This window comes from Malus domestica, chromosome 16 (assembly GCF_042453785.1).
Source record: "Malus domestica chromosome 16, GDT2T_hap1".
Taxonomy (NCBI): domain Eukaryota; kingdom Viridiplantae; phylum Streptophyta; class Magnoliopsida; order Rosales; family Rosaceae; genus Malus; species Malus domestica.
The window spans coordinates 38578219-38650307 of NC_091676.1; the positions used below are offsets into that span (position 1 = coordinate 38578219).

General features: G+C 39.1%; 1 protein-coding gene and 1 pseudogene across 1 annotated transcript; both read left to right on the plus strand.

Moving 5' to 3' along the window:
* Nucleotides 1-23130: 23130 nt before the first annotated feature.
* Nucleotides 23131-23951, plus strand: LOC114822327 (uncharacterized). The gene is made up of 2 exons (XM_029096664.1): nt 23131-23439; nt 23583-23951. The coding sequence occupies exons 1-2, from the start codon at nt 23131-23133 to the stop codon at nt 23949-23951; spliced, it is 678 nt and encodes a 225-aa protein (XP_028952497.1).
* Nucleotides 23952-24164: 213 nt separating this feature from the next.
* On the plus strand, nt 24165-31675 carry LOC114822326 (glycosyltransferase family 92 protein At1g27200-like; annotated as a pseudogene).
* The last annotated feature ends 40414 nt before the right edge of the window (nt 31676-72089 follow it).

Sequence of the window (72089 nt, forward strand, 5' to 3'; positions counted from 1 at the left end):
CTTCATTCACTCCCCATGTTGGATAGGGATGCCTGGTCAAAAGAGAGTGTACGAATGGTGGAAACCAGCTTAACAAAGCTGAAGAGAGTGGGAATAAGTGTCGTTCCCACAGACGGTGCCAAATGTTGATGCACAAAATCAGTGAGGACTTTGGTACAACAGAAAATGTTAAGTTTGTGACCTTCGCTAGATTGCTCCGGTCACTAGTGTGGATAAGTATGTAAATGGATAGAGACAGGGAAGCAAACACAAGATGTACATGGTTCACCCAGATTGGCTACTTTCATGGAGTATAGGAGTTCTCATTAATTGTGAAGGGTTTACACAAGTATATAGGTTCAAGCTCTCCTTTAGTGAGTACAAGTGAGTGATTTAGTACAAATGACATTAGGAAGTATTGTGGGAGAATGATCTCCTTTTATAGAAGAGTTTCTAGCTTTGTTCTGACATTGACACGTGTTGTGTTATGATTGGCTTCTGATGTTGACACGTGTCACGCTGTGATTGGCTTCTGATGTCGACACGTGTCACACTGTGATTGGCCTTCTGGTTGGAAGGAAACTCTTCTGGGTCCTTGACGGTATAACGTTGACCGGTGCTCAGTAAGTTCAGGATTGGTCAAGTATGGTACAAACAGAATTCTTGAAAATTCCGAAAGCCCAAGCCACCCCGAGACTTTGGAAGCCCAAGAATAGACTTATGAACCCAATGAGTTTTTCGAACCCCATCCTTGCTCCCTCACCAAAAATTCGAAACCAGAGAATCTAGTTCCTGACATACAATGGCCGGAAACTTAAAAATATTCATTGGGTAGGCAGGAATGGCGTCGACCACAACTTTAATTAGAACTTCTTTCCCCGCTCGAGACAAAGAATTCTGCTTCCAACCTTGGAGCTTCTCCATCATGCGCCCCTTTACATAGGCTAAACCTCTTTTTTTTTAACGCCCCCAGATAGCCGGGACACCTAGATAAGCACCCGGGTTATCAACCACCTTCATACCAAGGATATTGCCCAAAAGAGTGGAGCAGTCAACAGGAACATTTTCGCCAAAGAAAACACTTGACTTATTAAGGTTCAATTTTTGACCTGAAACCCCACAATACAATTCAAGGAGTTGGATAATATTGCGGCAATTCTTCTCATTTGCTCTAAAAAATAGAAGAGTATCATCTGCACAGAACATATGTGAAATAATCAGTCCAGAGCCACCAAACCTTACACCCTCCAGAAGATTGTGATCCACTACATCCTAAATCATCCGAGATAGAACTTCTCCAACCAAGATAAATAAGTAGGGTGAGAGGGGGTCTCCCTGTCTAAGACCCCTTGAAGGACTAAACTTCATGCTAGGTTGTCCATTTACAAGAACATCAAATTGGACCGAAGACACACACCCCATTATGATCCTCCGCTAATCACTACAAAAACCCATTCTTTCCATAACCGCATCAAGAAAATCCCACTCCACCCCTATCATAGGCCTTTTCGTCCCTGTAGATTTGTTTCGTTCACATTTACTTTTGGCCATTCTAGTTTCAATTTTCTTAATTCTAGTCAATATAGCAAACGATGCAATTGAACAATGCATTACATTTTTCATCCATTTCGTTATCGAAAAGCTGTGTCACTCACATGCATGGGCCTTTTAGTGATTTTGGACAAATCAAGACACTTCCTTTCTATGAGCATTTTCACCCATTTTGGCGTATTTGGGCCTTGAAATTAGTACCAGGCAGAATAACTTGCAATTAAAAATTCTATATATATGACTGACTAACTAGTCAGTAACACCAGTCAACTAAGATCAGATATGTTAGTTTACCAATAGTGGAATTAATCAATTTACATCTTGATTTATTGAAGTGTTCCTACTTAACTAAGGTCCAGTTCAGTGCACATTCTAACTCTGATAAACTTAGTTGCATGGACATATCTATTTGCAAATTATAATGACCATATACCATATGCAAGAAGTAAGATATGTAAACTAGAAAAAACAATAAACAACACATGGAGTTTTTGGTCAAAAAAAAACCCACCTTTGAGTTAAAAAAACCGGGATTCTCCATTGAGTCCAATCCACTAGTATAAATAAGGTTCTTACAAGGTACCACGCACAGCTCATTTCCTAGACCTAGTCTATCGACAGCTTTACCTTTGTACAACCTTACTTTGCATGTGATGATGATCCCTTCGGTCTTCATGAGGAGGCAGCTCCTACCTTGAACTCTTCTCCTTGTGGCACTGAAACTAACTCAATATATGCAAATGATGTTATGATGATGGTATGAAAATTTGGATTCAATGATAGTTAGTTTCTCTAGTTAAATAATTGAAGGCAGAAACTGACAAGAATCCAAAAACGGGTCAATAGATAGATTTGAAACTTACGAACTTGGCCACGAATTTAATCCAAAGCCAAGAAGACAATGCAACCCTATTCTGGAATGATTTGATGTTTAATGCATGAAGATGGTTTTATGGCTAGGGTTTCTAATGATTAACACAAAAGGCAGCCCCAAGGCTATATGAGTACTCTTTAGAAAAAATATAAACTTCCTAATAAAAAAAACAAGGGAGTTTTAACGAAAAGGGCTTGGCACTATTCATTCTTAATCAAAATGACATTTTGTGTATGAAAAGTCTATAATGGGTCAAGCTTTTTTCTTTATTTACTCTTATGCCACTATTTCATTATTACAGCGGGGTCCACAATGATGTTGACATTTCTGTCTGGAAATACATTATTTTACATGATACTATTCAACTTCTGCTAATTTGCTGCTAGCACTTCATGCTTCCATCATGTTGTTGGTGTTATGCAGCTCTTCTTCTGTCAAATTGTTCCAGTATTGTTCATCACTTTCTACTAGCTCTGCATCTCTCTCTATCTTCTTTCACCTTGTAGTACATTTATGTTGTTTTTTCTTTGAAATTTTGAGGCTTCCAATAGGGTTGATGACTGATCTTTGTCTTGTTGTAAATATACATTTCTTCTTCTTCTTCTTCTGCTACTAATATCATATCATACCTAAAATCTTCAAACTCATCTAAGGCTAGCATTTGTATCCCTCGAAATTTTAGAATATTTTTGTAAGGAGTCCACCTATGGGAGAAGATAGGGGATAGTCTAAAGGACTTTTCATTAATCATGACTATATGCCTAGCTTTCTCCTTATGCATATGTACATACCAATATGGAAGACTACTAATAAAGCTTATGCAAATTTCTTTCCACCTTTCCAAATAATCTTCTGCTGCTTTTATAAGTTTTTTCAGGAAATGATTCTAGTTGGGAAATACGGTTAATGAATATTTTATCAAGATAGCCAAACTCTAATAGTAAGGCAGTAGTAACTTCTACCACATTATGCTTTTTCTGATGCTCATAACTAAAATGTCATGGTCTAAAATCTCTCACGTTAATCCTGGCTACAACTATGCTAACCTCTGGTTTACAAATACAATTCTCTATACTATCACAAAGACATGGTGGATACATCTTTGTAATAATATCCATCCTTGGTTTTGGATCAAAGATGGACTGATACAAAACACATTGTAATTGTAATTGTAACTCTTTCATGGACTATGATGATCTGCTCAGGATCTCATTTTGCATATCTGGTGACATTATTCTTAATTTTGCTTTTGATATTTTTTCTAATAGGATGTCATCTATTATTAAGTCTAAAGGTAAATTCCTAAGGAAACTTTCATATATTTCTTGTTTTTCTTTGTCACTCAGATGCTCATGCTTCTCATTATTTTGATTCTGCTCCATTTTAATGTCTTCTTCTAAGAGCTCAATCTTAATCTCTTCTATGGGCTCATTAGCCTATTGTTCTATGGGTTCAATAACTTTTTTCCTTTATTCTTATGTTGATTAGTTTCCAAACATATTTTCAATTCTCTTTTCATGGTGTCACTTGCCTTCTGCTACATTATAAGAGATTGGAGTTCTTGATTCATTTTGGTAAACTTACTAAGTAATGACTCATGATATCTAGAAATGACTTGATAGTTGTGCTCAAGAGCATGGATATGTTGCTGCCTTTGATGGAAACTAAAATTAAAACTATCAAACTCTTGTTCTAAGTCTCTAATTAATTTTTCATGACCTAACCTCATGCTTGTCTGTTTGATTTGGATATTCCAAAAATTATCTAGGAGAACCTGCTGCCTATCAGAAAGCCCTGGTACTCTTGACCTATATCTCAGAGTTGGATTTCTGATTCCTTTAACAATATTGCCATTAAAGTTAAAAGTTGGTACTGGTGGTGATGCTGGTCTGCTTATGCTATTTTGGAATTCATTGAATGGTGGAGGTCCATGATGCATCATTATGCTATTGAAAGATGTTCTTCTACCTTGTGGTCTTGTACTATTTGAGGATGATGATCCACGATATTCCATTCATGTTTAACAAATTAATCTTGATAATATATCAACTAATGTATTGTCATTACCTTTTATATGTTCAAAAATTGGTTTAAAATCATTTCCTATAATTGAATCAACAAAATTAACCCATCTTCGGGCTGCCTGTTTATTAGCATGTGCCTTGTTATAATGAGAAACTATATTTTGACAATCTATTCTAATTGTAAATACTTCATTATGTAAAAATAAAGAAAATGCCTCAAGTGAGTTCATTATTCCTAAAATTTCTAAATTTGTTGATGGTAATCTTGACTGTACATCACTAAATTTTCCTGATGAATATATGCAAACTTATTCGTCAGACTTTGGTGACTCCTTATGCTTTTTCTAGTATAGTATACCTGCCTATCCTAATGATGAAGCATCTGTTTCGACTACTTTATAACTATCATCTAATGGTAATGTTAATGGTTTAAGTTGAGTAATTTCTTCCTTTATATTTTGAACTAATTTAATATCCTCAGTATTCAAATATTTTTGTCCTGTTTTGCTAGTTTTACTATGTAATACTGCTATTTTTCTTCCTAAATCAGGGATAAAATTTCTTGCATAATTTAACAATCCTAAAAATGCTTGCAACTATTTTTTATCTTCTAACTTATCTGGAAATTCTAAAACCTTTTTAGCTATATGATCTTGTAATTGTATTGTACCTGACTTGATATACATTCCTAAAAATTTTATATCTTGCTATTCTAATGCTATTTATTTGCTAATCACAATTCTATTATTGATAAATTCTTGTAAAACTATCTCTAAGTGCTTCCTATGTTCATTTCTATTTTTACTATGTACTAAAATATCATCTACATAAACACTACAAAAATTATCATACTTAAAAATTTGGTCCATCTTTCTTTGAAAGATCGACGGAGCATTTTTAAGTCCAAATGGCATAACAAGCCACTCAAAATATCCTTTTAGACAAGTAAAAGCTGTCAATTCAATTGATTCTTCAGCTAATTGTATTTGCCAAAATCCTGATTTACAATCAAATTTACTAAAATATTTACTCTCTTGAATTTTTTTATAAGCTCATCCTTATTTAGTAGCTTATAACTATCTTCATATGTATTATCATTTAATCTCTTGTAATTATAAACTATTCTAGCCTTACCTCTCTTAAGCTTTGAATGTTTTCTCACAATAAATGTTGTTGATCTATGTCTAGACTTAGAAGGTCTAATTACTTTTAGATTTAACAACTCTTTTATTTGTTGCTCAAACTCTTGTTTGTCTATTAAACTACAATGCATATCAGCTGTCTTAATGGTTAAATCTGGATTAATTATATGTAATTTTGCTATTATTTTATTTTTACTCCAATGTAACTATGGGTCTTTTCCTATAATCCTAGTTTGTTATGCTAATTGTAATAATTCTTCTAAACTATTTCGTTTATTTAACTGTAATATTTCTACACGGGTTCCTTCTTCTAAAATCGGATATTCATGTTCAAACATTTCTTCATCAAACTCTTCTATATTATTATACTCATCATTTTCTTTTGAGTTTTCTAAATAATAACTATCTTGACTACTAGATTCTTCTATACTTATGCTTTTGTATGCTTCTACCGTATTACTTTGGTCAGTTATTGTAATGCCTCTTTTGAACAATGTTATGTTAGGATTCATAAATAAAAAACCTTATAAGCTTTTCAAGAAGTTTAAACCTAAAATGAATAGATATGATCCTACTGGTGAAATAAATGTTAATGGTAAATTAAATTGTTGTTTTTCTACTTTAATATACTCATTATTAATACAATATGTTAAATAAGCTAGTCTCTCATCAAATTGTGTTATTCTTACGGGTTTTGCTAATTTTTGTCTATATTTTTCGGGTACTAACTCTTCTCTTATGACACTCTTTGTACTCTCTGTATCTATCATAGCTGTTGTTTGTATCTTATGTTCTTTTGCTAATTCTATTTCGCAATTTATGGTAATTAAAGAACTATATTTTGGTTTTTCTATACTATAAACCATATTTCCTAATATTTCAGTACTTTCTTGTGATTCTGCTTCTAATAACCTATTATTATAACGTTTTTTACATAATATTAAATATGTATTATAGTACTTATTTGCAACTAATTTACTATACTTATGACATTTTTCTGGCTAACCTAGATTAATGTATTTATATTCTTCTTCATGTTGCTCTTCTATGAATGCACACATATACTCTTCTAAATCACTATTTGTGCTACTTGAATCTTCCGATATTTATGTGCAGCATCAGTTTTAACTTTATGTTTTTAATTTTTTTTTGGTGTAGATCATGTCCGTTGTTAAAGTGTTGAAGTGTATATATGAAAATTGTGTAGTAGTTGTGCCGCTTTATCCGCCTACTAATTATGAGGATTTGTGTGGGCAATTAACTTTGAGGTTTCCAAGTTTGTCATCATGAGGCTTTTTGTTGAAATACTCATTATATGAAGGCAAACCAAACTGTTTATTAGAGTGCAATGAAGATATTCAGACCCTTCTATTGGGGAATACTTGATTTCAAATCCAGTCGTTGATGTTTATGTTCAAGCTAAGAAGGTGATATCTATTGTTTCTACTTGTAGTGTGTTGTCTTGCCTAAGTAAAGCTACTAGTATTGGAGATGAGAACTAATTTTTGGGTAAGTATGGCTCTTATGGACCTCAGCATTATGCAACAAATGAGTAGCAGAGTTGTATTTCTTATGAGAGTCAAAGTTATGAAGATGGTGCAGTTGAGTTTTGTAGAAAACTTACACAACACTCTATTGAGGTTGGTTTTGTTTTCAAGTTAACTAGGAATGATTGGAAGCATGTTACAGCTGTTTGCTCAAAGAAACTATCAGAGGGGTGACAATGGCATGTTCATGCTATTGTGCAACAGCCTAGTGGTTGCTTTATCATTAAAAAATTAAATAATATTCATACTTGCACTGGACGTATTCGTCAAAAGGAGAATAAAAGGTTTGGCCTTTCTATTTTATCCTCTTTGTTGGTTGCCAAGGTTCGTTTGAATCCATCTATTAAGGCAAAGGATATTATGAGAGAAATGAATAAGACTTATGGTCTTGATGTTAAATACCTTGCAGCTTGGCATGGCAAAGAGATTGCATATGATGAGATTAATGGTGATAAGGCTCTCTTCTTTGAATTTTTGCCTTGGTACCTTGATGAGTTTGTGCTTGCCAATGATGGATTATTTTGTGCACTAGAACTTGATAATGATAGTAATCGGTTTAAAAGGGTATTCATATCTTTTGGATCTTGTGTTAAAGGATTCCTATGGTGTAGATCAATGTTGTTCCTTGATGGTTTGTCTTTGAAGGGAAGATATACTGGTACTCTTCTTAGTTAATGTGCTAAAAATGTAAATAATGGTAAATTTTTTTAATTGTTATAAATTACAGATTTGTGATATCATTTTGAATTTCAATATTTATATATTTTGGAGAATCAAGTTATTCTTTTTGTGTAGATTTGTGTATTAAAGTGCAACATTAGTTTAAAATGTGCAGCATCTGTTTACTAACATGCAACATCTGTTTATCAAAGTGCAACATCAGTTTAATAATATGCAACATCTGTTTATTAAAGTGCAACATCAGTTTAATAATGTACAACATCAGTTTATTAATGTGCAACATCAATTTAATAATGTGCAGCATCAGTAATGTTATGTGCAGAACTTGTTTTTTGATATAATTATTATTATTTTTTTTTATACCAAGATTTTCCCTATGTGTTATGGCATTGTTGACATAGAAAATGAAGACAATTGAACGTGGTTTGTTGAACATTTGGCTCGGATATTAATTACCAAAGAAGGAAGATCACGTTTATTACCGACCGACATCATGGGCTTTTGAATGCTATTCGAAAGTACTTCCCTACTGCTTCTCATGGTTTTTGCATTAAACATTTGAGGGAAAATTTAGAGAGGCGATTTGTAGGTAATAAGTTTTTGAATGATTAGTTGTGTGAGTATTTCAAAAATTGTGCATATACATGTAGTGTTGAAGATTTTGATAGAAATATTGAGAAAATGAGATGTGTTGGCGGATATATTTCTGATGCATTTTTAGATGATCTTCCAAAAGAGCATTATTCTATTATACATTTTCGAGAAAATCGGTAGGGCGAAATGAGTAATGCAATTGTAGAATCATTTAACGCAATGATTTCTGAAGAGCGTCGGATGCCTATTCTTGATTTGATTGAATCAATTAGGGGGGAGTTGATGGTCATGATGTCCGACAGGAGGCATGTTTCAGAAAAACGATTTTCTTTGTTATGTTAAAAAAAAGAAGATGACCTTAGAGGTTTTGTTCAAGAAGGTAGTCATTAGATTGTTAGTAGGTCATATGATGATGTGATGTAGGTTTGGGGGTTTAGGAACTCTTTCGTTGTTATGTTGGATCAACACCAATGTTTATCTGTTCAATGGAAGCATAAATGATTTCCTTGTGCTCATGCTTTTTAAGTTATTCTGCATGATTATCGTGATATTGAGAATTTTGTGGATGACTACTGGAAAGTTTCTTCTTATAAGCTAAGCTGTCAATTTCCTATTGCTCCAATTTCTGAATTGAACAAGCCCACTTTTGATCTACTAAATGCTCCTATTAAGCCCCCTCTTACAAGAAGACAAGATGGTAGACCACGTATTCATCATTACAAGTATAAAAATAAGACAAGAGGTGTAAGATGTTATCGTTGTTATCAGATTTCACACCATAACAAGTAGACATGTCAGGCTTTAATTTGATTTTGATTTTGATTTTTTGAGTGTTGGATTTTTTTGCATTATGGAAGTTTGTTACCAGATCAGTTTTTTGTTATTTTTCGTTCAGAATAAGTTTTTGATTTTATGCAGAATCAGGTTATACGTTTTGTATGCAGCATCAGTTTTTTGTATTTTGCAATTTTTGGTTCCCCAATTTATGAAGAAATGAATGAACAAATTGAAAAAACTATGTAACATTTGAAATGGATAGATTAAAAAAGAAATGTAACATTCGAAAAGCATAATAATTTTCACGTAATACTTGTGAAGCATCAGTTTTATATAATCAACGCAATATTTGTTCAACATCAATTTTATATAAACAATAACTTTCAACGTAATACTTGTGCAACATTAGCTCATAGAATCTTGCAAAATTTGTGGGCATAAGTTTTGGGGTGGGGGGTTGGGGGGAAACCTCCCCCCATAAACATTTAATCATTTTCAACGTAATACTTGTGCAGCATCAGTTTTATATAAACATTTATATAAAGGACAATGAATTAGAAACCAGTTAATGGATTATTTAATCATTTTTGGCATTTTGTGTTGCATCTGTGTTACATATATTTTTGGCATGTTGGTATTTTGTATTATATACATGTTTTTATGACAATGAGTTATTGGGAGAAGCTTGATGTTCCTAATTTTGCAAATTTTCTATCATGTAGAAAGTGAATGAACAAATTGAAAAAGCTATGTAACATTTGAAATGGATAGATTAAAAAAGAAATGTAACATTTGAAAAACATATGTAATTTTTTTTGGTGCAAAAGTGAGTTATAACAATGTAATTTTAAACATCAAAGTTCATAACAATTGAAATGTTAGAAGTCCAGCTTTTTTTTTTTTTTTTTTTATTATTGGTTCAAGATGGTTTTTGTTTGTCCTGTACTTTAGTTGCTTGTTTTTGCTCCTCAAACTTCATGCTCCAGCTCAATCTATGATGTATTATTTATGATGCAATATCACGGCGCACGTAGTTGACTTCTTGCTTGGTTAAGGACTTTTTCATTTTTTCGCCTTTTGCTATATTCCGGATGTAGTACAACACATACAACACAAATACATAGCAATCATATTTGTAAAATAAGTTTGCATAATTAGCATGCAACATCAGTTAAAGCAGACTGATGTAGCATCAGTTATGGAAGAATAGAATTAACATGCAGCATTAATTAAAGCAGCCTAAGTATATAGCTTGAGTTATGGAAGAATATAGCTTCAATATGCAGCATCAGTTATAGTAGACTCATTCAATATGCATAATTATTATTTTATATGGAATCTAATGATTGGTGTAGAATTATTTTATCATTGAGCATCTGTTATACCAGACTTAGTATGCAACATTAGTTATACCATAATTAGTTAGCAGCATCAGTTATACTAGACTTAGTATGCAACATCATTTTACTATCTTATTCATTACAAAAATTAGTTTAACCTTAAATGTGTAACCAAGAACAGTAATTCAATTAAAATAATCAAAATACACAATTATATTTACGATCCAAGCTGAATAGGACCATCTCAAAAGTTACATTTGTAGGGCTCCTCGGATGTAGTCATTTGTTGAACTTTCCCTTTTATTCAATGACAAATGGAATAATCTGTCTATGTTGTTGTACCATTCTTCAACCATTTTGACTTGTATACAGATTAAGCGTATGTTTGAAAAATGTACTAGGAAATCGCTAAAAATATAAGCGATAATAAATTTAGACTTACCACTTTTTATGCATTGTCATTGTGGATGTTTGTTTCACCTTCTTGGAGGTTTTTTCTATTAGAGCTGTAAAATTTGAAATGCCTCTCCTCTGTGTCAAACACCAGCAATGTGTAGTGTTCATGATTTAGAAGAGGTATAAATTTTTTTCGTGCAACTCTCATTTGTTCGTTTAATTGTTCTCACAAATTGTGCTTTAATTCTTTCATCTTGGCTTCATCATTTTCATACATGGTGAAGTTCATCCGTTTATCTAGAACATAATTAGTATATGGACAATCAGTATGCAACATCATTATAAATCATCAGTGTGGACATGTGTATGAAACATCAGTACGCAGTTTCAATGACATTGAATAGATTTTATATAAATTCAATATTTATAACTTACAAAGAGATTGATCGAGAAGTAGAAGTTTTGATGATCCAAATTGCTTTCTTGATCCCTGAGAATGTAGTTGTGTGCATCAATCATAGTATTTGTAACTCTGTCATCTCCAAGGAATCCATCCATATCTTCTTTCACCACAATATTGTCATAGTAGCTGAACTCCTTTGTAGTTGATGACCAATATATGTCCTTGAAATACAATATACATAGAAATATGTTAATGCAGAATCAATATTTTGAAGTATAACAGAAATTATAGATTTAGTTGTAAATTTTTCTTACACTGGTGCTTTTTCCTAGAAAAGGTTGATGGCATTGTGGGTAGGTGAAAGTATGCTGGATAACCATTCCACTCATTTGATGCTCTTGTTTTCTCCATGGAAGTGTAATAGAATTGCATATTCCTCTTATTTTTTTTTTGGCTTTTTGCTTTATGCATTTGACCATTGTTTGAGTTTGAGGTTGTACAGGTGTTTGAGATAGTTTACTAATGTGCCTATATCTACTTATGAGTTGCCCCCACGAGTTAATCGTGGTAAACCTAAAATCCAATATTCTCCTGATATACACACAAAGTCCAAATATCCCATTAGTAATCATTTGTCAACTCATCACCTTTCTAAGTCACATGAGTCGATTGAGACAATGGTAAGGCAGAGGGGGTTGGAATACTACTACTCAGCACATCTTCATCAACATTTCCATGCACAATGTCACTGTCCAAGCATGTTGCTCCTTCACTAGTACACGACAATTTCTCAGTGGAAGAAGGGTGAGTACACGACAACTGCTCAGTGGATGAAGGGTGATAAGGTGGATCGAGCAACCTCACAATATCACTATTTTCTGCACTCTTTGTTGCTCCTTCACTAAACACTTCGCAAACCCTCTCCTCGGGAAGTGGAGGGATAGGAGACGATGAGGCAAAATACGGGACCTCTTCATGGAAGGTGACATCCATGGAGACATAAGTCTTTTGAGTAGGAGGATGATAACACTTGTAACCTATTTGAGTATTTGAGTACCAAATGAACACACATCGAAGAGCACAAGGATCTAGCTTACTCCGTTGATGAGAATAAATATGCACATACACAACACATCCAAACACCTTGGGAGGAAGCTTGGAGATAGCAATAGGTGAGATATGTTCTTGTAAAACTGCAAAAGGTGTGTGGAAATCATGAACTCGGCTAGGAGTCCGATTGATCAAATAACATGCGGCTAAAACTACATGTCCCCAAAGATAATTAGGGACCGACATTCCCAAGAGTAAAGCACGAGCGACTTTAAGTAAATGGCGATTCTTCCGCTCAGACACACCATTTTGTTGGGGTGTAAATAGAGTAGTCGTCTGATGAATAATACCTTGTTCACGAAAGAAACAACTCAAGGTAGTGTTCACATATTCTCCTCCATTATCAAACCAAAGCACTTTGACTTTAGTCTGGAACTGAGTAAATACCATGGCAGTAAATTCTTGTACAATAGATGTCACATCACTTTTATTCTTCATCAAGAAAACCCAAGTTAAACGTGTGCAATCATCAATAAAAGTGATAAACCAACGAAATCCATTTGAAGTAATCTTAGCAGGACCCCATACATCGGAATGTACCAACGCAAATGGCTGAAGAACTTTATTATTACTTAAGGGAAAAACAGTATAATGGCTTTTGGCCAATACACATGTTTCACACTTAAAACAAGTCTCATTATATGAACGACATAGTGAAGGAAATAAATGTTTAAGATATCCAAAAGAAGGGTGTCCCAAGTGATGATGCCATAACTACAACTCATGCTTGTCCTTGTCACTGCCACTCTGAACTTTATTAGCAATACTACCACGAACCACGTCTGTTGATAGAGTCAAGTAGTATAACCCCCTATCCTTTTACCACGTCCAATCATCTCATGAATTTTGAGATCCTGAAACATACAGCATGTAGGATAGAAAGTAGCATAGCCATTTAGTGAGTCCAGTAATTGTCCCACAGATAATAAATAACAATTAATATTGGGTACCAATAACGCATGTGCCAGGGACAAGGTAGGGGTAAGTGTGATTGTGCCTCCTCCAGTAATTGGAGACAGCATACCATTGGCAGACGTGATAAAAGGGTCACGAGTTTGGCTAGACAACTCATAAAAAATCTTAGAATTATAAGTCACATGATCAGTAGCACCAGTGTCAATTATCCATGTATTGGAACCATTACCTGGTACGGAATTTGTCACACTCAAATTCATGGAAGGACGAGGCGACTCAATCTCGCCTGCATTCACGACATGAGCAGCTTTGGGTCTAAACTTACCGGCCTTGTACTCAAGAAACCAATCTGGAACACCATGAAGCTGGAAACATTTTTCTAAAAGATGATCACCTCCATAATGGGCATATTCACGAGAACCAAGTTGAACCTTTGCTGCAGGAGGGCGGGAGACGGCAGACTTGGAGTTCTAAGAGCCTCCGGAACGTGCACTCACAAGGGACGACTGACGACCACCACCGCCAGTTGAGGAAGCACCATTGGTCCGATGCTGGCTTGTACCAATCTTCAAAGCAGCATAACCCCTAAGCATAGTGACTTGACGGGTGCTTTCTTCCACGACCAATTCATACGCCTCCAAGATAGAAGGCACCGGAGTCTAGCCAAGATACGGCTATGAACACCATCAAACTGTGGATCAAGCCCTTCAAGAAAATCATACACCCTCTCAGATTCAATTTCCTTCTGTCAGAGAGCCACATCCTTAGGGTTGGTATGTGGATTAGGACGAAGATTGTCAATCTCCTCCCAGATAACATGAAGCTTCTCATAAAACATAGCAACAAATTCACCATTTTGGGTTGTAGTCACGGACTGTCTTCGAAGTTGAAACAACCGGGAGCTGTTTTGGGTGACTGTAAAAGTCTTCCTTGTAGCCTGCCACACATCATATGCTGAAGTACAACGCTAAAAGAGACTTCTCACAATCCGAGTCATAGAGTTGAAAAGCCATATTTGTACTAAACAATTATTCTCTTCCCATTCGGAGTATTCCACAGAATCACCATCCTTAGGAGTAGGTTTTATGCCATTGATAAACCCCACCATACGTCGTCCAGTTATCGTAAGAAGGGTGTTACAAGACCAGAAGACATAGTTGGAGCCATTTAATTTCTCTTGTCCAATAGGAGCAGAATAATCACGGTAAGGTCGTTCATCCTTGGTACCAGACGAACCGGAGTTGGGTTTAACATCATCATCACCAGCCATGGTTGTAGAACACACACACACACCAAATAACAGTGGAAACAATCAACACAGCAAGACACAAACGCAGAAAATTTTCACAGAAAAATTTCCACAGCAACGGCAAGATTTAGAGTTTCTCATATTAGGGTTTGCACGGGTAGGAGGTTTGTTTGGTTTTACTGCTATGATACCAAGTCAAACAGTATATGGGTAAAATAATGATATTTTATTCTCTCTGAGAGTAGAGTATAAATAGGGTTTACAAAGAGTGCTATACAAGTAAGTAAACTATACACGGAAACAAATAAAACCCTAAATACGGCTAATCAAATATAATCCCTATAATCTGTACAAATCGCTACAGTTTTGACTGGATAGCTACCTCTTGATCATAAGCGATTACGATTTTGTCCCCAGTTTTAACAGATTCGCTTTCAATTGTAGAATCTTGATAAACATGTTTCTTAGTTTTCTCTTATTTTTCTGGTCCAACCTCATTGATGAAACCCAAGGTCTTGTTTAGCTCATAAATTTCTTCTTATTGCTTCTTCACCAATTCTTCTAGAGAAATCTTCTCAGCTTTTAGAATTTGAAATTTCTCTCTTACTTTTTCCATTTTTTCCTTGTTTAATGCATTTAGTTCACACTGCTTGTAGGACTTTTCTTGCTGCCATTCAAGGTAATTTTCTCCTTCAGCAGTCCCTTGTTCTTTTCCAGCAACTCATTCTTTTCTTCTTCCCATTTTTTCTTTTGTTGCCCCACTGCAGTGTTCTTCTTTTCAAGTTCAATTTTTTGTTTTTCCAATTTTTTCTTCTCTTTTTCCAACTTCTTGTTTTCTTTTTGCAAGTCCTTATTATCGTTTTGCAAAGCATCCTTCTCTTTAACAATTTTCTCATTAACAAAATTCTTGAAGTGGCATATGTTGATAGCATTATTCAACATCTGAAGCCGAGGTTTTGCCCTCCTTTTCCAGTACTCTGCAACATCTGTCTGAATTTTCACATTCCCCTTTAACCTTGTCAGCTAAAATAGACCACAACACGTTATCAGCACGCTCCTACCGCTGCGCTTAGGAATTTGACGCTGAAGATTTTTTCTGCATCAAACCAGTTCATCCATATCATCACTCAATTAAGTTCCTTCAAAACAACGGGTTTTATCTCGATATTTCTGCAACCCTGATAGCATGAACATTCACCATGATGCATGACCCAACTTTATGTTTTACGAATTTTAGATCCTACATATATTGTGTATGCCTCATAATCATAATTGTTGAATTATGTGAATTTGATATTGGTGATGCAATTATATGAATTGCATCAAATTATTGAATTGCATATGCATCCAATTGAATTATATATGAATTGTATTGAATTGAAAAAAGTTTCCGAGAAACCTAGGGGTTTTTTTTTTCAAACCAGTGACCCCGACAACATTGGGCTTACACGAGCCCATATAGGCTGCAAAGCACCGGAGCAAAACCCTTGCTCCATCTGAGAAGATGCTTTTGGCATCAAACCTTAACCCACGGCGCCACCCGTAGTAGGCCATGACTTCACCACCATTGTTCTTGGGAAATCACACCTGTAGTTGTGATTAGGACCTTGCCATCATCGGAAACGATGGGTTTTTTTTCTCAGAAATCCGATGAACATCGAAGAAGCTCTTTGACAGATTCCTCGAATCCTCATCGCTCTCAGACCTCCCCAACGTCGAAACTTAGGTTTTCATCCAAGATTTGAGTTCCCAGTCGAACCCTTATGCCTCGTCGTGCCATGTACCCTCGAGGATAGTCACCTGAAGCGACGCTGGCGTCTTTCAGCCACGTTCTGACACCCAACATCGCTGGGGTGTCTCGAACCTTCTCAACCCGAGCCCAGTTAGGTCTCGACCGCTCTCAGCGCCCGTTGGGCTTGCAGCTGTTATGTGTTGTCCCAGCCCAGATCCAACAACCCATTTCGTTTTCTGTTAGACCCAGCCCATGAAAAAAAAAACAAGCAATTTTTTTTTGGGCTTGCCTAAAGCGGCCCGTATGAATTTTTTTTTTTTTTTTTTTGGGGTTTGCTTACAGCAGTCCATTCCCCTGCTCCTATCTTTCCCCGTAGGCCTACAACCTACACTCAAGACCCCTAGCCCAATTTTTGGGCCTAAGAAGCGCGGACCAATTTTCTTAAGCCACATTTAGGCTTAGTTTTTCTTTTGGGCCCCGAGTTTTATTCGCCTAATTATTTTTAGGCCCAATGGGTTTTATATTTTTTCACCCACACTTTAATTTGCCCCGAAGTCCAAATAATTAAATTCAATTATAATTTTTGACCTACAAATTATATTTTGCATATTGTTTTGTATATATTTGTGCTTGCCTGCAAGAATATATGAACCTAAAGTTCATAATTATTTTGAAACTTGAAGTTTCTTACAAACATGCCTTGTTTGAAAACCTGAAGTTTTTCACTTAAAAACATCACCCATGACAACCCGAACTTTTTCATGCAAAAGTAGACCAATACATGTCTATTAGAACTTGTATGTTCTACTCCTATGTGAATGGATTGATTTTTCTCCATTACACTAACCACATCTTGTCCATCTATTTCATGATAAGAACATGTCGAATTTGAACAAACTCGACTTCACCGCTTTAGAGGTCTCTAGAAGGAATTACCTCAAGTGGGTCCAAGATGTGAAGCTCCACCTCACTGCCAATAACTTATGTCCTGCTATTGAAGAAGAGATGAACAACCCTGTTGACGAAGCTGAAAAATCCACTGCCATGATCTTCATCCGAAGACAAATCCATGATGCTCTGAAAACTGAGTATCTTGCTGAGGAGGATCCATGTGCACTATGGGTCGCTTTGGCTGATTGTTTTGATCAACAAAAAGACATATTTTTACCTGAAGCAAGACACTACTAGCAATATTTGCGCTTCTAAGACTTTAAGTCTGTGAATGAATATAATTATGAAGTTTGTTGAATCCGATCATTTCTTAAGTTTTGCAATGAAACTTTGACTGAAGAGGATCTCCTGGAGAAGACCTATTCGATCTTCTTTACCTCTAATATTGTCCAGCAACAATAATATAGAGCTCAGAAGTTCACTAAGTTCTCATATTTGATCTCTGTTTTACTTCTCATTGAAAAGCCGAACTAGCTGTTGATGAAGAATCATTACGCTCGACCTACTAGGGCGATTGTTGTGCTTGAAGCACACTGTATCACCAACTAACGCCCAAAATGACAAAAAAGGCATGGTAGGGGTGGCCAGAAGCCATCCCACCAAGGTCAACAGAGTTAAGGCCCATCTAAGGGAGGAAACAAAGCCCATAAGCACCTAAACCTCGCTCCCAAGGCCCAGAACTTCAAGAATAGGGGCAAAGCACTTGAAACCATGGACGATGATATGTGCTATTGTTGTGGTTCAAAGGACCATTGGTCCTGTGTTTGCCGAGCTCCCAAGAAGGTTGTAGATGAATATCATTCTCGTTTGAATCAAACTTCATGCAAGTGGATGAACCGGAGACTACAAAGATGGAGGTTTCTGACTTTCAAGAGGATACCACCCCTATGGAAGATTAGAATCTTAGACATAGACTTATTTTTTAGTTGAAATAAGACAATGAGGCCGAATTCCACCTAGTCGCCAAACCCCTCCTTTGATTTTGGTTGATTTTTGAACAATTTTCCTTTATGTTTGGATTATTTGTTGTTGATTTGTTTTTTGGATATTAAGTTTTAATTAATTACCATCCTTGAATAAATGAAATTATTTTGAATTGATATTTTTTTAAAAAACTTTTATGCATGTGACTGATTCAAATTAATTTTTCATTCTAGGTATGACTAGTGTGAAAGTTAATTGTCTGGTAGATGATGCAACCATGCATATAGTTTTGCGTGAACGCATCTATTTCACCAACTTGATAGAAGGATACGGTAAGGCATGTATAATGTTGTCCAATGGTACAATCTTGACCATTTCTAAGGCACTCTATTCTCCATGTTCCAGAAGAACGTTGTTGAGTTTCAAGGACATTAGAGATAACAATTACCACGCTGAAACCCACATACAAAACGAAGTTGAATTTCTATGCATGACTTCCTACGAATATGGCCATAAGCGTATTCTAGAGAAGATGGAGCGTACCCCGAGTGGTCTATATACTATGACCATAGGCCCCATCGAATGCCACTATGTGGCCTGCCTTACTACTGGACCGCACACGAAATTACACTTTGGCATGATCATTTGGGACATCCTGGACGAACAGCGATGCGTCGTATCCTCAAATCTTCACACGGGCATCCACTAACCCGAAGTTTAGATTCGATCCAAGGAATCTCATCTCAAACATGTTCGATGGGAAAGCTTATTACTAAGCCTTCTTATGACAAGATTCATTCGAATCCTCCCATTTTTCTACAACAGATTCAGGGGGGACATTTATGGACTGATTCACCCTCCCTGTAGACCATTTAGATACTTTATGGTTTTAGTTGATGCTTCCACACGTTGGTCACACATGTGCTTGTTGTCCACAAGGAACGCTGCATTCTCCAAACTGTTGGCTTAGGTTATCAAGCTCATGGCTCACTACCCTGATTATCCAATCAAATCTATTCGATTGAATAATGCTAGAGAATTCACCTCTAACACTTTTGATGACTATTGCATGTTGGTTGGGGTTAAAGTTGAACATCATGTAACCCATGTTCACACCCAGAATAGCCTGGCAAGCACTTTCATTAAGCGCTTACAAATGAGTGCTCAATCGTTGGTCATACGTACCAAGCTCCTGATCGCTACTTGGGGTCATGCAATATTGCACACAGTAAAGTTGGTCTGTTTGAGGCATGTTGTGACACAACCATTTAGTGCCCTTCAGTTGGTCACCGGATACGAACCCGACATATCGGATCTACGTGTTTTTGTTTGTGTGGTATATGTGGCAATCTCGCTACCCTTATGTACAAAAATGGGGCCTCAGTGAATGATGGGAATCTATGTCGGATATGATTCTCCTTCGATTATTAATTACTTAGAACCTTTGACAGGTGATTTGTTTCCCGCTTGTTTCACGGATTGTCACTTCTATGAGATAATCTTCCCATCGTTAGGGGGAGATAAGAACGTCAACATTCCTGAAGAACGACGTAAATTATCGTGGATGACTCCCACTTCGTCTCATTTAGATCCCCGCACCGCTCAGTCTAAAACTGAAGTACAACGCATATTAGATCTCCAGAGCATAGCTCAGAGTATGCCAGATGCTTTCACCGATCTAGCGTGCGTGACAAGATCACATATTCTAGCTGCGAATACGCCTGCAAAGATGGATGTACGAAATGTACGATGGACTTCCCTCCTAGAGGCCCGGGACACCAATTCTGGTGATCCACGTACATTAATGGCTAGCCAATCATTTGCCCCTTCACAAAAGCATGGTAGACCCCTTAGTTCAAAGGATTCACACCCCTGGAAGAGGAAACCCACTACAAAAGGTCCTGAAGAGCCTACTGTGAATCTGATTATCGCTTACCTATTTTATCCAACTCATGAGGAAATTCTAGATTATGGAAGTGTCCTTGAAGAGGCGAATCTTCCTCCCGAGAATCATGAGATTTCGGTCTATTATGCTAGCTTAGATGATGTGTGGCGTAGAAATGAGATGATTGTCGACGATGCATTAGCATATGCAGTAGCTACTAAGATCATGTTGAGCGATGACATTGAACTGTGTTCCGTTGATGAATGTTGACATAAAACTGATTGGTCAAGCTGGAAACAAGAAATCCAAGTCGAACTCGATTCGCTTGCGAAACATAAGGTGTTTTGACCTGTAGCTCTTACTTCTCCACATGTGAAGCTCGTTGGCTACAAGTGGGTTTTCGTTCGGAAGCGTAATGAGAAGAATGAAATTTTGCGTTACAAAGCTCGTCTTGTCGTACAAGGCTTCTGACAACGCCCCGTGATTGACTATGACGAAACTTACTCACCCGTTATGGATATGATTACTTTTCACTACCTAATCAGTTTGGTAGTTTTTGAAAAACTGGATATCCTGATGGACGTAGTAACCATGTATCTCTATGGGGATCTTGATACGAAAATCTATATGAAAGTTCCTGAAGGAATTACATTGACTGGTTTAAATATTTCCAAACCCCGGAATAGGCTCTCAATTCAGCTAAGGCATTCACTCTACGGTTTGAAACAATTTGGAAGAATGTGGTATAACCGACTGGGTGAGTATTTGACTAGTCAGGGATATGTGAACAACAAACTATGCCCTTGTATGTTCATTAAGAAGTCACAATTGGATTTGCGATTGTTGTGGTATATGTCGATGACTTGAATCTTATCGGAACTCTTGAAGAGCTCACGAGAACTGCCACGCACCTGAAGTCAGAATTTGAGATAAAAGATCTAGGTAAGACTCGATACTGTCTCGGTCTCGAGATAGAGTATTGTTCAGATGGAATCCTAGTACATCAATCGAACTACACCTAAAAGGTGTTGCGCCATTTTAATGAGGATAAAGTGAAGCCTTCGAGTACTCCTATGGTCGTTCGATCGCTAAATGCAAAACGAGATCCCTTCCGTCCGAAGAAGGATGATGAAGAGATTTTGGAGCTTGAAGTTCCTTATCTAAGTGTGATAGGCACTTTATTGTACTTAGCTCAATGCACTAGACCTGACATCTCTTTCGCTATTAATCTTTTGGCATGAAACAGTAATGCACCTACACACAGACATTAGACTGGCGTGAATGACATCTTTCGTTACCTTAAGGGTACTACAGATTTAGGCTTGTTCTATCTCTACGAATCCTCGAATGGTGCCGCACCCTATGCTTCTCGAGTTGATTCTCACCTTGTTGGTTATGCCGACGCAGGATACTTGTCTAATCCGCACAAGGCGCATTCTCAAACAAGTTATGTCTTTACTGTTAGAGGCACCGCAATCTCTTGGAGGTCAACTAAACAAACCTTAGTTGCCACTTCGTCTAACCATGCTAAAATTCTCGCCTTGCATGAAGCAACTCGGGAATGCTTTTGGTTGAGACCAGTAGTGGGCCATATTTGAAGCTCTTGCGAACTTTATTCCGCTGTTGGTGTCCCGACGATGATCTTTGAAGACAACGCAGCATGCATCGAACAGCTCAAGAAGGGTTACATCAAAGGAGACAACACCAAGCACATTGAGCTGAAGTTTTTCTTTTCACATCAACAACAAGAGCATCAAAAGATTAAAGTCACGCAAATCTGTTAACAAGACAATCTGGCCGACCTCTTCACCAAATCACTGTCGAAAACGACGTTTTAGAAACTTGTATATGGAATTGGTATGCGTAAACTTTATGAGTTGTAACTTTGCTATTTCTCTTTGGAATTATGTCAAACTCAAGGGGAGTATCCTGTAGATATTTGCTTGATCTTAACGTACTCTTTTTTCCTATGATTAGGAGCATTTTTCTCACTGAATTTTTGCTACCTAACTAGGTTTTAACAAGGCACCCACCTTTGGTTGGTCATATCCCTGATGACGTCCCATAGACGTTTCTTTTGACTTTGCTGTAGACATCGAAATTTAATTTCCGTGTTTACATTTGCATTTCTCACATGTTTTTCCTTAGACTATGGATTTTGTCCCTCCTTGGGTTTTGGCCATAGCCTTAGGGTTTTTTAGAGAGGCTTACTATTTATGCAAATTCCTACCTTATTGAGAATAAGCGTTGTTCCTTAGAATCAGTGCCGAATAGTCGACTTCCTCAACTTCTGCATGATGCTAAATCTACCTTGAGTATTTACACACTCAAGAGGGAGTGTTGTAAACATTCCTAGTTTAAGTGTGATTGTGTAAATTCTAGATTAGATTTGATTCTAGTTATCCTTTCTTATTGTATCTTGTATTCCTTGGGATGAAGGAATATCTTCTCTCATTTCACTACTATAAATAAAGGCACAATGTATAAGGGATAACAACACATATTCCTCCACAATTCTACAAACACATCACTTTTTCTTTCTTTTGCCGCCGACCCTCTTTAACCTTGTCAGATAAAATAGACCACAACAACCACAATTTTTTTACACATAAAAAAAATGAGTAAATTACATTTTATTGTCTGAGATTTGAAGTTAGTTGCAACTTCATATAATATTTTTAAAATATTTTAATCTCATATATGATTTTAATGGTTGTAAGAAATTGAAATAAATAATAACTAAATATATAAAATTAACATGTTTTAAAGATGTTGCATCAACCATTATTATCATCTCATTATTTTGCCATATCCCATTTAATCTCTCTCTCCTCAACAAAATTAAAACTCCAATCCAAACACGCCTCAGTCACCAACGATCCAATTCCAATCCCAATTCATTTCGGATTTTGATTCGATTCGAAATTAGAATTTAAACTCGACGAGGATGACGATATTCCAGCTCTCCTCCCCACCACCACCGCCCCCACCCTTCTTTAAATTCTCGTCCTCCTCCTCCGTCATTTTTGTCCCTCTTTGTTTGCCTCTAAGAAGCCATGCGCCGCCCACTCCCTGCTTTCCTCCTCTTCGCCTGCGCCTCCCTCTTCCTCGTCGCCTTCTTCTCCCTCCACCTCTCCCGCACTACCGACTTAATCAACCATCTCCCCATCTCCCTCGCTGATGACCGCCACCATTCCATCCTCGCCGTCCGCGATCAGCCTCTTCCCACCACTCAACGCACTTGCCACGACGTTTCCTGCGTTGCTAACACTTCATCCACCGTCTCCGGTCTACTCCCTGCCTGGGAGGTTCTCCTCATCGTCTCCCCAGAGACTCCGCTGCCATTCGCCAGCAGTGACACCTATGTTTGTCTGTTCCAGAACAAAACGACACCTCGCCTGCCAGTCTTTCCAAAACACTGCCGTTTACAAACCGGATGAAGCTGATGTGCCCCATGCCCAACCGAGTGAAGCGTCTCCGCCAATTTGACTAACCTGTGTTGGGGAAGGGCTCCGACAAGGACACGCTAGTGCCGATTCCAAATTCACCGGAGCTAATCTGGTGGGACTTCATGGTCTACGAGTCGTTCTCGACCGAAGACGACGTCGTCCTGTTCACCAAGGTTTTGGACAACCGCCAGGGCATCAACCGACCTCCCACCGAGTTCAGGTGCATGTTTGGCGACACCAACGACAAAAGCAATGCCGTCAGAACCGCTGTTATGAGCTCCGTACAAGAGGTGTTCAGGTGCCACCACCCCAACGTAACAGCGGTCAATTCCAACATAAAATTCTCACTGGAGATCGTTGACGCAAATGTCGTAGTCCCGCCCGTTGCGTACTACTCACCCAGGTCACCTTTGGCAGAGATTTTTTAGCATGACCGTCACATGACGTGTTCTATGTAAATAATTGGTTATGTGAACTAAAAGGTTAATAACTTAAAAATTAAAATTTTCTATCACTTTCATAAAAACACATAGTGTATTCCCATACAACAAAATTTTTTTCCACCTTTGGAGACTAATGCTAGTGCGGGGACCACATAAATTCAACATAATAAATTGGAAGACGAGGTGTGCGTATGCACCATGGTGTACAACGTGGCAAAGTTCCTAAGGGAGTGGGTGATTTACCATTCCAAAATCGGAGTCGATCGCTTCATCTTCTACGACAACGACAGCGACGACGGTCTTGAGAATGTCGTAAAATAGCTCAACGATAAGGGGTACAACATTACAACGCTGTCTTGGATTTGGCCCAAGACGCAGGAAGCAGGGTTCTCGCATACCACCCTGTACGCCCGGCGTATGTGCAAGTGGATCATGTACGTCGACCTGGACGAATTCGTGTTCGCGCCTTACTCGTGGGCCCAGTCTCACAAACCCTCAAAGCACATGCCGAAAGAACAATGTTATTCTTACCACATTAGTATACCACATTATGTGGCATCTGATGTGGATATCCACATCATCTAAATTAATCATAATTTAAATTAAATTTAAAACTATTTAATAAACTAACAATAAATAAAAAACTGAAATTAAATGGTAATTGTGTCATACGAGGAGTCATTTCCTTCCTTCCTTCCCCGTTGCTTCTTCTCCCGTTTCTTCTTCCATGCCATTTTTTTGTTTCAACCCAGATTTTTTTTCAGCAGCCTCGCCATCGATGGAAGCAGATCTTTTTGTTTCAGATCTCAAACGATTGAGGTAAGAATGCAAACCCATACTTCCAGTGTGATATTGTTGGAAGTACGCCCACAAAGCCACTCATTTGATGTAATAGCTTTTGGAATACTTATTGTATTAAACTATTATATGTTTAATGAAGGACAAAGCTTATTGTTAATCAATATTTATTGTATCATGTGTTTAAGCAATAAGGGATTCCAAGGAATATATTTGATCTAAGAGATAAGTGATTTAAGTAAGTTAGATTAACGAGACCTTTCTCTTATATTCATTCCTAAAACGTTCCTAGCCATAGGATTGCCAATTGGGCATTGACAATCCGCTAAGGTTAGTATGTGTTATGTCAACTCAAGCGTGAGTATGACTAGTCTCAAGTCATTTAGTGTTGGACACTAAGACAAACACGTAGGTGCTCGAAAGGGCAATCGAGTACACTGAACAACGATAAAAAGAGAGTTTGAACATGCATGTCATGTAAGAACTCGTTAGTTGCAATATGCAAAGTAATCCTTTGACTTGAGGCATCATAGATGTCTAATGATTAGGTCCTTGATCTTTGATCATGTCAAAGGCATTCCATCGAGAGTGTCCACGGCATTGTTGGGGTTAAGCTATCTAGTCATGTAGGCATATGAATGCACAACAAGGGATCTCTAACCTTCCATGGTGGAAGGAGAATACTCTAAGATATTATTCGGGAGTCTTTGGCCAAAGCATACAAATATGACTTAGGAAGTATGTTCCAAATCATATTCAATTGAATCCTATAGAGAAGTATTACATTGGATAGTAGACATGAAACAAACTATCACTCAAACAATGTGATTAAGAGTATTGTATTAGAGAATGACCGTATTGCATTGTAATTGTAACTGGATAGGTTCTCCAACCAATTCTATTTAGCTTGGGTAGCCATGACATGCTGTTAGGTGTTACTCATGGTTTGTGGAAGCCCTGAAGATTAGCAAACACTAAATCTTAATCAAAGGGAGAATTGAAATGAAGTTTCAATTCACAATTGATTGTTAAGAGTAACAATCGTCCACTGCCTCGCTAATTGGAACCTAATGGATCGTACACCGAGTAAGGATGAAAGTGAAGAAATATAAATGAAATGGATAAGCAATTAAATGATTTAATTGAAAAATGGTCAAGGTTAATTAATTAGTTGATTAATTATACGAAAGGTTTGTATTGGGCTTTTAAGTTAGTTTTGGGCTTCGGGGTCCAAAAGGGTTTGGTCCACTAGGCCCATTATGTTTAAGTTGTATGACAACTAAAACAAATATGGGCAAATAGCCCAATCACTTAAGATGGCCGGCCATAGTGAGGGAAGTGGGAAGTTTTGCTTAATTGCAAGTTTGCCACTCACCTAAGAAAAGAGATATAAAAGCATCTTTATAGCTTTTACCTCATTAGGATTTTCTTGAGACAAAGATGAGAAACACTTTCTCTCTTTTTTCTCTAAAAGAGGCCGGCCACTTAGGGAAGAGATAGCTAGCAATCTTTTCTTCTCTAAGTCATCCATTTCATCTTCACACCTCATCCTTGGTGTGGAGACTTAGAGACACCAAATCTTTGGTGTTTTTTTGGAGATCCTTTCCTCACATCCTCAAGGAGCAAAGGAGCATCAAAAGGTAGAAAATCACAAGGAAGATCCAAGGAGCTAGGAGGTGACTTGAAGGCCCTCCACTTGGGTGAATCCCTTGTGTAAACAAGGATGAGCTTCAAGGGTAATGAATCTCTAAATCCTTCCTTCTCTTTAATGTTGTTGAAGAGTCTCATGGTTCACCATTCACTAGGCTTTGAAAGTCATGGGTTTTAGAATTGTTTTTTAATGCATGCCTACTTTAATATGTTAATAGTTTGCCTATGTGTTCAAATATTCTCACATGTTCTTAGCTAGGACAAAATTTTTCCTTCAGATATTTCACCATTCGAGTCTCTTGGTCTTAACTTTTCGTTGTTGTATGTTTTTTATATTTCTCTCTCTCTCTCTCTTCTACAGGATATGAGTAACCAGTCTAGCTTATTGCAAACCCAACTTTCCGAAATAAAAAAAGAGACTAAGGTGAATACCTGAAAATTTGGGTTGGAGAGCCATATTTTATGTTTCATTAATTTATGTTCTAGTGAAATTTTACTATGGTCTATGCCCCCTAAACAAATGCTTTACCAATCTTGAATTTTACTAGCCTTGATAAGATCAACAGTGTAGAACAGTTGGGGGAAATGGAAGATTCACTTAGAGAATCGCTTAATCAGATTCGAACACATAAGGTATCCTCTGCATCCAAGTGTAGGTTTCATATGAAGAAATTTAGTGTATATACCCACCCGATGTTAGAATTCTTGCGCTTGACAGGGTCGGCACTATGAAGTGTTCTTATTGTCTGGTTCAAAATTTTTAATTTTATTTTTTAAATTGTCTGATTATTGTAATTGGCCTAGCTTTCCAATATTATATGTTACTAAAATGTTGCCACTGATAATTGGAAGTTGTGGAAATGATGTACTGCCTTAGATTGTAGCAATTTATAATTTGATTACTTATTAATTTGGGAATGTATGTGAATAGTAGTGAGTATGACATCATTGGAGTTTTAGCAAGAAAGCATTGACAATTACATACAAATGAGGAGTGTATAATTTTCTGAGTATCCTTCCCCTGTAGTTTTCAAGTGGCCTTGTGCTACCTTTAGTTCTGATGCTACTGCACCTCTTGATACTAACGCAATACAATTCTCCATTGGCAGGAAAATTTACAAAACCAGCAAATTATGTCGTTACAATGCACTAGTCAGGTAAAGCATTGCTTCTTTTCTGTTTTGAGAAACTTTTCTAAGGTGTTATTTACTTACTGATATTGGCAAACATAATATCACCACGGAGTTGAAGCCGCTGGTTGATGTGAAAATAAAGCAGGTCCTCGGAGTTGACAACTTTGATTTGGAGGGTGTGTTAGCAGAAGGGTTCTTGGAGAAAATCATTTCTGGGCTGCAAAGATTGGGAAAGAAAGATGATAGTAGAGATGAGAGTTTTGATGAGTCTGCAATTACAAGGCCGTACCTTTTCTGAAGCTTGGGAGATCAGGGAGAAGAGGAAGATAGAGAAGCCATTAATGAATTGGAGGTTTCCTGCATTGGAGAATGAAATTGACATGAAAGACAATCTTAAATGGTGGGCTCATACTATTGCTTCTGCAGTTAGATGACAAACATTCTGGTTCAAAGATTTTTTGTACTTTTTTTTTGTTTGGATTTTGCTTCAATTTTTTTGACACTATTTGTATACAGTAGATTTACCAGGTTAATCAATATTGTTCTACAACTTGTAAATGTGAATAAAAAGTTGAAACATTTTCAAGATCAGATTATGAATATTTGTGCTTAACTTCCTCTGCATTCTTCTTGAGCTATAAGCGTTGCTGCAAGATTGCAAGATTGAATCTTGGAAGAAATTGGTTTTTGGTTTATAGCTTTAGAAAGCGGTGTTTTGATATAAGCCTTTCGTTTTTCAATTTCGTTGATTAAACATAAGCTCCTTTTAAGAATTTGATTAAACTCCGCTTTTAGTACAACAAGAATTAGAAGAGCAACACGTCTGCATACTAGCTGTTGTTACAAAATATTTGAAATGCATTGAAGTCTATGTTTAGAAGAAATAGGATCCAAAACCACAAAAACTCAAACTGTATAAAGAAATTGCTTTCATTGTTGCTTCCATTGCTTAGTTGAGCTCTTGGTCATCATTTCCTCTCGACGTAGAGCTATGCATATTGTACGTACTATAACCTCCATTCCAGTATGGATATTGTTGACCCTAAATAAAGAGAGAAAAAAAACCATAAGAACTACAGATAAAGCATTATACCATGTGATGTAAATAAATATTTAATTAATAACTACAAAAGGATTATATGCATCCTCTCAATGTTTACCTGGACATAATTTCCATGCATAGTAGGATAACTTATATTTCCAATCTCAGACTCTTTGTACAACAGGTTTGGATGACTACCTCGACTGAGTCCCAATAACAAAGCCATGTTTTCCTCCTACAATAGGTAATATTTATTCAATAGCTAACACAAAAGCAATTCAAAATCACTATCAATAGGACAAAATGCACAACTTACATTAGTATGGGGAAAAATAGGATATTGGTTGGCATGCATGCAAATTTGAACTCCTTGTGTAAGATGAGAATGCTAAATCCCAAAGAATAAAAGTAATTACAATTACAAAGAGTAAGTATAGTAATTATAATGACAATGATTATTAACTAAGGAAAAAGATAACAAGAAGATCAATATATTTATCGTATACCTCCACAACGACATTACTCTCTCGTGTTGCAGCTATGTTATCACTTCTACAAGGAGGTGGACCATCAATATGGCATATTGCATCACTTTCTATGGATTTCTACAAAAGTCGCAAGTGAAGCATGTTATGATTTATCTTCTTCAGCAAATTCATTAGAAGAACTCCATGTTCCTAAAACATAAAACATAATTATACAAGTTTATATATTACACCATATTATCAATGTAAATACACTAGCCATATGTGCAAGTCTCTTAATTCTAGTGTATGCACTGCAATGGCTGAAAAAACAAACCCCACAACAAAATTAAGTGTTTTAGATAGAAAAATTAAATTATACAAAGACTAGAAAGTGAAAAGTCCTTGTCGTAGGAGTTCGACGGTGCACCGAATCGAGCAAAGAGAGTAGCTGAAACAGAAAGTTTCCATGCGGAAAAATAAAATGAGGAGAAGTTTGTACGAGGCGAATACAGAATTCATGGAACTTCTTTGTTGACAATCACTGGGGAGGGCATTGGATAAGCTAATTAACAGCCTATACGTATAGACTAATATCTCATAAGACATAGAAAAATTGTAACTTGCTTAAAATTATTATGCAGTAGAAATTTCAATGAAAAGAAGAATTTAAACACATGCAATGGAACACAAAGATCAGATAATTAGATACCAAGATTTTGAAAGAGATGCACAACAAGATGACAATATGACCGAGTGGCAGAAAAAAAAACAAAAAAAGGAAATCTCAATTGCTTACAAATTTATAAATATTGCACTTCTTAAAAGTTTTTAAAAGTTATATCCCACTTCGTTGAAGTTTTTAGAGCTATAAAAATATGTATGTGCTTGGGGTATATACATTTGTATGCATGGGGTATATACATTTATATCGAGTGGGCTTCATTCAAACCGTTCTGTTTACTCTATTAATCTCAGAATTACAGACCTCCACTAAATGGTATATACAAATTTTCCAAGCTTTTCATAAACGAAAAATGAAACTAAAACTCCAATTTCTTGAATCAAATTAACAAATACGTAGAACCTGAATGCCAATAAATAATAAAAATAATTACCTTCATATATGGGGCTGATAATAATCATCACGTGGTTAGTGTCCTCCAATTTTTCGGGTTCTTCTTCAACCCCCAGTGTCATTTTTCTATGAACAAATTTCCAGGTATTCACCTTATTCTCTTTTTTTATTTCGGAAAGTTGGGTTTGCAATAAGCTAGACTGGTTACTCAGTTCCTGTAGAAGAGAGAGAGAGAGAGAGAGAGAGAGAGAGAGAGAGAGAGAGAGAGAGAGAGAGAGAGAGAGAGAGAGAGAGAGAGAGAGGAATATAAAAAGCATATAACAATGAAAAGTTAAGACCGGTTACTCAGGTCCTGTAGAAGAGAAAGAGAGAGAGAGAGAGAGAGGGGAATATAAAAAGCATACAATAGTTAATAACAAGAGACTCGAATGGTGAAATATCACACTAGAAATATGGGTTTGCATTCTTACCTCAATCGTTTGAGAACTGAAACAAAAAGATTTGCTTCCATCGATGGCGAGGCTGCTGAAAAAAATCTGGGTTGAAACAAAAAAATGGCTTGGAAGAAGAAACGGGAGAAGAAGCAACGAGGAAGGAAAGAAGGAGAGGAGACTCCTCGTATGCCACAATTACCATTTAATTTCAGATTTTTTATTTATTATTAGTTTATTAAATAGTTTTAATTTTAATTTAAATTATGATTAATTTAGATGATGTAGACAGCCACATCAGATGCCACATAATATGGTATACTAATGTGGTATATTAATGTGGTAAGAATAGCATTGTTGGCATGCCGAAATCTCTTCTGCCCCAAAACAACCATAACGACGACGTTGTTGGGCAGGTTTCGGTCAAGTGCAACGATTTCGATCCTTCAAACCGAACAACTCATCCGGCGGAAGGCGTGACACAAGGGTACACATGCCGGAGGTGGTTTAAGCAGCAGCACAAGTCGATAGTGCAGCTGGACGCGGTGGCCTATTTGCAGGTGAACGTGATACATCACTTTGAGTTAAAGAAGGGGTACATAACGAGGCAATTGAGCATGGAGAAGGGGGTGATGAACCATTACAAGTACCAGGCGTGGCCGGAATTCCAGACCAAGTTTCGGAGGAGGTTGTCAGCTTACATGGTGGATTGGACGCTGGCGCTGAATCCTAAGTCCCAAGACAGGACCCCAGGATTAGGGTTTCAGCCGGTGGAGCCAAAAGGGTAGGCGGAAAATTTTTGTGAGGTTAGAGAAGAGGGGTTGAAGATGTTGACGCATAGATGGTTTGGGTCTCCGACGCCGGATGGCTACACGATGGTGTGGCAATCATGAAATATATATCTCGATTAATTCCATATATATGTTTTTTTCCTACTTGTTTGCTGCCGGGCGGCCATGGACGAGTTTGATTGGATATATGTAAATGAAGACAAAGTACAGGCACAGAAGCTTGGTATATAGAGCATGAGTTCATGTTTGTCACAAATGTGCACATGAGATTTAAGTCATAGGATTCTTACAATTTCTTTTTCATTCTGTTCATAAGGTTTGTTTTTGGTATAAAGATATAGATTTTATTCCTGTGATTAGGTGAGGGAATAACTCCGCCTATGTCTTACATAGCCGGTCCCAAGCCCGGATAAAGGAGGAGGGGGAGGGCGTCAGGTAGTCGACAGCCGGCACTCCATGATCACGTCGAATCCTTATGAAAATGAATCCAGAACAAAATCGCGCTAAAGCTAGGGCGTCACCCGTAAGTGGCGCGCTGTGTGGCCCGAGCACAGTGATAAGTGAGCAAGGGTCGCTGTATCTCCATCGGCACCCGGATGCAGTGTTAAATGAGCAAGGGGGCCATAGAAACTTCTTTTCGAACGACTCCACTCAAAGTTGTTTGGGAGCATATGCTCCTATCAACTTTACCCGGGACACACAAAAGAAGTACTTTGATCCTATTAGACGGGGGAGGGTGAAGAAGCTAGGACAGAAGGGTAGAGTTCAAGAGAGCAAAATGCGTTTAGGAACGTGGAATATAGGAACCTTAACGGGAAAATCTATGGAAGTAGTGGAAGTTATGGTGAGGAGAAGGATAAATATTATGTGCCTACAAGAAACTAAGTGGGTTGGTAGTAAGGCAAAAGATCTAGAAAACTCAGGGTTTAAACTTTGGTATTCGGGCACAAATAGAACGAGAAACGGTGTTGGCATCATCGTGGACAAGACCTTGGTACAAGATGTTGTAGATGTCAAGAGGGTAGGAGATAGAATCATGGCAATCAAGATTGTAATAGGACAAGAACTTATCAATGTGATTAGTGCGTACGCACCTCAAGTAGGGTTGGATACGAGTTCGAAGGAGAAATTTTGGGAAGATCTTGGAGACTTGGTGCAAGGAATTGCTCAGACGGAGAAGTTATTTATAGGAGGAGATTTAAATGGACACGTGGGCAGGGAGACAGGCAACTATGGAGGTTTTCATGGTGGCCATGGTTTTGGGGAGAGAAACGAGGATGGGGAAGCTATCTTGGATTTTGCAATGGCATATGATCTCTTCTTAGCCAACACCTTCTTTAAGAAGAGAGAAGAACATGTGATCACCTACAAGAGTGGGTCTTCAAAAACACAAATAGATTTTCTTCTAATGAGGAAAGGGGATCGTATAACTTATAAGGATTGCAAAGTTATACCAGGAGAGAGCGTGGCTAATCAACATCGCTTGTTGGTGATGGATGTACATATCAAAAGAGTAAGACAAAAGAACAAGACTTGGAAGTGCCCAAGGACTAGATGGTGGAATCTAAAAGAAGAAAAACAAGTCATTTTCAAAGAGAAAGTAATCACCCAGTGTGTGTGGGATAGAGAGAGGGAAGCTAGCCAAATGTGGGATTCCATGGCTAGTTGTATTCGAAAAGTAGCAAAAGAGGTATTAGGAGAGTCCAAAGGTTTTGCCCCACACCAAAAGGAATCTTGGTGGTGGAATGAGGAGGTACAAACAAAGGTGAAGGCTAAAAAGGAATGTTGTAAAGCCTTATACAAGGATAGGACCGATGAAAATGGTGAAAGGTATAGAAAAGCGAAGCAAGAAGCGAAGAAAGCTGTGAGAGAAGCTAAGTTAGCGGCTTATGACGATATGTATAAGCGACTAGATACCAAAGAAGGAGAGTTGGATATCTATAAATTAGCTAGAGCAAGGGAAAAGAAGACAAAGGACCTAAACCAAGTGAGGTGCATCAAGGATGAGGATGGAAAGGTTCTTGCTACAGAGAACGCGGTTAAAGACAGATGGAAAGGTTATTTTCATAATCTTTTCAATGAAGGACATGAAAGGAGTGCTTCTTTAGGGGAGTTGAGTAACTCAGAAGAGTGTAGAAACTACTCTTTTTATCGTAGAATCCGGAAGGAAGAAGTGGTTGTAGCTTTGAAGAAGATGAAGCATAGAAAAGCAGTAGGCCCAGACGATATACCAATCGAAGTGTGGAAAGTTTTGGGAGAGACAGGTATAACATGGCTCACTGACCTTTTCAATAGGATTTTGAAAACGAAGAAGATGCCAAATGAGTGGCGAACGAGCACTTTGGTGCCTATCTACAAGAATAAGGGTGACGTACAAAATTGCATGAACTATAGGGGTATTAAGCTAATGAGTCATACAATGAAGCTCTGGGAGAGAGTCATTGAGCATAGATTGAGGCAAGAGACACGGGTTTCGGACAACCAATTCGGGTTCATGCCAGGGCGCTCAACCATGGAGGCAATCTATCTCTTACGAAGATTGATGGAAAGATATAGAGATGGGAAAAAGGATTTACACATGGTCTTTATAGATTTGGAAAAAGCGTATGATAGGGTCCCAAGAGACATTCTTTGGAGGATTTTAGAGAAGAAAGGAGTACGAGTAGCATATATCCAAGCTATAAAGGATATGTATGAAGGAGCAAAGACTGCCGTAAGAACTCATGAAGGACAAACCGAAAGCTTTCCCATAACTGTAGGATTACATCAAGGCTCATCCTTAAGTCCTTACCTTTTTGCGTTGGTAATGGATGAGTTAACAGGACATATTCAAGATGATATTCCTTGGTGTATGCTTTTCGCAGACGATATAGTGTTGATAGATGAAACTCAGGAAGGGGTAAATGCAAAGCTTAACCTTTGGAGAGAAGTGTTGGAATCTAAAGGTCTTCGCCTAAGCCGATCAAAGACAGAATATATGGAGTGCAAGTTCAGTGCAAATGGAGGCCAAAACGAGTTAGGGGTGAGGATCGGAGATCAAGAAATACCAAAGAGCGACCGTTTTCGTTACCTAGGATCTATCTTGCAAAAGAACGGAGAATTAGATGGAGATCTCAACCATAGAATACAAGCTGGATGGATGAAGTGGAAGAGTGCATCCGGCGTGTTGTGTGACCGCCGTATGCCACTGAAGCTCAAGGGAAAATTTTATAGGACGGCAATAAGGCCAGCGATGCTGTATGGCACAGAATGTTGGGCGGTGAAGCATCAACACATACACAAAATGGGTGTAGCGGAGATGAGGATGCTTCGTTGGATGTGTGGGCACACGAGAAAGGATAAGATTAAGAATGAGGATATCCGGGGTAAAGTAGGAGTAGCCGAAATTGAAGGCAAGATGAGAGAAAATCGGTTACGGTGGTTTGGACATGTGCAACGAAGGCCTACTGACGCTCCGATTAGAAGATGCGACTATGGGACAGAGGTTCAGGGCCGAAGGGGTAGAGGAAGACCTAGGAAAACTTTGGAAGAGACTCTAAGAAAAGACTTAGAGTACTTGGATCTAACGAAGGACATGACACAGGACCGAGCACAATGGCGTTCTAAGATTCATATAGCCGATCCCACTCAGTGACTTGGATTTTTCAAGTCTCCAATCGAGAAGTTTTCCTCACTCGGGAAATTAAGGGAACACTACCCCAACCTACATGCTCCACTCAGAAAGCTTCAACATACAAGCTTCAACAAAAGAAAATTCAAAGAACTTAGCGAAGAAGGTTTTGGTGTATTTAACACAATACGTTGAAATGAAGGAAAACTTATTTATTGATATCCCCGATAAGCTACAAATGTGTACATATACATGAGTCAAAATAAACAAACAAGAGGGAGCCTTCACAAGGGTTGCTTAGGAGAAGTCTCAGCAGTCGGTAGAGCCCCAGAAAGAGAAGGCACCGGAGGGGGATCATTCGGAACCTCAGTACTGGACAGAACCCTAGAAGGAGGAGGCATCAGAGGTTGATTATTTGGAGCTTCATTACGCGGTACAGCCCCAGAAGACGAAGGCAATAAATGCCTTTGGAACAAACCCACAAATCTCTGATGATCAAGTAAAACCTGACCATCAGTTTCCTTCATCTGGTCAAGCTTCCTCTTCATGTTTGTAGCATAGTCATGTGCGAGCCGGTGCAACTGTTTATTCTCATGCTTGAGCCCTCTAATCTCCTGTTTGAGACTCATCACCTCAGCCGCCAATGATTCAACTTGGCGGGTTCGAGCAAATAGGCGTTGGGCCATATTAGACACAGAACCTGCACACTGAACACTGAGAGCCAGCGAATCCTTAACAGCTAACTCATCAGACCGTTTGGAAAGTAGTCTGTTATCTTTGGGAGTGAGAAGGTTCCTGGCCACCACCGCAGCAGTCATATCATTCTTCATCACGGAATCCCCAACGGTAAGAGGACCAGTAGGGGAGACGAAGGATGGGCGCCATATGTTGTCTGGAGAAGGCGGGGCTGCCTCTTCAACAAGGTTCAAGTCAAAACGACGGTCGGAGGGACCAGACATTTTCAAAGGTGTTGAAGAGAGAAGAGGTTGGACAAATCAAGATCTTAGAAGTGCAAGAATGGAGCTTCTACTGGTGGAGATTCAAGTGTGCTTTGGAACTTAATGCCAGCCCCTATAAAAATCTGCACTCGACGGATCTTCAGAAATCGAAGAGGCGCCTGCTCAGAAATCGAAGAGGCGTTTGCTTTCTCAAAAGCTGGGCTACTTAGAGACCACGAGGGTTGATCTCAGAAATCGAAGAGGCGTTTACTTTCTCAAAAGTTAGGCTGCTCAAAGACCACGAAGGCCGATCTTAGAAATCGAAGAGGCGCTCGCTTTCTCAAAAGCTGGGCTCCTCAGAGACCACGAGGGCCGATCTCAGAAATCGAAGAGGCACCTACTTTTCCAGCCTTGTCAGCACCTGTCACACGCACACTCAGCTTTGCGGAAATTATGGGCATTCTGTCGAAGACTTCTGAGGAAGTAGAAAACACATGAATCTTACTGTTCAATCACCCACTTCCCACACGCAACAATAGCTCATGGGTACCACAGATAACTTTGCCAAAGTTCTCTGCCAAAATTGAGCACGTAAAGCTTGCAGCTCCCACTACATCGCTCTGACCAAGAAAGGTAAAAGAATAGCAAAGAAACAGCACTAACAAAGTTTAGACCCATAAATTTTGAAGGTCTAGCTACCATATTATTACCCACAAGGGTAAAGGAACAGTACCACTGCTGGATAATTGGAAAGTCCCTGTGTGTCAACCTCTGTGCTTCGTGGCAAGGTAGACTAGCAAACATGCCCAACCTTTACTCACACTCGAGAAAACACTACCAATAAGATTGCTTGCTCCAAAATCGAAGAGGCACCGTCCTCCGAATCTCAAGAGCCAGACTCCCAACATGACTACTTTCTCAAAAATCGAAGAGAGGGTAAAGGAACAGTACCATTGCTGGATAATTGGAAAATCCCTGTGTGTCAACCTCTGTGCTTCGTGGCAAGGTAGACTAGCAAACATGCCCAACCTTTACTCACATTCGAGAAAACACTCCCAACAAGATTGCTTGCTCCAAAATCGAAGAGGCACCGCCCTCCGAATCTCGAGAGCCAGACTCCCAACATGATTACTTTCTCAAAAATCGAAGTGACACTGCTCCCCGAATCTCGAGAGCCAGACCCCCATCATGATTGCTTTCTTAAAAATCGAAGATGCATCGTTCTCCGAATCAATCGAAGAGACGCTCGCTTTCTCAAAAGCTGGGCTGCTCAGAGACCACGAGGGCCGATCTCAGAAATCGAAGAGGCACCTACTTTTCTAGCCTTGTCAGCACCTGTCACACGCACACTCAGCTTTGCGGAAATTATGGGCATTCTGTCGAAGACTTCTCGAGAGCACAGACCACTTTTTCAAAGTGCTCTGACAGAGTTAAAACATGTGAAGCTGGCAGCTCCCACTACCGTGCTATGACCAAGCAGGGTAAAGGAATAACATTACTACTTGTTGTTAGGGAGACTCCTATATATGTCGACCTCCATCCCCAACGGACAGGCAGACCTGCAAAAATGTTCAACCCTTCCTCATATTTGAGAGGGCACTCCCAACGAAGCCTTTCGAAATATTTAGCTTTCTTTCCCCCCGATAATACCTTTGCAAACAAGCTATACTAGAGCAAGAATATCTCATATCATTAGGGTTAAAAGCAAGAGTATCCCATATCATGCTTTTTCCCTGTCTTTTCCTTTGGCCTTGTTGTTACCTGCAAGACAAGGAGAAAGAGAGCAATCAGTCAGCACTTGGAATCAAGCTTCCAGCTAGGAACTGACTGCCTGGAACCCCTTACCTGATTACTTACCTGGCATTGCTCTCGAGTACTCATCTTCAACATCTTATGTTTCCAGGGAAGATACCGCATCTGCTTGAGGAACAGATAGGGCAAGTGCGAAGGATACAAGGAAGCATGTGGAGACAAGCGTAACAGCACACGTGCCGATACATCCATTACTCTGTCAAAAGCAAAAGTATCCCATATCAGCAGGGTCGAACGTACTCTAGATTTGATGGACTTGTTTTGACCCTCAAATTCTTCAGTCGGCTCTGGAGGAAACCAGAAAACCCTCCAGCTCAGTTCAAGAATAAGCCTGTGGAAAGTTACTTCTTCAAAAGCAAAAGTATCCCATATCATCTCTTCTCATCTTTCTTCTCTTTATCCTTCATGCTGCTGCAAGATGGGGAGAAGGTGAACAATCAGCCGGAGCTCTGATTGCTTACCTTGTCTGTCACCTCTTTCAGCAGATCCCCTAGCTCGGCGACTTGGGAGACTGCTACTACATGGTTTGTATCGCGCTTGACCAAGCCTGAAACTACAAGTAAGCTTCAAGTGAAATTGATACATTACCTTGTGCATCTCCACCAGTTAAAGATACCACCCCTGGATGGAGGAAGAGTACTTCCAGAGAAGATGCCACATCTACCTATGAGACAGATAAGGCAAGTCAAGACGATACCACACTCCGATACTTAGAAGTTTCGTGATTACGAGATCATTCTCTCACAATATTTCCTAATGTCATTTGTACTAAATCATTCACTTGTACTCACTAAAGGAGAGCTTGAACCTATGTACTTGTGTAAACCCTTCACAATTAATGAGAACTCTTCTATTCCGTGGACGTAGCCAATCTGGGTGAACCACGTACATCTTGTGTTTGCTTTCCTATCTCTATTCATTTATATACTTATCCACACTAATGACCGGAGCAATCTAGCGAAGATCACAAAAAGCGACCGTTTTTGCTGCCTAGGATCTATCTTGCAAGAGAACGGAGAATTAGATGGAGATCTCAACCATAGAATACGACCTGGACGGATGAAGTGTAAGAGTGCATCCGGCGTGTTATGTGACCGTCGTAGGCCACTGAAGCTCAAGGGAAAATTTTACAGGACGACAATAAGGCCAACGATGTTGTATGGCACAGAATGTTGGACGGTGAAGCATCAACACGTACACAAAATGGGTGTAGCGGAGATGAGGATGCTTCGTGGGATGTGTGGGCACACGAGAAAGGATAAGATTGGGCATGAGGATATCCGAGGTAAAGTAGGAGTAGCCGAAATTGAAGGAAAGATGAGAGAAAATCGGTTCCGGTGATTTGGACATGGGCAAAGAAGGCCGACTGACGCTCCGGTTCGAAGATGTGACTACGGGACAGAGGTTCAGGGCCGAAGGGGTAGAGGAAGACCTAGGAAAACTTTAGAAGAGACTCTAAGAAAAGACTTAGAGTACTTGGATCGAACGGAGGACATGACACAAAACCGAGCGCAATGGCGTTCTAGGATTCATATAGCCGACCCCACTTAGTGGGAAAAGGCTTTGTTGTTGTTGTTGTTGTTGATTAGGTGAGGGAATATGTTTTATTGCCCCTCATGGGAATTTGACGATCTATCTTTTTTCTGTGTACCTTACTAGCTGAATGTGAAATTAAGATCAAGCAATTGATTCATTTGTTTGTTTTTCTAACTTCTATTTCATGTATTTTAGTTATTTTGATATAGATCATGTATATTCCGAGAACACTGCGATCTCAATTTGTAGTTGGGAGAAAAAAAAATGCATGATAACAAACTGGGAATGTGTGTTGGTGTGTAAATGTATGTGCTGTGTTTGTTCTTGCTTATTCAAGTTGTAGGATTTAATGTAAGCCATTGGATCATATTCCATATAACGTCTTAGATTAGATTTTATTGAGTCATAGCTCATGACAAGTGTAAGCATCTTATATGATGACTTAAGCCCTGAAACTTCCATGATTCTCTGATCTCCTTCTGCTAAGTTTTCGATTTCATAAAATTGTTTCATTGAATCCACTCTACCTAGAATCAAAATACTAACATGGCCTCAGAGCCAGGTTCCTTCACAATCAGGGCGTGAATCTGTGACTTGTTTGGTAGCGAAGAAACTCAGAAGAAAATCTAGCTTTGTCGCAACAGAAGAAAATTCTGAAAGCTTTTGGGTTACTCGATAATAATTCTAATATGGCTGGATTGAGTGGTGCGGATCTCCGAGCACCAGTTTTCAATGGAGAAAACTTTTATTTCTAGCAGATAAGGATGAAGGCCATATTCCAATCTCATGAGCTATATGATATGGTTGAGAAGGGGTTCAGTCTTCCAATGAAGAGGGAGGAAGAGCTCATTGCAAACGAGCTTAAGCTTCTAAGGGAGAATATAGTCAAGGATGCTAAGGCTCTCGGCATCATTCAAGGGGCTATGTCTGATGAAATTTTCATAAGGATCGGCATGATAGAGACGACAAAAGAAGCCTGGGATGTATTGAAGCAAGAGTTTGTGAGAGACAAATAGGTAAGATTTGTGAAACTTCAAAGTTTAAGGCGTGATTTTGAATATACTCGAATGAGTGAGCATGAGACATTTTCTATGCATCTTGTTCGATTACTTGAGCTTATTACACAAATGAAGAGTTATGGTGAAGATATTGGAAATCAAAGAATTGTGCATAAGTTATTGATTAGCCTTCCTAAATCTTATTATAGTATTGTGTCTGTAATTGAGAATACTAGTGATTTAGAGACTGTTGATGTTCAAGATGTTGTAGCTACTCTAAAAGGGTATGAGCGACAAATTGAGAGGCATTCTAAAAATAGCAGTGAGAAGGCATTTGCTAGCTTGAGTATAGCTCCCAAGAAGAACAATTATAATGCCAATCAAAACTTTAAACTAGTAAAGAATTAGAAGACAAAGGGCAAGAAGTAGGATAACAAACATGTGTACTAGCAAGGGAAACCTGTTGAAACTTCTGATGGTGCTAAGAACCCTTGCAAATACTATGATAAATTGCACTTTGGAGAATGTTGGTTCAAGGGAAAGCCCAAATGTCACAATTGTGATAAGCTAGGCCATATTGCCAAAGATTGAAGGTCTAAGAAAGTCACTCAACATGTGAATTTTGTTGGTCAAGTGTAGAGTGCATGTAAGGCAGCTACTGTGAAGAAGGGTGAAGATATTTGGTATGTTGATAGTGGTTGTAGTAACCACATGACAGGGAGAGAAGATCTCTTGGTGAATATTGACAGGAGTGTCACTACCAAAGTTGAAATGGGCACAGGGCAATTGGTTGACGTAGTTGGAAAAGGTGATTTACTAGTTAAAACTAAGCAAGGTAAAAGGTACATAAAGGAGATAATGTTTAGTAACTGGTTTGAAAGAAAATTTGTTGAGTGTAGGATAAATGATGGAGCATGAGTACTATCTTGTGTTTAGGTGAATTGAAGTCAGCATTTATGATGATTCCACATGTTCTAACTTAATTGTTAAGATTCCTATGAAAGGAAATAGAAGTTTTCCTTTAAAATTGCAACCAGGAATTCAAATAGCCATGAAAGCTAGTGTTGGACAAGCTACTGAGATATGGCATAGAAGACTGGGGCACTTGAACATAAGTGCTTTGATGCAGCTACAAGAACATGAAATGGTGACTGGATTGCGTGAGTTGAAAGTGAGTGCTATAGTATGTGAGGGATGTGCACTTGGAAAGCATTGTAGAGATGTTTTCCCCAAGGAAACAAATTAGAGGGTTGCTCTACCACTGAACTTGGACCTATGCAAACACCTGCAAAAGCTGGAAACAAGTATTTTATTACTTTTATAGACAATTGTACAAGAATGGGATGGGTCTATTTTCTGATAAGCAAATCAGAGGCATTTAGTGTGTTCAAGAGATTCAAAGCAACTGTTGAGCTACAAAGTAGGTATAAACTGAAGAAATTAAGTGACAGAGGAAAAGAATACACTTCTCTTGAGTTTTCTCAGTTCTGTGACGATCTTAGTTTTGAAAGGCAACTTACAATGGCCTATTCTCCTCAACAGAATGGTGTTGCAAGATGAGAAATAGGACCATTGTAGAAATGGCTAAATGCATGATGTTGGAGAAGGGCATTCCACTTGAATTCTTGGCAGAGGCAATTAACATTGCAGTCTATATCCTCAATAGGTGTCCCACTACGGCTCTGAATAAGAAGAGTCCATTTGAAGCCCATAGTGGAAGGAAGCCTAGAGTTAAACACCTAAAGGTGTTTGGATCCCTATGCTATGCTCAAGTCCCAACCCAGATGAGACAGAAATTTGATGCAGCAAGTTCCAAATATGTATTTCTTGGTTATGGAACTTGTGAGAAGGGCTACAGATTGTACAATCTAGAAACCAAGAAGATGGTTATCTCTAGAGATGTAGTCTTCGATGAGAATGCTAGCAGGGATTGTAAGTTTTGTACTGAGAAGAACATGACTATTGCAGTTACTAATGGAAGATATGGAGATGAAATGAGTACTGTTGAGATTGAAGAGAATGATGGAGATGTAGAATGCACATAATCATTACAGAATCAACATGATCAAGTTGTTGCTTCCTCTCCAAGTCAAGAAGAACAAGTGGTACAAATTAGTCCACAAGAGTATGATCATACTCATCTCACGTTTAAAAGCTTGAATGAAATATATGAAAGGTGCAATTTCTGTGTTGTGGAACCTGAATTCTTTGAAGAGACATCAGGAGATGAAGCTTGGAGAAAAGCTTTGTCCACAGAGATTGAGATGATAGAAAAGAATGATACCTAGGAGTTGGTTGATAGGCGATTTGATCAACCAGTTGTTGGTGTTGTTTGTACCATACTTAACCAATCCTGAAACTACTGAGCACCGGTCAACGTTACACCGTCAAGGATCCAGAAGAGTTTCCCTTCAACCAGGAGGCCAATCACAACGCAACACATGTCGACATCAGAAGCCAATCATACCGCGACACGTGTCAACATCAGAAGCCAATCACAACACGACACATGTCAATGTTAGAATGAAACTAGAAACTCTCTTCTATAAATAGAGATCTTTCTCTCACAATATTTCCTAATGTCATTTGTACTAAATCATTCACTTGTACTCACTAAAGGAGAGCTTGAACCTATGTACTTGTGTAAACCCTTGGTGCGAAATATATAAGCACACAAATTAAACCCTCTTTTTATCAATTGTAGCAAAGTATGTAAGTAGGGATCGTTCTAGGCCGGGGATTAGGAGGGATTGCTAAATCACTTGAAAACTGACTCAAAAACGTAAAAACAAAGTTAAAACACTAAACTAGACTCAAAGAATGCAAAACTAAACTCTAAAACACTAAAACAAACCAAAAGACTCAAAACAACACAGAAACACTCAAAACTGCCTTAAAAACACAATCTGGGCAGTTTTGAACACCAACACAAATTTGGACGAAAATAGGTTATAACTTGACTCAAGACACTTAAAAACACAAACTAAATTGATTTCTAACTAATCTAACACTTCAAAATAAATGGGGATTTGATTTTGACGAAATTTAAAACAAAACAGAAACTTTGTAAACTAAACAGATTTTAAAACGAATTTGATTAAAATGAATGGATGGAAAGCTAGCTAAGGGGTTCTTCTCCACACATGTCACACTTGCATACGAAACGATTTCCAATTACTTTTCAATAGATTATGAATTCTCAACGCCCCAGATTAACCGTGAATTGCACTAATTAACCCTCAGATTTTCCTAAAGTTATTGAATTGGATGATTGCATACAACAACCCAAAGCATTCCCCACAAGTTCCCCACATGAATTGCATAATAGAGATACAAGCAAGAATCATTAAGTTCTACGAAAACCATAAGCATTGACGAGGCACTTGTTACTATGAATTGCATGAAACTTATGCCAAGAATTTACTTAACATGATTGTGATCAACAACCTTTACTACTTGCGAATATAAGTTCATAACGATTAGGTGAAACTCCCTTATATCCTAGCATTAGATTTGTGCATGACAATTAAGCGTGCATTCTCAACCAACACACACAAATCAGTTTAATTCATATAGATAAGTAAATTGAATTCACAACTTATGAAATGCAATTAGAAGTAATCAAATCATATAGCAAGCATAAAACATGGTTTCGAATCCCCCCTAGCCAAGGGGGGTTTAGTTCCTCATACGCACAAAGCAAAGATAAATAAATTTAGACATTGAGAACAAAAGAAAGAAAACACCTAGACGTTCCAACGATCCAATCTTGAACAACAAGCACGTCCAAAGTTCTCCTTCTCCTTCCTTGCTGCGGCACAAGACTTGGGGACAGGTTTTGGGTGGTATTTGTATGGGGGAATGGATATGGAATGGTGTGGTAGTGTTTAGGATGGGTGAGGGGGTGCGGCAAAGGTGTTTAGGTCAGGAATTATGGAGTATGGTGAGTGATGGCAGCGGCAAAGGAACAAGGATGTGTTTCTGGAGTGAATTGATGTATATGGGAGGTGGTAATTCGACTAAGGGGTGAGTATGAGTATATATAGGCACATAAAACCCTAGGGAAATCAGATATGGACTTGTAAAATCCAAATCCACAAGGAAAAAGGCTTAACAATCAGAATCCACAAGGGAAAAGGTCCACAAGGTGCGGCAGGTTTGGATAGGGTAAGATAAGGCTTCTAGAAAGCCTTGCAAGGCAAGGAAAAGGGTTCTAGAAAGGGATAGGTGCGGTAAGGATTAATATGTGAGGGAATAGGCCTTCTAGAAACCACAAACACAAGAAATGCATGGCATGGGAGGGTTCCTTGCTGAAATTGGTTTGACATCTTTCTAGAACAAGGATTAAGGTGTCCTAAAACGTTTGGGATTCCTCTATGTAGTTAGAACCTTAATGCATTAGGATTGTGAAAGCTTGCCTTGATCAATCCTTCTTCTTCTTGGAAACCTTTTCCTTCTTTGACTTGGAATACTTCTTTGTTGCTGAAACTCGAGGCCAATTAGGTTTAACTTTCCTACTTCAAGTAGGAAACCTTGTTTGAGTAGGAATCTTCATTCTTCTAGGAATCCATCTTCAACTAGGAAACCTTCGTTGACTAGGATTTCATCTTCAATTAGGCACTTTCCTACTTCAACTAGGAAACCTTGTTCAAGTAGGAATCATCATCTTCAAGTCTTCAATTTCGTCCATTCTCTTGGCTCCAAGTATGTGATATCCATTCCAAGCTACATTTTGCTCCAAAAGGCTCCAAAATGCATCTTTTTGTATATTTTGCCTTTAAAACCTGAAAACACATAAAACTAGCTTAAAAGACTACTTTAACTAAGAAAACACCATGGAAATGCATAAGAACTAGCTAACTAAGGGGCATAAATATGCTCCTATCAACCCTTCACAATTAATGAAAACTCCTCTACTCCGTGGACGTAGCCAATCTGGGTGAACCACGTACATCTTGTGTTTGCTTCCCTATCTCTATCCATTTACATACTTATCTACATTAGTGACCAAAGCAATCTAGCGAAGGTCACAAACTCAACACTTTCTATTGTACCAAATTCCTCGCTGATTTTGTGCATCAACATTTGGCGCCGTCTGTGGGAACGACACTTATTCTCACTCTCTTCAGCTTTGTTAAGTTGGTTTCCACCATTCGTACACTCTCTTTTGACCAGGCATCCCTCTCCAACATGGGGAGCGAAGGAAGCCACAACACACAGAATGACACCCCTCTTGCACCTAGTGCGAAGCAACGAAAGAAGGAAAGAAAGAGGGTTGCTCTTCAAGCTAAAGTCGATGAGCTAGAATCTCAAAACAACAAGATAGCAATGAAGAATGAGGTCCTCCAGGAGCAGTATGAGAAGCTCTTTGAGATGCTCCACGAAACTAGGCGTACTCAAACACGCGAACTCGTTACCCATGTGGACATCAACCATTATCTGGATGCCTCCCAACAAGGAAGGTCACCTTTCTTCGACATGGGTATCCCTGATGAGGAGATAGCTAATCATCAAAACATTGATTAACATGAGACTTCTCTCAACCCAGCTGCTTCGACCCGAAGCAAGAGAAGTGGAGGAAGACACATCCTTGCAGAAAGGTTGGAAGGATCGAAAGCTGTTTATCGTGATTGCCGAGACTTCCTAAAGCAATGTCGAGAGAATCCCCACCACATAAGCTCGAAGATTAATGACCCAAGGGTTTCTGAAAGACTCGGTCCCCTCCCACATCCCAGGCCGGCTAACAATTTGGGGAAGGGGCAACAAGTCCTAAAGAAACACGAAGGTATAGAAGACTCAGAGATGTTTCGACAAACATACCTTGAAAGTCAGTACGGCGAGTTCAGGGAAAAATCACATGCTCTTGATCAAACCTTCCTACTTCCAAAAGAAGATGGAAATTTACGAAAGAAAGCTCCAGTGGTACATGACTCCACTCAGGGCCCTCTTGTCCTACAGCTTCTTAAGGAAGTAAACAAGTTGAAGGCTGAACGACAAGCTGAGATACCTGATTAGAACCAACCTAGGCCTAGCCCTCTTACAAGGAGGATCCTCGACACCCCCTCAAAGTAAAGACAAAGCAGAAGCTTGGCTTGCAACTTTATACTGGAAAGGAGGACCCGATTGAACACCTTAACCTTTTTGAGTCCACCATGGCATACCGGATGCACACCGACGAAGAGCGATGTCTTCTCTTCCTCTTCACCCTCTCTGGCGGAGCTTTAAACTGGTATTGCCGTCTTCCACCTGAGACGGTAGACTCATTTGAGGAATTGAGGAAACTGTTTCTTTCTCAACACATTTTCCAGACCGATCGCTTGCATTCTGCAGATGACTTGTACACTATTCACCAGAAGCCGGATGAGTCACTACAAGAGTATGCCGGTCGCTTCAGCCATGAGTATTCTCACTGCGTTGAGGCAGATGACAAGACCACCCTCAAGGCTTTCACGGCAGGCCTACGTGATTGTTTCTTCAAGTACATGATCAATGCCAACACTTGGAAGACTTACTCTGAGGTGATGGCACAAGCTTACAACCATGCCTCCGCCGAGGCAAGGACACATGAAGGGAAACCCCCATAGCCACCCCTTATCAGCAAGTAGGGAGTGGAAGCCAGATCCAACCAAATAAGAAGACCTTGACCTTCCAAACGGCAGCGGTGCCTCCCCTTGCCTTACTTAATACTTTGCCAAGTCAACAGACATATCAATCTTAGGGCAAAAAGAAAGATTTCCATCATCACCGGTCTCATTTTAGTAAAAGGAGTAAGAGACACTACCGCGATAACCAAGGGTTTCACCCTGATAATCCCCGACCCCAGGCCGTCAACACAGTGGGTCAAGCACGTGTCAGGACAGCCCCTACCCTGAGGTATGAGGCATACACACATTTGAACGCCACATGCGTGGCCATTTACCCCAGCATAGCACACCTGATACCGAAGCCAAAGCTGAGGCACCCGGATTACAAGTCCACGAAGAATACGGGCACGTTTTGCTGCTACCATGAGTATAGCGGCCATGGCGGCGAGAAATGTATCACCATTCGTGATCATATTGAAGTTTTGGCACGTGAAGGAAAAATTGATCAATTCCTTCTTCACCCTCCAATGGGTAATCGTAACCAATGCCAGGTGAATGTGATATACTTCATAAGTGGTGGCACACCCATATCTAAATCTTCCAACAGGGCCATGAAAAATAGTGAACGAGCTTTAAGGTCTGGCCACCAAGTGTTTCACGTGGAAGACATTAGGGGAAGCAAGCATCAAAAGCCTAACTGGGATCCAATATGTTTCTACCCTAAGGAAGAAAGAGGTATCATCTACCCTCACAATGACCCACTGATCGTGGAAGCTTACATAGCCAACTTTGAAATACGACGAATCCTAGTAGACACAGGGGCTTCGGTCAATATCATGTTTGACAAAGCTTTCAGGGTACTTAATGTAGCTGAACACTTGCTCAATCGCTCGATTTCCGCTCTGATAAGCTTCTCTGATGATATCGTGCAACCTTTGGGGGGTATACATTTACCTTTCACCATTGGTACAGGCCCTTACACGGCTACCATTACCACTAACTTCCTGGTGGTTGATTGCCCAACGACATACAATGTTATCTTTGGACGCACATGCATCAATGATCTCAAGGCCATGGTATCCACACATATGTTGTTGATGAAATTTCCGACCCCCTATGGAAATGGTTACATCAGAGGAGATCAACTTAGTGCATGATCATGTTACAACAATTCCGTCAAGCAACAACACCTGTCTGTGCCCAAGGAAACCCTTTTTATACATGACCAAGTCATAAAGACCAGCCCAGACGAAGCCAACTTGGATCTTCATGGTGGCAACAGTTAACCCGACGATCCTCAAGATGACTCTTTCACCTAGTGAGCACAACTTGCTGAAGAGTTGGAGAATGTCTCTATCTCAAAAGATTATTCGGATCGCATGGTGAAGATTGGCACCACCTTGTCACCACCCATTCAGTTGGCATTGATCTCTTTTTTGCAATAGAACACTGAGGTCTTCGCCTAGTCATACGAGGATATGCCAGGCATTTCTCCTGATATCATCTATCATCGCTTAAGTATTGACCCCAAGACTAAGCCAGTGAAACAGAAGCGAAGATCCTATGACGCTGAATGGTATGAGGCAATGAAGGTAGAAGTTGAAAAACTCAAAGGCATAGGCTTCGTCTGCGAAGTCAATTATCCAACGTGGGTAGCAAATGTTGTCCTTGTTAAGAAGAATTTGACCAAGGAAAGTCTCCTGCTCTAAAAGGTCTTGTGGAGAATGTGTGTCGATTACACCGACCTAAACAAAGGATGCCCGAAGGATAACTTTCCTCTTCCTCTCATAGACAGACTTATAAACTCTACAGCAGGGTGTGAACTCCTGAGCTTCATGGATGCTTACTCAGGATACAACCAAATCCTTATGAACCATTCGGAGCAAGAACACACAGCCTTCACTACTGATAGGGGACTATATTGCTATAAAGTCATGCCCTTCGGCCTAAAGAATGCAGGAGCGACTTATCAGAAACTGGTCAATTCAATGTTCGTCGAACAGAATGGAAAGAGCATGGAAGTTTACGTTGATGATATGCTAGTCAAGAGCAAACATGCTGACCAACACATCACCAACCTATCTGAAACTTTCACCATTCTGAAGAGGTATCGAATGAGGTTGGACCCCAACAAATGTGCCTTCGGCGTAGGCTCTGGCAAATTGTTAGGCTTCATGATAAGCCAACAAGGCATTAAGGCTAATCCCGAGAAGATCAAAGCAATCCTCGACATGAAGGAACCGGTAACTTCAAAAGACATCCAAAGCCTTACTGGCAAAGTGGCAGCCTTAACTAGGTTCATCTCTAAGGCCACAGACAGATGTGCTCCTTTCTTCAAAGCACTTAAGGGAAGTAAGAAGTACATTATATGGACTGATGAATGTGCTGAGGCATTCAAGAACCTCAATGACTACATGAGTAAAACCCCTCTGCTCTCCAAACCTGAGGTTGGTGACACTCTCATTATTTATCTGTCGGTATCCGCTACAGCAGTAAGTTCCGTTCTCATTCAAAAGGATGGTAATGTCGAACGGCCTGCCTACTACGCTAGCAAGGCCTTACAAGATGCGGAGACACGATACTCTAACATTGAGAAATTGGCTCTAGCATTGGTCATGTCTGCTCGAAAACTTCGCCCTTATTTCCAAGCACATTCCATCGTCGTGCTTACCAATCATCGTCTTCGACAGATACTCCAAAGTCCTGACACTTTCGGGCGAATGATCAAATAGGCGATAGCATTGGGTGAGTTTGACACCTCCTACTAACCAAAGCCAACTGAAAAGGGCCAAGCAGTGGCAGACTTCATCGCCGACGTCACATATCCTGTTGACATTGTTTCTACGCCTAAAGAAATGGTTTCATTACCTTCGGAAGCTCAGAAAATAGAACCAACAGCCCCAGCATGGTGTCTATATGTTGATGGCTTGTCCAACCAATAGGGTTGTGGAGCAGGACTAGTCCTTACGACCCCTTACAAAGTGGCGATGGAGTATGCTCTTCATTTCAAATTTAAGGCGTCGAACAATGAGGCCGAATATGAAGCCCTCCTAGCAGGCTTACGTTTGGCTAAACACCTTGGGGTTAAACGAATTGATATCTTTAGTGACTCCCAATTGGTGGTTAACCTGGACACCAACAACTTTGATGCTAAGGATAGCTCCATGGCAGCATATCTGGCATAAACACAATTGCTGCTCAAGCACTTCCACTACCAGATCACCCAAATTCCTCGAGCGACAAACAGTCATTCAGATGCTTTAGCTCGCCTCGCTTCAACGGTGGAAGACAAGATTGAGAGAAAAATTCAGGTCGAATTGTTAACAGCACCAAACACCATGGTTGCGGAAGTGTGCAACTTACAACAGGGGGATAGTTGGATTACCCCGATTTATAAATTCCTTGCTCATGGCACCCTTCCAAATGACAAAGTCCAAGCTAAGCAAATTCGATACAAGGTTACCTGTTACTTGATCATTAATGACCAACTCTACAAGCGGGGTTTTAACCTACCATACCTAAGATGCCTTACGCCTGCAGAGGCGGAAACTGTCATTCGGGAAATACATGAAGGAGTCTGTAGAGATCATGCTGGATCTCGATCCCTAGCACACAAGGCTTTTCACCAAGGATATTACTGGCCAACACTCCACCAAGATGCCATCAGAATATCCCGCTCATGTGATTAGTGTCAACGCTACGCAACTATTCTTCACTCTCCTCCCGAGCCGCTTACTCCTATGATCAGCCCTTGGCCCTTCGCCCAATGGGCACTTGATTTGATCAGCCCAATGTCTGCAGGGAAGGGCAAGGTTCGCTATGTAATGGTTGCAGTTGACTACTTCACAAAGTGGGTCAAAGTAGAACCCTTGGCAACCATTACTGAGGCAAAAATAGAAGACTTCGTATGCAAGAACATCCTTTGCAGATTCGGCATTCCCAATGTGATAGTCACTGATAACAGGCGACAGTTCGACAACAATAAGTTCAGGATGTTCTACTCTAAGTTCAACATCAACCTATGTTTTGTCTCCCCAGCTCATCCCCAGTCTAAAGGACAAGTTGAAGCTATCAACAAAATAATCAAGCAAACTTTGAAAACCAGCTTGGACAAGGCTAAAGGTTGTTGGCCAGAATTTGTACCCAAGTTCTTTGGTCATACTGCACTTCGTATCGAACATCAACAGGAAAAACCCCATTCTCACTTGCCTTTGGTACAGAGGCAGTTGTCCCAGTTGAGGTTGAGCAAGCAACGTTTCGAGTCCAAAACTACGTGCAAAGCGAAAATGACAAACAACTTACCCTCAACTTAGATCTAGTCGAGGAACACAGAAACCAAGCTCACTTGAGGAATGTCGCCTACAAGCAGCGCATCTCCAACTACTATGACTCAAGGGTTAAACCTCGTTCTTTCAAAGTAGAGGACTGGGTATTGAAGAAAAGATTACTCTTCGACAGAGTCCTAAGTGAAGGAACACTTAGTCCAAACTGAGATGGACCGTTTGAAGTTGTTGGCATCAGTCGCCTTGGCTCCTACAAGCTTAGAAGATCCGATGGCAAGATCCTTGGCCATCCATGGAACGCTGATCACTTGAAGTACTATTACAAGTAAACTCACATTGTACAAGTGTTAAGCTTCAGCCGTTCGGCATCCTATGTAACGAAGACTATTTGGCATGAATTCAATAAAGAGGTGATTTAGACAACTCGGTCCTAATTCTCATACATTCCTAGCAATGAAACACTCGGGTTCAAAGCTTCAACATGAATGCTTCCAACATGAAACAAAGTCTAAGTATATGTCAACAAGACTATACAAATAAACGAACAGCTTCACAGTATATTCTTTCAATCATACATTCCAACACATTCATACAAAAGCCAACTGTGCTTTGAAAGGGTTCAACATACTTTGTGTCATTCGACACTTGCTACAATATGCCTAGACACCTTGCCCTTATTCTCACCAACCAGGTGATGAAATGCGAAGAAGGAACTCATCTTCATGCCACCAACTCGGTGATGAAATGTACAACCTGTACTCTAATATCATTTGGCAACTTGCCACTCATGCCACCAACCAGGTGAAGAAGGAACTCATCTTGACGCCACCAACCAGGTGATGAAATGTACAACCCGTACTCTTCTTCATGCCACTAACTAGGTGATGAAATGTACAACCCGTACTCAAATATCATTTGGCAACTTGCCACTCATGCCACCAACCAGGTGAAGAAGGAACTCATCTTCATGCCACCAACCAGGTGATGAAATGTACAACCCGTACTCTCCTTCATGCCACCAACCAGGTGATGAAATGTACAACCCATACTCTAATATCATTTGACAACTTGCCATTCATGCCACTAACCAGGGGAAGAAGGAACTCATCTTCGTGCCACCAACCAGGTGATAAAATGTGATGAAAGGTGATAAAGGAACTCACCTTTGTACCACCAACCAAGTGATGAAAACAACTCACCATTCATTCCACCTACCAGAAGACGAGTGATACAACTTGTACATATGAACTCTTAGAATTCACAAATAATAAAAAACCCTCAAGCTTGACAACTCAACTAGGGGAGCACTTATGCCCAACAAGAGTTATAGTCACCAACAAAGTCTTATTGCAAGCCAACAACAACTTCAATGCATGGCATACAAAGATCAAGCTATTCAGCCCTCTTGCATCTGCTTCAAACATTTCCCCACTGTAACAATGCAAACACTACAACTCGTAGAAAGCTTCACACACTCTTGATCAAGACAGTGTGAAGCAAAATCAATTTATGGTGCCAACAAGAGCTTCATCAATAGGGGGCAACCACAATTCTCAAAAGCTTCACACACTCTTGATCAAGACAGTGTGAAGCAAAACCAATTTATGGTGCCAACAAGAGCTTCATCAAAGGAAGGCAACCACAATTCTCAAAAGCTTCACACACTTTTGATCAAGACAATGTGAAGCAAAATCAATTTATGGTGCCAACAAGAGCTTCATCAATGGAGGGCAACCACAATTCTCAAAAGCTTCACACACTTTTGATCAAGACAGTGTGAAGCAAAACCAATTTATGGTGCCAACAAAAGCTTCATTAAAGGAGTTCAACCACAATTCTCAAAAGCTTCACACACTCTTGATCAAGACAGTGTGAAGCAAAACCAATTTATGGTGCCAACAAGAGCTTCATCAATGGAGGGTAACCACAATTCTCAAAAGCTTCACACACTCTTAATCAAGATAGTGTGAAGCAAAACCAATTTATGGTGCCAACAAAAGCTTCATCAAAGGAGTTCAACCACAATTCTCAAAACCTTCACACACTCTTGATCAAGACAGTGTTAAGCAAAACCAATTTATGGTGCCAACAAAAGCTTCATCAATGGAAGGCAACTACAATTGTCAGACCTTCAAAGCAAATTCAATTTACAAGGTGTGGCTTGCATCACAATCTCTTGCTCAACAGTGTGGAAGCAAAATTTGTATATGTTGTCTCTCCCACATTTTCAAATTTCTGGTTTCCCAAAAAAAAAAAAAAAAAAAGGGAAATTCAACAAAGCTTCATCAATGGAGGACAACAACAAATTCTCAAAAGCTTCACACTATCTTGATCAAGATGGTGTGAAGCAAAATCAGTTCATGGTACCTAACAAAAGCTTCACCAAGAAAAGCTTCAACTCCAAAGCTTCACCTACAAAGCTTCAACTTCAAAGCTTCACCAAGAAAAGCTTCATCAATGGAGGACAACAACAAATTCTCAAAAGCTTCACACTATCTTGATCAAGATAGTGTGAAGAAAAATCAATTCATGGTACCCAACAAAAGCTTCAACTCCAAAGCTTCACCTACAAAGCTTCAACTCCAAAGCTTCACAAACAAAAGCTTCATCAATGGAGGACAACTACAAATTCTCAAAAGCTTCACACTATCTTGATCAAGATAGTGTGAAGCAAAATCAATTCATGGTACCCAAAGAAAGATTCAACTCCAAAGCTTCACTTACAAAGCTTCAACTCCAAAGCTTCACCTACAAAAGCTTCAACACAAAAGCTTCACCCACAAAAGCTTCACCCACAAAAGCTTCACCTTAGAAAGGAAAGGAAAGGCTTCATTCGTCAACTCCCTCGACCGGAGACTTGGGGGACTCCTACCATATGCTACTGCACCTTGATACTCGGAAGTCTCACAACCACTCAGTGACTTGGATTTTTCAAGTCTCCAAACGAGAAGTTTTCCTTACTCGGGAAATTGAGGGAGCACTACCTCAACCTACATGCTTCACTAACAAAGCTTCAACATACAAGCTTCAACAAAAGGTAAAATTCGAAGAACTTAGTGAAGAAGGCCTTGGGTATTTAACACAATACGTTGAAATGAAGCAAAGCTTGTTTATTGATATCTCCGATAAGTTACAGATATGTACATATACATGAATCCAAATAAAAAAACAAGAGGAAGCCTTCATAAAGGTTGTTCAGGAGAAGTCTCAGCAGTCAGCAGAGCCCCAGAAAGAGAAGGCACCAGAGGGTGATTATTCGGAGCCTCAGTACTAGGCAGAACCCCAAAAGGAGGAGACATCGAAGGTTGATCATTTGGAGCTTTATTACGCGGTACAACCCCAGAAGATGAAGGCAATAAATGCCTTTGGAAGAAACCCACAAACCTCTGATGATCAAGTAAAATCTGACCATTAGATTCCTGCAGCTGGTCGAGCTTTCTCTTCATGTTTGTAGCATAGTCATGTGCGAGCCTGTGCAACTGTTTATTCTCATGCTTGAGCCCTCTGATCTCCTGTTTGAGACTTATCACTTCAGCCGCCAATGATTCAACTTGGCAGGTTCGAGCAAATAGGCGTTGGGCCATATTAGACACAGAACCTGCACACTGAACACTGAGAGCCAGAGAATCCTTAACAGCCAACTCATCAGACCGTTTGGAAAGTAGTCTGTTATCTTTGGGAGGGAGAAGGTTGCTGGCTACCACCATAGTGGTCATATCATTCTTTATCACAAAGTCCCCAACGGTAAGAGGACCAGTAGGGGTTAAGAAGAATGGGTGCCGTATGTTATCTTGAGAAGGCATGGCTGCCTCTTCACCAAAGTTCAAGTCAAAATGACAGTCGGATGGGCCAGACATTCTCAGAAATGATGAAAGAGAAATGAGGTGCAATAAATCTCTGAAGTAAGGGGAAAATTCCTACAAGCAATAACTTTGTGAATGTACTCCTTGGACACAATTGGTGCCCTTATAAAAGAAAGGGCAATAGGGCCGTTGATTCAAAAATCGAAGAGGCACCACTCTCTGGATTTCGAAGAGGCACCACTCTCCGGATTTCGAAGAGGCACCACTTTCCACACGCAACATCATCCTCGGGTACCACAGATAACTTTGCCAATGATCTCTGACAAAGTTTAGACGCATAAATTTTGAAGGTCCAGCTACCGTACTATTATCCACAAGGGTAAAGGAACAGCACCACTGCTTGAGAGTCCCAATGTGTGTCAACCTCCATGCACCGTGGCAAGGCAAACTGGCAAAAATGTCCAACCTTTACTCACATTCGAGAAAACATTCCCAACAAGATTGCTTGCTCAAAAATCGAAGAGGAACCACTCTCCGAATCTCGAGAGCCAGACTCCCAATAGGATTACTTTCTCAAAAATTGAATAGACACTGCTTTCCGAATCTCGAGAGACAAACTCCTAACATGATTGCTTTCACAAAAATCGAAGAGGTACCGTTCTCTGAATCTCGAGAGCCAGATCCCCGACAAGATTGCTTGTTCGAAAACCAAAGAGGCACCGCTCTCCGAACTTCGGGAGCCAGATTTCCTTGGATAAAGCTTGTTTGCAATCTTCACACGCAACATCAGCTTTCCAGATACCACAGACCACTTTTTCAAAGCGCTCTGACAAAGTTAAAACACGTGAAGCTTGCAGCTCCCACTACATTGCTATAACTAAGAAGGGTAAAGGAATAGCATTATTACTTGCTCAAAAATCGAAGAGGCACTGCCCTCTGAATCTCGAGAGCTAGACTCCCAATAAGATTATTTTCTCAAAAATCGAAGAGGCACCACTCTCCGAATCTCAAGAGCCAGACTCCCAACAAGATTACTTTCTCAAAAATCGAAGAGGCACCGCTCTCCGAATCTCAAGAGCCAGATCCCCGACAGGATTGCTTGTTCGAAAACCAAAGAAACATCGCTCTCCGAACTTCGAGAGCCAAATTTCCTTGGATAAAGCTTGTCTGCAATCTTCACACGCAACATTAGCTTTCTAGATACCACATACCACTTTTTCAAAGTGCTCTGACAAAGTTAAAACACGTGAAGCTTGCAGCTCCCACTACATTGCTACGACCAATAAGGGTAAAGGAATAACATTACTACTTGTTGTTAGGGAGACTCCTATATATGTCAACCTCAATCCTCCACGGACAGGCAGACCTGTAAAAATGCTCAACTCTTCCTCATATCTGAAAGGGCGCTCCCAACGAAGCCTCTCGAAATACTCAACTTTCTTCCCCCCCAACAATACCTATGTAAACCAGCCACACCAGAGTAAGAGTATCTCATATTATCAGGGTCAAAAGCAAGAGTATCCCATATCATGCTTTTTCCTTGTCTTTTCCTTTGCCCTTGTTCTTACCTGCAAGATAAGGAGAAAGAGAGCAACCAGTCAACACTTGGAATCAAGCTTCCAGTCAGGAACTGACTGCCTGGAACCCCTTACCTGATTACTTACCTGATATTGCTCTCGAGTACTCATCTTCAACATCTTATGCTTCCAGAAAAGATACCATATATGCCTGAGGAACAGATAGGGCAAGTGAAAAGGATACAAGGAAGCATGTGGAGACACGCGCAACAGAACACATACCGATTCATCTATTACTTCGTCAACAGCAAAAGTATCCTATATCATCAAGGTCGAATGCACTCTTGATTTGATGGACTTGTTTTGACCCTCAAATTCTTGAGTCGACCTTATACTCTGGAGGAAACTAGAAAACCTTCCAGCCCAGTTCAAGAATAAGCCTGTGGAAAGTTACTTCTTCAAAAGCAAACGTATCTTATATCATCTTTTCTCCATTTGCTTCTTCTTATCCTTGTTGTTGTTTACGACATAAGAAGAAGGAGAATAATCAACCGGAAGCTGAAGTCGAACCTCCGATCCAGGTTGCTTGCTTGGAAGTCTGATTGCTTACCTTGTCTGTTACCTCTTTCGGCAAATCTCCTAGCTCGGCGACTTGGGGGACTCCTACTATAGGGTTTTGTATCACACTTGACCAAGCCCGAAACTACAAGTAAGCTTTAAGTGAAATTGATACATTACCTTGTGCATCTTTATCAGTTAAAGATAACACCCCTGGATGGAGGAAAAGTACTTCTAGAGAAGATGCCACATCTACGTATGAGACACATAAGGCAAGTGAAAATGATACCACACTTCGGTACTTAGAAGTTTCATGATTACTCAATGGCTTGGATGTTGCAAGTCCACAACCGAGGAGCTTCCCTCACTTGGGAACTTAGGGGAGCACTGTTTGTACCATACTTGACCAATCCCGAAACTACTAAGCACCGGTTAACGTTATATCGTCAAGGACCAGGAAAAGTTTCCCTCTAACCAGGAGGCCAATCACAGCGCAACATGTGTCGACATTAGAAGCCAATCATAGCGCGACACGTGTCAACATCAGAAGCCAATCACAACCCGACACATGTCAATGTTAGAATGAAACTAGAAACTCTCTTCTATAAATAGAGATCATTCTCTCACAATATTTCCTAATGTCATTTGTACTAAATCATTCACTTGTACTCACTAAATGAGAGCTTGAACCTATGTACTTGTGTAAACCCTTCACAATTAATGAGAACTCCTCTACTCCGTGGACGTAGCCAATCTGGGTGAACCACGTACATCTTGTGTTTGCTTCCCTATCTCTATCCATTTACATACTTATCTACACTAGTGACCGGAGCAATCTAGCGAAGGTCACAAACTCAACACTTTCTATTGTACCAAAGTCCTCATTGATTTTGTGCATCAACAGGTGTCAAATGGGTTTATAAAACAAAACTAAATCTTGATGGCTCAGTGCAGAAGAACAAAGCAAGATTAGTGGCAAAAGGCTACTCTCAAAAGCCTGGAGTTGACTTTAATGAGACCTTTGCACCAGTGGCAAAGCTTGATACCATTAGGACTTTAATTGCATTGGCCGCTCAAAAGGAATGGAAATTGTTCCAATTGGATGTCAAATATGCATTTCTAAATGGTACACTACATGAGGAGGTGTATGTTGATTAACCACATGGATTTGAAGTGAAAGGACAAGAAGATAAGGTCTACATATTGAAAAAGGCCTTATATGGTCTGAAACAAGCTCCTAGAGCTTGGTATGATGAGATAGATACCTATTTCAACAAGTTTGGATTTGAGAAAAGCCAAAGTGAAGCCACCTTGTATATCAAATCCAGTGATGCAGGTATTCTTATTGTATCTCTATATGTAGATGATATCATCTACACATGGAGCTCTGCTGCAATGATTCAACAATTCAAAGTGAAAATGATGAAACAATATGAGATGTTAGACTTAGGATTGCTACATCACTTCCTTGGTTTGGGGATAATTCAAACTGATAAGGGCATATTCATTCACCAGAAGAAATATGCCAAGTCTTTGCTTGAAAAGTTTGGTCTAAATGACTATAAGGCTGTGGGAACACCATTAGCAGTCAATGAAAAATTGTCTAAGTTTGATGGAAGTGAGGAAGCTGATGAAGGTCTATATAGGAGAATTGTTGGTAGTCTATTATATCTAACAGCTACTAGACCAGATTTGATGTATGCATCTTATTTGCTAGTAAGATTTATGCATAAACCTACCAGGAAACACATGGGGACAACAAAGAGAGTTCTAAGATATGTGCAAGGGACTCTGGATTTTGAAATTGAGTATGTGAAGGGTAAAGCAGCTATGTTGATAGGCTATTATGACAGTGATAAGGCAAGGAGTGAAGATGATATGAAGAGTACCTCAGGCTATGCATTCAATTTTGGCTCAGGGATATTCTATTGGGGTTCTGTCAAGCAATGCAATGTGGCTTTGTCCACTGTATAAGCTGAATATGTGAGTGTTGCAGAAGCCACAACACAAGCAATTTAGTTAACGTTTGTGTTAGCTGATTTTGGAGAGGAACAAGTGGAGGCTTCACCCTTGCCATGTGACAATACATCTGCCATATCAATGTCCAAGAATCCAGTTTTCCACCAGAAAACCAGACATATAAAAAGAAGGTATCATTTTATAAGAGATGCGATTCAAGATGGCACAACTGTATTGAAATACTGCAAAACAGAAGAGCAGTTAGCAGACATTTTCACCAAGGCTCTAGCTAAAGATTGATTTGAATACTGAAGAGCTGCACTTGGAGTGAAATCAGCAAAACATTTAGAAGGGAGTGTTGGTGTGTAAATGTATTTGTTGTATTTGTTCTTGCATATTTAAGTTGTAAGATTTTATGTAAGCCATTGGATCATATTCCATATAACATATTTGATTAGATTTTATTGAGTCATAGCTTATGACAAGTGCAAGCATCTTATATGATGACTAAAGATTCAATGGTTGTGATGATTTTGTAATGATGAGAGAGTGTGAGTTGGGTTAGCTCCTCCTCTAATGGTCATATATTCTCTCCACATTTCTAGTGTGAGAGATAGAATCCAATGAAGAATTCTCAAGCCTTGAAACTTCCATGATTATCTGATCTCCTTCTGCTAAGTTTTTTATTTCATAAAACTGTTTCATTGAATCCATTCTACCTAGAATCAAAATACTAACAATGTGAATATCAATGCCAAAATGTTTGATACTATGAGACATTTTAATGCAGCAAATATAAATAAAGGTAATTTAGCCAAAAGTCAATAAAAATTTTACTATTAAGCCATATATCAATGACATATTTTTGTTTTGGACTTAATCAATGATATAATTGTATTAATTAGGCATAGGCCAATAATGAATGCCCATAGGCTTTAAGTCATATAAATGGTTAGAATTTGACTATTCTATCATTCTTTCTCTATAAATGTCATATGGGATTAAGCTATTATAAATACGAATTTAGATCATCTTCGGATCAATTTTGTGAGATCCTTCAGACCGAGGATCTCATCCATTGATAGAAATCCAACAGCCAAAATTTCTTATCCTTCCTATTTTCCCCTCAACTCTTCTCTTTCTCCTTCACTTTGGAGCTCTCAACCTCAAACCATCAACTCTCCAAATTCCAAATTAATTCAACCCCACATCAAAATCAGTCTTAACACCGCCACAACCCACCCAAACCACAACCACCAATTGTAGGTCCCTCACCTTACCTCTCCAAAATCAACCCTAGCACCGCCACATCCCCCAATAGCAAATCCCTCAACTTAAAATCTCAGCTGATGTTAACGAAACAACAAAGAGAGGGGTCATGAAAACCAATGTCTTTTGGTTGTAAAGATCTTTTTATAACTATGGAAGAACATAGAAAGAGAAATCTCAAAGATGAAGAAGAAAGAGATGACAAAAAAGCTAAAATAGTAAGGGATAGTGAAAAAATAAATTAGACTTAGAGCACAGATGACCTGCAATTGAATTTGGGGTTGGTTAACAATGGTGGGGTGTGAGGGTGCGAGGGAGAAAGAGGAGTTGAGGAGGAAGAAAGGTGGGGGCCGTTGGATTTCTATTCTAATGGAACTGATCTTAAGAGGATCTGAATCTTATAAATAGTTAGAACATGTATATTCTATTACTCTCTCTCGCCCTTAGTTTATATGGAGGAGTCTACTCAACTCAAAAAAAAAAAAACAAAAAAAAGGAACCAGGAAATGGACACTGCATTGCAGTGTCCGAATCCAAATGTAAAAAAAATAGAACCAAGAAACAGACACTGCATTACAGTGTCTGAATCTAATGTAAAAAACAGAGCCAGGAAATGGACACTGCTTTACAGTGTTTGAATTTAAATGTAAAAATCAGGAGTCACATAAGATGTGAAGTGTATGAGATGTTGAGTTATGAAAAAAATAAAACTAGAAAAGGGACACTGCAACGCAGTGTTTGAATCTAAAAGTGAAAAACAGAACCCGGAAACGGAGACTGCATTGGAATGTCTAAATCCAAATGTACAAATGAACTATAGGAGGCGTGTAGGTGACTTGAAAAAAAAAAAAAAAAAAAAAACTAGTAAATGGACACTGCAACGCAGTGTCTAAATCCAAGATTCCAAATGTAAAAAACTGAATCAGGAAACAGACACTACAATTCAATGTCTGATCCATATTGACTTGCTCTAAATATAAAACTATGAGAAATAGAGTGTTAGTTGAAGTGAGTGCCAACTGTAGTAGCAAATTTTGTAATTATTGTTTATTTTAAATGCATTTAAGTATCACAATACATGATTGACCTATTTATAATTAACATAAATATTGTTGATATATTGTTAATTGTAATTTTTATTGATTTTTCCCAAAATCACCCTATAAATAAATATTGTTTCCGAATTGAAAGAGATTAAGAGTTCAGATTATTCTATGAGAAACTTGAATATATAGGAACTTTGATCACTGCTATTTTTTAGAAAACAAATCAACTAGACTAGAGATTCTCTCTTACACCAAATACGTAACGCTATAAAATCATTAGTCCGTTGAATGTTTACCATGTGTTCAAAAAGTGAACAAATTAACCAATAAACTATTTGATGTTTTGGTTGCGTTTGAGTAACATCTATGAAAGAGCAAAGAAATGTGAACAAATTATAAATTAATAAGTAATCTTTTTTCTGAAAATATGATTTTAGCATTTCCAACTCAATTTTCTTCATATAAAACCCTACATAACCTTTTTACTCAAAGAAAACCCAATGACTAGGATCCACATAAGCAAATTCATTAATTTCATATTACTTCACACATTTTACATTTTTCACATGCCTAAAATACCCCTATTACATATTTGATGTAGACAATTAATAGTAAGGAGAGAGTAAATGATTTTGCAACAAGAAAAAAAAAGACATTAATGTTAAAAATTTATTGCATATTAATTTTTTACAAAGGCTTTGAATTTTCTAAAACTATTCAATTCAGTTTTTTTCACCCTCCTCTTGATTACTTTTGAATTTATCCTTTTTTTTATTAATAACTTAGAACATTGTATTTCATTATCTACATGCACATTAATTTACCTACAACATTTATACCATGGGTGTATAATAATATCTCTTTTTCACAATGATGCAAAATAATGTTTATACAAACAACAAAACGTGCCTAACATATGTACTAATTGTGACAGCCCGTCCCGAGATATTTTTTTCTTGATGGCGTGAAATGTCGATTCTACCCTTTTTATTCTTGAGTTGTGTGTGCGTATAACCTAAGGTTTTGGTTGTTGTTAGTGACCCAAAACTGGACCACACACACCCACACACACACACACACACACACACACACACTCTCTCTCTCTCTCTCTCTCTCTCTCTCTCTCTCTCTCTCTCTCTCTCTCTCTCTCCTGTTAACCCTCTTTCTCTTCCCTCTCGGTCTTTCTTCCATTTTTCGTACAATACGTACGGACAAACCTCAAACTTGATCATTTCGTTGCAAATCAAAGTTTTTGAAATCACCTTTGTGTTCTTGGTGAGCTCAGGAACACATCTATACCATTTTTAGAACGTGAGAGCTTGTAAAACCTAAGAAACCATAATCTCTGATGTGAGCATTGTTCATGCAATCGTGAATGTGAGGTTTTTAGAAGATTTTAAGCTGTTAGTGGGCTTTAGGACATCGTCATGAAGCTCGGAGAAGAAAAATGAAGTGAATTGGACGTCGAGAAGTCCTAGTTCGTGAGTTTCAAATTTTGGCGGGATTATCAAGGGTTCTCTGGCGAGATTTCGTGGATTTGAAGGCTTGAAAGTGGTAAGGTTTTGTTCCTCTCATCCTAAGCTTCAATTTGGTTCAAATTTCATGGCTTTTGGTGAAGAAATGAAGAAGATATTGAAGTTTTAAAATTTCCCAGTTTCTGGTGAGTGCAGCAGTGGCCAGCGCTGAACTCCGATGAACCAAGGAAGAAGGAAAAGAATATTCCATCAAAGTTGACGAAATATTCTGACGCCGTCAGGTAACCTTAACGGCATATTCTGATTTTTAACAGAATATTCCTTAACGCCGTTAGGGAATCCGTTTGGTGTGCCAGGCACGTGCCTGCGCGTGAGCCATGCATCTGGCTGTGCCTTGGCCGGCGCGTGAGGGGTATATTCAAATACCCCATTTGAGCTTTGTATGAGAAGTTATTTCCTAGTTTTGTGTATGTGCTGTAAATAACGTTTATTCAGTTACCCATCAATCGAGGCTCAAGGGCTACGATCCTTCGACATATCAGTGAGCGGGCTTTTGGTTTTCCGTATATACCTATATACTTGAGTTTTTCCTAGAAAATGATATTGAATGATTATACGTTTTGAAATGCCATGCAAAGTATATGTCTATTTTATAATGCATTAGTAGTTGCATATATTTATAATTGGTGCTACGGATGCATAGGTAAGTGCCAGGTAAGTTCATGAATTATAGATAAGAGTGCTTCACTTATGTGAGATATGATGTGATGTATTGAGAGCTTATAAACCTGCACCCCGGTGTTAATGCTCCTACCCAGAGTTAGGTCACAGTCCTTCACATGATGTTCACCTCCCGCACCATATGCTCACCTTGGATCCATGTTAGGTGCACAGGCTTGTCGTACAGACCATTATAGGTGGTTCCGACTTGTAGGTGACCCGCAATTATTCGTACAATCTTCACTTATCATAGCACTAGAGCATATTTTCTTTACACCTAGTCTTGTTGACAGACCACTTGAGGTGGTTCCGACTCGTGTGCAGGAAATGGATTTGATTTGATATGATTGAGATTGGTTATGAGTTGTATACTCAGCCATGCAGTTTGAGTTAGAGGGATTTGGTTGATGCAATATTTGACATTGATATATTTTGCCTGGATTACTTATGGCATTGTATTGAGATACTTTGGCATGGTATACTTCTATGGATTTTCATCTTGAGTATGATTTCTATTATAGTATAAATATTTTCTGCAAAATTATACAGGTTTTACGGCGAGGGGTTAGAACTTTTGAGAAATGAAATGATTTGAAAAGCTTTGTTTTTTCCCACTCACACTTTTTGGGTAGAAGTGCTTGGTGGATCACGAGGATTTCGGCAGGGGTTCTGACAGAATATCATTAATGTAGGATCACCTTTGGGTGTTGAATAATTAGTACTTATCCTGCTTGACTGCACTTAGGATATTTATGCTCTGGTTGTGTATTTCACACTTAATCTCACTCTAGCACCTTATCTTAGTTAGTACTCTAGTTGATTTGGTTTTTGTTTATTCGTAATTCCTTATATCTCTATTGCTTCCACACTGTGCACTTGGCTACGTCACCCTCACGTGACGGCCAGCACGCCCTGATTTAGGTTGGGGTGTGTCACTAGTACATGGAAAATAATTTACCTATATTAAGAAGAAATGTAGTTCGATGCATAGTATTAAAAATACTATGTTACACCCATGTTTATACAATAATAAAATGTGCCTAACATATCTAACAATACATGGAAAATAATTTACCTACAAGTTAGATAAATGTTATTTGGTTGGGTGTAGTACAAATTTTTTTAATAATTGGAAAAATTAAATATAACTAGGTGTAGTGTAATTTTTTTTATATAATTAGAACAAATTAATTTACCTACCTACTATTTGAAATGTTCATTTCTAATGATGCAAAATGATCATTACCTAACTACAAATTAATATCCAATAATTTACCTACAACAATTATACCATGGGTGTAATGTAATATCTTTCTTTACAATGATACAAAATATTGTACATACCAACAGCAAAACATGCCTAACATAAGTACTTGTACATGGAAAATAATTTACCTATAACAAAAGAAATGCAGTTTGATGTATAAAATCAACAATATTATGTTCCACTCATGTTCATACAACAACAAAACGTGTCTAACATATATAACAATACATTGAAAATAATTTACCTACAAGTTAGAGGAATGTTATTTGATTCAAAATATATAATATAGGTGTAGTATTTTTTTTTTTAAATAATTGGAACAAACTAATTTACCTACCAATTAATATGGGTAAAATTGCTACAAAATATATCACGAAAAAAAAAAAACAAAACTGCTTTTCTAGTTTGACATGGATACGGTTAATGCAAACACTTATTACATTTTATTTCACTTTTTCTACTACTTTTAATTTGGCATAAATTTAGGAATTTGGAAAAGGGACTGTACAGTATGAGTGGCATGAGTGTAAATAAATTGTATTAATAGGTCAATAGTGTTCCCATATGTTTTCAAATTTTAAATTTGGGCTTAAACTGGATCTTTAAAGATAGATGGGTTTTAATCTAGAAATAATGAGTTGTAAGGGCCAAAATCTAAAGCACCCTATATTTTTTAGCTTGGAAAAGAAGCATCGCTAAATTGTTGGTCTTGCACACATAAAGGGATCCTCTTCGGATCCCTTCGATCAAATTCATCCCATTAATCAATTCAGGTCCTTGAAATTTGATCCAACGATTAAAGCTATTATAACTTTTAAAGAGGCCTCCTGTTTTTAGCCGTTGGATCAAATTTGAAGGGCGGAGATTGATTGATGGCGTAGATTTGATGGAAAGGATCCGGCCCTTTCCCTTGCATACAATATTTTACTACCTGCTACTACTTTATCCAAGTTATAAATGTTTACCAACAAGACTAGTATTAGGGGGTTTCAAGAGGACTTGTATAACACGGGTACTTTGTTATGGTGGGATTTCATGTCATTAATACAAAGACATGTGTTTGTTTTTCTTCAAATGTCCTTGTATCATTGAGATGACGTCAATATGACGGTGGATCTATATCATACGAGTTGCTCTCGGCTTTAACTGTATATTATTCCAACTTATTTATGTTCTTTCTAACCTTCTGTGTCTATGGACATTTTGCAACATTCAATGTACGTTTTGCAACAAAAACTTAAAATCAACTATATAAAGTCCCAACAAAATGATTAGATAACTTGATAAATCCTCAGAAGTTCAACCCAAGGAATACTTTCTCCCACGAGGAAATCCCTTTCGCAATTTCAGCCTCTAGATATTATTTTGTATTTTTTTTTTAAGAAACAATATTCTGTACACTAATACGAAAGAATATGCTAGCAATAATATGATTTAAATTCGCCTTATCAATTTGCAATTAATAAAAAGTGTTACTAAATCCACCGCATTGTCCTATTTTTTCGCTTACATTTTAATAAAAAATTTAATGACATGTTTATGCTTATATAAAAAAGACTTCTAAATCCCTATCCATTTCTCTCCATCACCGTCTCTCTATTCCCTGTTATTCTCTCTTCCATTTCATGTCTCTTCTTGGCTTCTCTACGGTCTCTATCTTCCCCATTCTTCTCTCTTCCGTTTCATCTCTCTCCATCCAGGAGGAGGATCCATTTTTTTCCGGCGGCCGAAGAAGTTCAAGAATCCGACGACAGGTAGCATTTCTCATTATTTGTTTCTATGATTTCTAGGGCTCCAATTCCAAATATGTTAGTCAATTTGTAGTGTTTTCCAATAATTTTTCAACTTTTCTACATTTTAATGCTATTTTGAATAGCTTCTATTTGGGTTAATATTTGAACATTGGACCTAAATGAAGGAAAGTCCAAGGATGCCAACTAAAAGGGGACTTGCCCGAAGCCTAGCACCAAGCCCAAAGGCAAAGTCAAGCCTTCTCAGCCAAGATACAAGCCACATACTTACCATTGAAGTGACAAGTGATGAAGACTAACCTACTACCAGCCAAAGAACACTTTTTAGTGGCATTACAAGTAAAAAGCTAATGACTCACTACCTTTCAGATGCTTTCAGGTAAGTGCAAAGTCACAGCTGTCGAGCTAATTGGCCTATAAAAGGAAAAAGAGGCCCCAAAGACAAGGACACTCAACCAATCAAACAAACAAACATACAAACTCTGCTCTCAAGCCAGATTTGCAACCAAAAAGTTGTAATCAGCCCAGATCTCAGATCTTTTAGCAAAAGCTATAATTAGCCCCGATCCCAGTAATTTTCAAGATAACTCCCTACAAAAGCTATCTTTTGTCTAGTTTAAAAGCTCTGCTATTTCCCTTAATGGTGTAGTATCGATTCCCTTGTGTAAAACTTGTTTACCATCCATCCCTTTTTAGTATATAAACCTTGTAAGTTCAAAGAGAAGTGACTACAAGGAAGTTCAACCATGACAAACAAGGTGAAATCTTGCCTGAAGCTCTTTGTTTGTTTCCTAAATTAGTAGATCTATTGCTTAATGCATTCTCCAGCATGTATTCAAGTTATTTCCATTTGTTTTCCTATTTTAAGAGTCTCATTTGCATCTGGATCCAGTTAGATTAATGGATATGTTTTCATTAAAAGCAATCTAGGACCAAACAAATGACTTAAGAGGATCTGGACTCCCTACATTCGAACATACAAGACTATGAACTAAAAGTCCTTGTTCACAAGGCAAGAAAATAACTTAATGCGGACTTAACCCATCCACAACAATCCTTTGATAACAAGAAGTCCGAGTACCTTGGGGCGCAAGTAATCAACTTAAAACACACTTATTCTACATCTGCTATATTGAGATAGCAGTGGCACGCTTAGCACTTAGTTTTGATTGCGAGCATCAAGGCCTACACCTAATGCCCCACAAAGGAACCTTTCATAACTAACTTTGTCCTCTTCTTGGAGCACATCAACAAGTAAGAGCCCAACTACACATCAAAAGTGCCAATCTTTTATGGAGCTATGCTGAGGTCCGAGGATCCTTCTCCAGAGAAATCTTTGCCACCAACATAGTTTTGGCATGCCCAGTGGGACTCCATTAGTCTTCTATGCCAAGAAAAAGGAGGAATGAGAAAGCCTTCAGGTGGAACACAGAATACGGGCCACCTCGGTGTCTGCCAAGATTGAGCATGACAAATCATCCAGAGGATTTTCCATCCCTGCAAGGACCAGCTATTCTAGAGAACCCAACTTCATCTGAGAAGTCAGGAGGAAAGGTGACCAATGAAGATTTGCAAGTCACCATGGTACAAGTCCTCAAGAGTATGGAGAAGATCACTTTGGAAACCAGAGGAGAAGTAAGCAGACTTTGTTCTTTAACAGGGAGTTTGCAAAGAAGATTAGATATGGAGTACTCTACTCCGAAAAATGGTTATATCAGGGAAGTGATGAGAGAGGTTATTCCTGTGAAAGAACCAGTTATCCCCTTTATTTCCTTTGCTTGAGGAAAAGAAGGATAAAGGAAAAAACAAGGAAGGATCTGGATCTAGTTAGCCAGTGTTGGAAGAGATCCTAGAAACGGAGTTGCCAGACCCCCTATTATTTTCACTAGATAGTAGGGGCAGAGTGGGCAAGAAAGAAAGAAGTATGGGATGCCCTAGTTAATCGGAGAGTCCAATGGAAAAGGCAATCCTACCAAGGCAGACAAGCCTCTTCCTTATAGGTCCCCACCATTGGCTAGTAAGGGAAGGGATGCCAAGTGGAGACAGCCCGACCCAAAGAAGGAAACCTTTTCGGGCAATGATCGCAGCTCGAAATGGGGAGCCCCACATACCTCATACAACAATACAACTAAACAGCAACTCAGAGATGAGTTAGTTGAGTTAAGAAAGATAGTGGCCCAGAATGCTCAACCCTAAGCTCACCCGCTGTTCAGGATCACCTACCAGAAGCCATACCCGGAGTATATTGATTCAAGATGCCCGCGTTTCCCACTTTTAGTGGGTATAATGGCAGTGTATCCTCTAAAGATCACATTTTCAAGTTCTCCAACCATTGCGTGGCATCCGAAGACAATCCTAATTATAAGTTAAGATTGTTTGGGAACTCATTGGTTGGCCTAGCATCCCAATGGTATTCTTTGTTGCCCCCCAATTCTATTGCTAACTAGGGGCAAATGGAGATGGCTTTCCATGAGCAGTTCTATAGGATGGAGCCCAAGATGTCTATCAATGATTTAGTGGAGATGAAGCAATACGAACGAGAGTCTATAGAAGACTTCATGATGAGGTTCAGAAGGACAAGAATGAGGTGCCAATTCCCTATCAATCATGCCCAACTCATATCCATTACTCAGAAAGCTTTAAGGCTACCTTTGAGGAAAATGTTTTATGATGCACAGTTCAATGAGTTACCAGAGTTGGTATTTGTTGCCACAAAGTACAAAAAAATGTTGCTTGAGGAACAGCAAGTGAAACACTCAACTAAGGCTTCTCATTTTTACAAAAATAAAGCTGCAATTCACCAAGCGGAGTTTGAAGGAGCTGAGCCAGAACAAAATCATAGTGTTTAGGCCCAAAATAATATTATTGGGCCGAACGTAGGTTTATGTTCGGTCCAAAGCTCTTCCAAAAATACTATAGGCTGTCCAGTGGTCATGAGCCACCCAGTCAGGTCGACCGAGTCCTATTGCAAGAAGGATTGATCTGGATAAGAACGAATGGGCCGAGTTCTAGTATGATAAGGGGTCTTAATGGAATAAGGATGCTAACATTTGAGAAGTGAATGTGGATGGATAAAGAGTTTGGTTCAAGGTCCTAATGGAGGTAAGATTGGCCGAGACTTAGTTAGATTAGGATAAAGAATCCTAATCCAAGTATAGTTCTGGTTCGGCCATGATGAGATTGGCTGCTATAAATAAGAAAAGGGTGCATCATTCTAACCCCCCCCCAATTCAACACACAAAACTGCCCTACGTAAACTCTTGCTCTACACGAAACCTCTCAACAACTTTGAGATTTTTATTTTCTTTTCACCGACACATCTTCAGTTTGGATAAACAGCACTGTGAAGGCAACCAGTGACACCTTCAGTTTGGATAAACAACACTGTTGTCGTAGAATCAGCCGACCGTGGAGCACCTTCAATTTGGATAAACAGCACTGCATCTCGGCAGACTGATTACTTATCCAAGTCTTGATTCACAAGGGTTTTGAATCTTTGTTGGTAGAGGCCATCTCATCAACCTTCTTGGCATAGTGGGGTGTTACAGATTACTGGGCTCGGCACATTGAACGCCAAGTTGTTTTATGATTAGATACTCACAAGTGGGATTTAGAGTTCAGCATTCTGACGGCCGAACTACGTTTACGATAAAGACGTACATTTGCTTTAAGTACTTATGCCCATATAGTTTGGTGTCAATTATGTGTGCTTATACTCTTACGAATATAATCACTGTGACTGAATCCGACACTGATGATTTGTGAACTTCGCAAAACTAGCAGCCTTGCCTTTAGGCCCTAGAACCCGAAGGTCGAGACGTGTTCCTTCTTCGACCGCAATCGCAAGATTAAGAAGTCAGTAGTGCGCCCAACGCCACGTAACACATTCTACTCCCCGGTCGAGCTTGGTCAACGAGTTAGCACACCTCGCACACAACCGAAGGACATAGTTAACTTACTAATTACTCGGCCTACGCGCCACGTAGTTTTGGTAGTTTTTAGGGTCAACATTTTGGCACACTCGGTGGGACCCAGTGCTAAAACTACAAAGTTCATGCCCATCAAAACACGATCGGTTAAAAAGAAAACAATCATGGGAAAGTTAACAACCGACCTACCAGTTCAAATCTCCCGACAAAATTTGTCACATGCACAAAATCCTCTTGTTACTATGACACTTGAGGCTGCAAGTGTGACACACCAAGAAAATGAAGTTTGTCTCGGTAACCAGCTTGTGGAGGACTATGATGAAGATGGTGGTGAAGGCTCTGACCCCATAACTAGGTCATTTCTTCAAAGACGGCTTGAAGAACAATCTCGACAGGTTGAACAAACAATTAGCCAAAAAATGAACAGTTTGCTCGAGGTGATACCAAATAATAATGATGCACACACCAAATTGCTTGAACTATTGGTTAGTAGAGCCTTCGAAGGGGGGCCTACTAATCAGTCCCGACAACTTCCACTCAGAAGTAATCCGCTACAGGCTGAAATAGGATTTACTCGGCTCAAAACGATTGACTTGGAAAAAAATGAGGATCAAGCAGTAGATCAAATGGATCGGACCAAAGAGTGAAAACAACATCAGTCGATATGATCGAGGTCCAAAGGATGATCGACTTGGCCTTAAAGAAAGGGCCGAAGTTCCTGAAATTCATCCATCCATACCCAGCTTACGTAGAGAAGTTTGAATATCTTAAAGGCTTCAAGATCCCAGATTTCAGCCTTTCTGCTGGAGAATCGTCCCTGTCCTCGTTAGAACATGTGGCTCGGTTCACTGTACAATGCGAAGATGTTAATAATGACTTCCATAAACTACGACTATTCAACTTCCTGCTAACAGGTTTAGCATTTGCTTGGTCCATCAACATCCTGCCTAATTCCATCCAGAGTTGGGAGGAACTAGTTGAAAAGTTCCATGAACAATTCTATCGGCCAGGGATGGAAATGTCAGTCTCATCACTGGCCAGGATGGCTCAAGCGTCTAATGAAGCACCAATGGAATACTTAATGAGGTTCAAATTGGCTAGAAACTGGTGCTAAGTACCTCTCCCTAAAGTTGAATTCGTCATAATCGCTCTGAACGGCTTGGATGTGGAATATAAAAAGAAATTCTTAGGGGAAAACTTCCGAGATATGTACGAACTGGCCCAACACGTTGAGCAATACAATTATTTGCTCCAAAAGGAGAAGATCTTGAAGTCCCCATCTTGGGGAACGATTTACAAAAATCCCATGGTTAGCTATGCATCAGCCGAAGACGAAGATTCCCAATACGTCAATGTGGACGCAGCCGAGATAATGATAGATAAACCGTACGTTTGCAAGGCATTGGCTCAGATTCATTCCAAGGATACCAAAACCCGCTAGGCCTCTGAAGAGATAATTAAAACATCAAAAGTTTACACTTTTGATATCACCAAGGCCGATGCAATTTTTGACAAGTTGTTGCTAGCGAAGATCATCAAACTTATGCCAGGACACAACATTCCTAAGGCCGAAAAGTTAAAAGGAAAAACATATTGCAAGTACCATAACTCGAATAAACATACCACAAACAACTGCGTCATGTTTCGTGATGCTATTCATAGCTGGATTGATAAAGGCAAG

What these genes read in the sequence shown, in the direction of transcription:
- LOC114822327 (XM_029096664.1), top strand. Translation starts at nt 23,131, where the DNA reads ATGCGCCGCCCACTCCCTGCTTTCCTCCTCTTCGCCTGCGCCTCCCTC. An exon ending in TCGCCAGCAGTGACACCTAT is followed by an intron (nt 23,440 to 23,582) that starts GTTTGTCTGTTC and finishes GTGTTGGGGAAG; the next exon opens with GGCTCCGACAAGGACACGCT.